Source organism: Apodemus sylvaticus, chromosome 23, assembly GCF_947179515.1.
Source record: "Apodemus sylvaticus chromosome 23, mApoSyl1.1, whole genome shotgun sequence".
Taxonomy (NCBI): Eukaryota; Metazoa; Chordata; class Mammalia; order Rodentia; family Muridae; genus Apodemus; species Apodemus sylvaticus.
In genome coordinates, this window is record NC_067494.1 from 54,851,562 (window position 1) to 54,923,650 (window position 72,089).

The 72,089-nt window shown below is 38.5% G+C and overlaps 3 protein-coding genes across 4 annotated transcripts; all 3 read left to right on the forward strand.

Annotated features, from left to right (window-relative positions):
- Positions 1–10,516: 10,516 nt before the first annotated feature.
- LOC127674106 (zinc finger protein 665-like) lies at positions 10,517–29,965 on the forward strand. 2 transcript variants are annotated; one of them, XM_052169969.1, is made up of 5 exons: positions 10,517–10,574; positions 13,704–13,796; positions 22,532–22,658; positions 23,212–23,340; positions 25,892–29,965. In XM_052169969.1, the coding sequence occupies exons 2-5, from the start codon at positions 13,782–13,784 to the stop codon at positions 27,880–27,882; spliced, it is 2,262 nt and encodes a 753-aa protein (XP_052025929.1). In that variant the 5' UTR covers positions 10,517–10,574; positions 13,704–13,781; the 3' UTR covers positions 27,883–29,965. The 2 variants fall into 2 exon arrangements, with proteins under 2 accessions (XP_052025929.1, XP_052025928.1); XM_052169968.1 differs by lacking the exon at positions 10,517–10,574 and adding an exon at positions 10,585–10,700.
- Positions 29,966–34,228: 4,263 nt separating this feature from the next.
- Positions 34,229–41,455, forward strand: LOC127674111 (vomeronasal type-1 receptor 4-like). Its single transcript, XM_052169973.1, has one exon. It carries the CDS (start codon positions 38,843–38,845, stop codon positions 39,800–39,802), a length of 960 nt encoding a protein of 319 aa, XP_052025933.1. The 5' UTR covers positions 34,229–38,842; the 3' UTR covers positions 39,803–41,455.
- Positions 41,456–54,032: 12,577 nt separating this feature from the next.
- Positions 54,033–60,137, forward strand: LOC127673782 (vomeronasal type-1 receptor 4-like). The gene is made up of 2 exons (XM_052169539.1): positions 54,033–54,058; positions 59,183–60,137. Exon 2 carries the CDS (start codon positions 59,205–59,207, stop codon positions 60,135–60,137), a length of 933 nt encoding a protein of 310 aa, XP_052025499.1. The 5' UTR covers positions 54,033–54,058; positions 59,183–59,204.
- Positions 60,138–72,089: the final 11,952 nt, after the last annotated feature.

Below are 72,089 nucleotides of genomic sequence, written 5' to 3' on the forward strand. Positions count from 1 at the left end.
GAGGCAAAGGGAAGGGGAGATGAGGTAAAGAACTCCAAGAAGGGGGACCTGGAGGGCAGGCAACATTTGGAATGTAAATAAATAAAATAATCAATTTTTTAAAAAAGGAAAACAATGATTTGGCAATTTCTTTCTCTTTCTCATTTCTTTTTTAAGAATAATTGGAGTAGTATTGATGTTTATTCTTCTTCAAAAGTCTAGTAGAAGAATGTGCTAAAATCATTTGTCCTGTATGTGAGTCCATGTGTGTGTGTGTGTGTGTGTGTGTGTGTGTGTGTATGTGTGCATGTGAGTGTGTGTGTGTTGAAGAGAATTTTAATTACTTCCATTTTCTTAGGGATTATATGTGTATTTAAATTGTTTATCTGATCTTGATTTAATGTTGGTACCTGGTATTTATTAAGAGAATTGACCATTTCTTTTAGATTTTCCATTTTTGTGCAGTACTGATTTTTAAATACGACCTGATGATTCTTTGAATTTCTTCAGTGTCTCTTGTTATATCCTCATTTTTGTTTCTGATTTTGTTAATTTGATAATCTCTCTGTATATTTTAGGTATTTGAACTACGGGTTTCTCTATTTTGTTGATTTTCACAAAGAACTAATTCTTTTATCGATTCTTTATTCTTCTTTTTGTTTCTATTTTATTTGCATCACCCCCTCAGTTTGATTATTTTCTGAAGTTTACTCTTCTTTGCTGTGCTTGTTTCTATGTGTTTTAGGGCTTTCATATGCGCTGTTAAGATGCTTGTATTACCATATATCACTCCAATTCTTTACTCAGGCACTTATCGATAGGTACTTTCCTCTTGCCAGATCTTTCTTTTATTCACATACGTTTGCATGTGTGTTGTATTTAATCTCATTGAATTATAGGAAGTCTTAGTATATTTATTTCTATTGGTCTTGACCCAATGGTTATAATGTAGAGTTTATTTAGTTTCCATGATATTTTAGGCTTTCTATTGTTACTTTTTTTTAAAATGAACTTTAATCCATCGTAATCTGATAGGTGATTTGCATTTCCTTGTATCTCTTGATACTTGTTTTGTGACCAAGTATGTGGTCAATTTTGCAAAAACTTTCAGGAGATGCTGAAAAGAAGATATAGACATTTTGTTGGGAACAAAGCTCTGTAGACTTCTGTTAAGTCTGTTAACCATCTATGGATGTCATTATCTTTTCCTTTGGGTTATATGTAGATAAGCTGCCCATTGGTGGGGGTTTGTTAAGTTTGTTAACCATCTGTTGATGTCATTATCTTTTCCTTTGGGTTATATGTAGATAAGCTGCCCATTGGTGGGGGTTTGCTGCTGATGTCTGTTATTATCAACTTTTGAAGCTCAGTGTGTGATTAAACTTTAGTGATGCTTCATTTACAAATGTGGATTCCCTTGCTTTCAGGGAATACATAATATTCTTTATACATATAGTATCATAAAAGCTCAGAATATCTACTATACAACCTACAAACCATATGGAGTTTAAGAAGAAAGAAGACCAATAGTGGGTCAGGTAAGGTGGGGGTAGAGACATCTACCTGAAGACAGGGAGAAGGGAGGAGGTATGGGATGTAGAACAGTTGGAGGGGGCAGGGGATGGTGGGGTGGAAAATAAAATATGGAGTGTATAAAAATAATTGATAAGAAAATTTAAAAAAGACCAATAATATAGATGTTTCAATCCTCACACAAAACAAGGAACAAAATAATCACAGAAGGTAGAGCCATGGATGGGAGGGAGGGAGGAAGGGGAGGGAAAAAGAGGGGGCAGGAACAGGCATTTGAAGGGACAGGAGAGAAGTACATAGGGTCAGGAAATTGAATAGAGTCATGTTGCAGTAGGGGATGGGGAACTGGGGGTAGCTACTAGAAAGTCCCAGGCTCCAGGGAAGCTAGAGGCTCCCAGGATCCAGTGGTAATAACTTTAGCTGAAATACACAACAAAGGAGAGATACAACCTGTAGCGACCACCTCTAGAAGATCAGTATGGCTCCAAGTTGAGGTATGGGGCCACCCACTCATCTCAAAATTTTTAACCCAGAAATGTTCCATTCCAAAGGAAAGACATGGGCAAAAATTAGAACAGAGGAAAGGCCTAAAGGAAAGGCCACCCAGAGACTGTCCCACCTAGGGATCTATCCCATCTGCAGACACACACACACACACACACACACACACACATTCCCCCCCCCACACACACACACAATTGCTGATGCCGAGAAGCCTTTGTTGACAGGAGCTTGGTATGGCTGTTCCCTGAGAGGTTCTACCAGCACCTGACCAACACAGATGCAGATACTTACAGCCAACCATTAGACTGAGCCTGAGGACCCCAACGGAAGATCTAGGGGAAGGACTGAAGGAGCTGAAGGGAACTGAAGAACAATATCAACGATATCAACTGGACCACCAAGAGCTCCAAGGAAATAAACCACCAACCGAAGAATACACATGGAGGGAGCCAGAACTCCAGAAACATATGTAGCAAAGGAGGTGAGGGAAGTTTAATGCCCCCAGTATAGGGGGATGCTAGAGAGGTGAGGCAGGAGTAGATGAATGGTTGGAGGAATACCCTCATAGAGGCAAAAGGGAGGTGGGAGAGGGAGGATGGAATAGGTAGGATTGGTAGAGGAGTAACCGGGAAGGGGGATATCATTTGAAATGTAAATGAACAAAATGGTTAATTAAAAAAAGATTGTTTTGACTGAGAAGGCGAATACCAGGCCCTGGCTTGTGGATGATAATTCTGTGATAGAGGTACCATTGAGAAATGGAGAGCACCAGTATTATAACACCTTTCTGAGACTTACTTGAAACAATCAATGTAGTGAAAACTTCAATCTGGACAGAAAATTAGGTAGTACTCGCAGTAATATATTTTGCTTTGGAGGTCCAACTCTTCATAAGCAAACAATGATTTAGTTGGATAATCAGGGATTTCCTTTTGGAAGGAAAACCACTAGGAAATTGATGAGAAAGAAAATGTGGAAGAAATATTTGGGTCTACTTCACTGAATTGGGAATGTGCCATGGACCACTCCAGTTGCATATGGGGGTCCCTGGGATGAGAGTCCTTGAAGACTAGGTGGGTCAGGATTCAATGGTGAAAAGCAGAAACAAACACAGAGGCATTTTGAAACTGAGTGTATTTTGCAATTCTTAAGCAAGGGTTTTTATACATAGACAAGTATTGCAACTCTTAGAAGATGTGTTTAGTGAAGTAATCACAGAAAGGACAGATACCATCATTGTCATTTGGCACAGTAAAATATAAAAATCATTCAAGGCTAGTGGCATATTTCCAAGACCTGGCTAATTTTTTATGGTCAGTTATTATTTAACATCTATAAAAATCATTCAAGGCTAGTGGCATATTTCCAAGACCTGGTTAATTTTTTATGGTCAGTTATTATTTAACATCTAGTACCTTATTTTTTGTGAATCTTTAAGGTATAAATTTGAACTATTTTAATTCTTTTTATTAAAGCTTTCTTTATTATATGCCAAAGCCCACTTCCAATGACACATGTGTAGCCATATGAAATTTTATTGTTGGGAAAGTTTGTATTTATGAATACTATTACATAATTTTGTAAATGATTTATGAAGTGACGAGCTGGTTTTTCCAGAGATAAGATCATGGCTAGTAACTCCATCTCAAGTGATGGTTTCCTTTCCATATTTCTCAATTAAAATTTTAACCTAAGCTATCAGGAACATCTTCTGAATAGAAAAATGATTAGAAAAAGACAAAACATGTACATTGCCATGAGAACGATGGCTCAATATTTTGCTCCATCCAAGAGTTCCACAACCAGTTCCAGCAGGTCTTCTTATTTTGAAATTTCTGCCTCAGTCTGTAGAACTTGTCACACAGATTCTACTGGGGTTGGTGTGGCAGCAATGGAGTGAAGTGAGTTGTTTGACATGTAAATAGTCTTTGAAGGACATGACATGAATAATCAAGTAAATAAAATATCCATTCCTGTGGTCAGCCACCTCTTTGTTCTGCCACCCTCCTCTTCAGCCACCTTAGTCATTTTCTAAGATGCTCATGAGCATTTGAGACAGAAGAGAGCATTTTAGGCATTAAAGATGTGATAGAAGAAATGGATACATTGGTCAAATAAGATGTTAAATCTCAAAAACAAAACAGAAGAGAAGCAAACAAAAAGTCTAATGCACATCATCCAAGAAACCTGGGATGGAGAAAGGAACGAATGTAAGAAAATGAACAAATGAAGGTAAAAATATCCAACTCTAAATCCCAGAAAATATTTTCAACAAAATCATAGAAGGTAATTTTCTTGATGTAAAAAAGGAGATGACTATCAAAATACAGAAGTGGACTCTCTGCTTAATAATCATTGGGTCAAGGAATAAATATAAAAAAAATTAAAGACTTCTAGAATTTAATGAAAATGAGGATACTACACATGCAAACTTAAGGTACACTATAAAAACAGTTTTAAGGGAAAGTTCATAGCACTAAATGCCCTCATAAGAAAATTGGAGTTCTCAAACTAATTGCTTAAAAATACTTTTGGGGCTGGAAAGATGACTCAGTGGTTAAGAGTACAAACTGTGGGGCTGGAGAGATGGCTCAGTGATTAAGAGTACTGACTGCTCTTCCAGAGGTCCTGAGTTCAATTCCCAGCAACTACATGATGGCTCACAACCATCTGTAATGGGATCTAATACCCTCGGCTGGTGTGTATGAAGAGAGCAATGGTATACTCATATATGTAAAATAAATACATCTTTTTAAAGAAAAGTACTTCTGAAGGCTCTAGGCAAAAGAAGCAAACATGCCCAGGAGCAGTAGATAGCAAGAAATAATCAGTCAATTAGAAACAAAGAGAACAATGCAAAGAATAAACCAAAGCAGGACCTGGTTCCTTAACAAAATCAGCGAGACAGAAAATCTTTAGCCAAACTAAAAAGTAGAGAGATTAACAAAACCAGAAATGAAAAGGGAAACATAATAATGGACAATGAGGAAATTCAAAGAATCACTAGGACATACCTCAAAAGCCTGTACTCCAAAAAAAAAAAAAAAAAAAAAAAAAAAAAGAAATTCTAAATTAACTGGATGATTTTCTAGACAGACACCAATTAACAATGCTAAATCAAGATCACATAAACTATTCAAATTGTCCTATAACTCCTATCAGAAACACTCATTAAAAATTGTCCAATCAAAAGAAGCCCTGGGTGAGATGGCTTTAGTGCAGAACTCTATCAGTCTTTAAAATAAGAGCTAATGCCAATAATTCTCCAAGAATCCCACAAAATAGAAACAGAAAGAACTCTACCAAACTCATCCTATGAAGCCACAGTCACCCTGATATCTAAAACACACAAAGACTCAACAAAGAAAATGAACTTCAGAGCAATTTTGCTTATGAACATTGACACAAAACTATTCAATATAATATTCATAAACCAAATCAAAGAACACATCAAAGACATAAGTCACCATAATCAAGTAGGTTTCATTCCAGGAATACAGGGACGGTTCAATATATGAAAGGCCATCAATGTAATCCATCTATAAACAAACTGAACGAAAACAGAAACACATGATCATCTCACTAGTTGTCAAAAAAGCATGTGAAAAAAATCCAACACCTTTTCATGATAAAAGTCTTGAAGACAGGAGGCTTACAAGGAGCATACAGTAAAGGCAATACACAGAAAGCCAATTGCCAACATCAAATTAAATGGAGAGAAACTTAAAGCATTTCTACTAAAATCAGGGATAAGACAAGGTTGCCTATTCTCCCTGTATTTTTTCAATATAGTATTTGATGTTCTGGCTAGAGCAATAAGACAACTAAAGGAGATCAAGTTGATACAAATTGGAAAAGAAGAATCTACTATTTGCAGATGATATAATAGTATACACAAGTTGGGCTGGAGAGATGGCTCAGAGGTTAAGGGCACTGACTGCTCTTCTGGAGGTCCTGAGTTCAACTCCCAGCAACCACATGGTGGCTCACAACCATCCCTAATGAGATAGTATACACAAGTGACCCAAAAATTCTACCAGAAAATTCCTACAACTGATAAACACCTTCAGCAAAATGGATAGATGCAATCTTAACTCAAAGAAATCAGTAGCTCTCCTTTACACAAATAATAAATAAGATGAGAAAGAAATTAGGGAAACAATAGCCTTTACAGTAGCCACGAATAATACAAAATATCTTGTGGTAACTCTAATGAAGCAAGTGAAAGATCTGTAAGACAAAACTTCAAGTTCTTGGAGATTGAAATTGAAGATATCAACCATGGTCATGGATAGATAGGATTAACAGTGAAAATCCATTTTATCAAAAGCAAGCTACAGATTCAATGCAATCCCCATCAAAATTCCAAAACAGTTTTTCATCGACCTTGAAAGAGCAATTCTCAACTTCATGTGGAAAAATAATGAAGCCAGAATAGACAAAATAATCCTGAAGAAGAAAAGAATTTCAGGAGAAATCACCATCCCTGACTCCAAGCTGTATATTGATAAAATCTGCATGATACTGTTACAGAAGCAGACACAGTGATCAATAGAATTGAATCATAGACACTTAAGTCACACTTGATTTATTTAATAAAGAAGCCAAAATACATGCAAAGGAAAAAAAGAAAGCAGCTTCAACAAGTGGTACTGGTCTAATTGGCTGTCTGCATGTAGAAGAATGCAAATAGACTGGCCGATGGGGAAAATTATTGGATATTTTCTTTATTTATATTTCAAATGCTATCCCCTTTCTAAGTCCTCCCCGGAACCCTCTAGCCCACCCCCTCTCTCTGTTTCTATAAGGATGTTCCCCCACCCAACCCCAACTCCTGCATCTCCACCCTCACATTTCCCTGCACTGGGGCATCAAGCCTTCACAGGACCAAGATGCCAATGGAAGATTAAAGTGGTCCAAGAAAAGGCACAAGAATCAGAGACATTATACATTCAGGAGTTCCATAATAATACTCAACTTAAAGCTATAGTATACATACAAAGCAACTGGTGAAGTCCTCCGTAGGTCCCCTGATTATTATTCCAGTCTCTGAATTAACATGAGCTTTTTTCAGTTGTTTTGGGGGGCTTAGTTCCCTTGGTGTATTCTGTACTCTCGGTGGTCCCCCCTACTCATGTGGTTCCCTGAGCTCTGAGGGGACAGATTTGGCAGAAACGTGCTGATTAGAGCTGTATGCTTTAATTTCTCTCCCATTCTCTCTCTCTCTCTCTCTCTCTCTCTCTCTCTCTCTCTCTCTCTCTCTCTCTCTCTCACACACACACACACACACACACAGACAACACTCACTGTCCCTCCCTCCTTCCCTCCTTCTCTGTCTCCCTCTCTCTTTCCTCCAAAGCTTGCTTTGAATTCACTATCTACCCATTGCAAAACTTGACCTCTTGATTCTCCTGATTTCACTTTTTTGTTTTCAGAACACAAGCATATATGAGCATACTGTATTTATGTAGTGCAGGGGATCAACGTTCAATCATGTCACATGTTAGGTAAGCATTTTATATCCATATACCATTTATACCTTTTATTATAATATTTTCTTTCATGAATATCACTATACTCTGTCATATTATCTCAGCTAGTTTTCCACTGTCATTCTCTTAAACTCACTCAATAGTCTAAAAAGAAAACAAGTAAACAAACAAACAAAACAACACAAAAATGAAAGGAAAAGGAAAACTGCCACATGACCCATCTATACCATATGGTGCCAAAAGAGGCTCTGCCCCAACTCAGAGATAACTGCTCATTGGGTCATTGCAATTCTATTCACACTAGTTATAAAACAGAAGTGGGTTTAAGTGTGAATCCAGGGAGGTAAGGACAAAGAGGCTGCAAGCTTAGTCACAATGAAGGAATGACGAAAAAGCTATATTCAAGACTTTTTTGTTAAGTGATATGATTATAATGTCAGTGCCAGAAGCAAAATACCAGTCCTGAGGATGAGATACTTTTTAGCAGTGTTTGTTACAGAGGCTACAAATAACCCTCTAAATACAGTTGCTATCCCTATCTCTTTGCTGTCCACCACATTTATATGGGAAGACATTATTCATCAAGGCCCCTCATGCTTTTGTTGCAGGGCACAACTGTAATCGAGATGGTATTTCTCACTGCTGGGTAGCTTTCACAGGGCAAACGGTGCTATGCAGACTTTTGGGGGATAAAATCTTTAACAATCATATCTAGCTGAGGACTCTTAAAGGTATAATATTGACCTACCAATCAAGATGTCCACTGTGCCATAATTGCATCTCTCTCTGGGGAATAGCCTGCCATGTCCTCACTGAGTTTAAGACCTGCTCTGCTCTACAGTATGGAATCCATGCTTTTCATAGTGAACATGTTTGTGCTTATGAGCTTATGTTTGGGCAACACACAACAAATAATGGATTTAGAGAAGGAGCAGGTAGTTATAAAGTACTGTATTGGAGAAAACATACAAAAGTAACATTATCAAATCAGGTGCTTATAGCATGTAGCAGAAGGAACCATAGACGTCCTTCCCAAGTGAGTGGGTCTCAAGCTGAGTACAACTTCATCTCCATGGATGAGCTCCCAGCTTCTGGTACTGACCACCTGTCTTACTCAGGGCTGCTATTCCCGCACAAACATCATGACCAAGAAGCAAGTTGGGGAGGAAAGGGTTTATTGAGCTTACACTTCAGCATTGCTGTTCATCACCAAAGGAAGTCAGGACTGGAACTCAAGCAGGTCAGGAAGCAGGAGCTGATGCGGAGGTTATGGAGGGATGTTCCTTATTGGCTTGCTTCCCCTGGCTTGCTCAGCTTGCTTTCTTATAGAACCCAGGACTACCAACCCAAAGGTGGTGCCACTCACAATGGGCCTCCCACCCTTGATCACTAATTGAGAAAATGCTGGTTCTCATGGAGGCATTTCCTCAAGGGAGGTTCCTTTCTCTGTGATAACTCCAGCTTGTGTCAACTTGACACCCAAAACCAGTCAGTACACCAACCTAGGCACTTTTATTCGTGAGATAACAGTATCCTCATGAAAATGGTTCACCTTCTAGTGGTTCTCGAGAGCAATACAATATTTTAAATATCTTTGATTGTTTTCTCTTCTCTTTTTTTTCCTCTGCTTTAGAGTTAGGGGGGAACCTGCCCAAGGACATGGAATTTTGAAGGGCATTTGAGATAAATCTGCTTTATTTTGATATCAGAGAGGATGTCCAGGCTCTCAGCAACTGATTTCAATAGGATGAATAGTAAATGACTGTCTAATAACATAATGCATATACTAAAGTGCTCATCAGGAAGTAGTGGGTGCATGACACAGCAGTGTAGGGTGAAGTGGTTATTTATTATATATTTAAAAGTATGTATCTGAAAACACTCTACAATGGTGAAGCAACAAAGAACCTAAGTGCATCTTGTTATTTTATACTGGTGATAGTTTGTTGAATTAGAATGCGTACTTCCTTTGGAAATTTTTGATGAAAAGTGGATCTGCCACATGAGACATGAGAAGAAACTTTTTCATTAGACATTCCTCAAATTATTCCCACTGACCTTTGACTCATCTGAAGACTGCTGTCACAAATATCTTTTAGGATGTGTATTTGAATGCAAGCATTTGCTTCTATTTAAAGTAGATACAGTATGAACTTTCAATGGGAATGACAAAATGGCTTACGAGCTGTTTCAAAATTTCAAGCCAAAAAGCACTTAAAATATTTTTAAATTGTCATTTTCATTACAAAGAGGAAAGTTTGCACTTAGGAAAAATAATCGATCTTCATTGTCAACCACTAATGATCTTTGTGAATGCAATTCTTTTTTGTAACAGAAAATATTACCCTTAAAATAGGTAATTATATATATATATATATATATATATATATATATATATATATATAATATATATGTGTGTGTGTGTGTGTGTGTGTGTGTGTGTGTATAATTAAAAATAAAATCTATGCTTGCACATATTTACCATTGTCCCTGACTCTCTTACCTAGTACCTAGGCATGGCTACTGACTTACACTGCTCAGGAGCCCTAGTCCTTACTCCTTGGAGCTAGGAACCTGTGGGAGAATAAGCAGGACTGAGAAAGGTGCACCAAGAACACAACCTACTCCGAATCCCCTCGTAAAGCCAGACCCACGCCCACTTTTCCTTGAGCACTACCCTACCCCCCTGTGCATCCCCATCCTCCTTTCTAGTCCATTACTTTGTCATCGCCCCCACCTCCAACCCCCACCTCCGCTCTTTTCCGAATCAGTTCTAAGCCTTCACTACGCCATTCTCAGCATTTAGGTCCTCTTTAGCCCGTACACATTTCTCTAGATACTCTCCCCTCCAAGCAACAGTTTCCTACTCCGTGCCCCACTAGCCCACACTGGCCAACATCTCCTTAAAATTCCATCTCAGTCCAGCCTCCTTTCTAGGTACTTCCCCTTGTCAATCACTTGTTCTCTGGTCCCGCCTTATTTCCCCTCAGAGCCAACCGCAATGCTGAGTGCTCTCCTGCGCAGCGACCCGGAAGCGGTTTTGCTCTACTTACATCTCGTAGCTGGGTGAGTTTTCCTAGATCCTTTAGATCGGTTGCTGGCACCCAGAAACCCAGAATTCCTCTGCCCTGGAATCCCCATCTTGTGTGCAAAGCTCCACTAAAGGATGCGGAGAGCTGCGAGACTGAGGAAGTAGGCATGTGGGAGGGAGATGGCAGCGGAGCCAGGCGAGAGGGGTGCCCGGAGAGGATGCAGCCAGGAAGGAGCGGGACGTGGATTCAGAAGCTTCCGCGGTGGGGGAGGAGACGTGACTAGCGTTTGTGCAGGCAGTGCCAGGTGATACGGGACTAGAGAATGCTGCAGGTGACAGAGTGACGGAGTGGCAGAGGAGATGCGTGCTGCAGCGCCGGATGGAAGGGAAAAAGAAAGCAGGGTCTGGAGATGCTGGCCAGAGTGGAGGGGAGAGGGAGAACAGCTAAACTGCCAGAATGTTGAGGGCAGTGTGATAGAAAGAAAAGCAGGAGATGGAAGCGAAAGGGGAAGTATCTGGGCAGAACTTGCACGATCAAGTTCTCTGACCAAGTTCTCAGCACAAAGATTTATTTGCCCTAGAGGGAGAGAGGACTCGGATAAAGGTCAATGACAGGAGACAGAAGAAGAAGGGGAAGGGAACAGAGAATTCCGAGGGCAGAAAAGGGGAAAGAGAGAGGGGTAAGGAGTATTTGTCCAGGAGTGGGACAAATGACTGCCTCTAGATAGAGAGGAGACCTGTGTGACCCATAGGCAAATGGTGCTTTATAGAGGTAACATGAGAATCCCCGTGATAGGACGAGGTGTTTCATTTTAATCTGGCATATTAATTAGGTGAGCCAAAGGTGCCCTTTGGTTGCCAGACTTCAATGCGATGATAGCTGGGCCTTCATAGTAAGCCTCAAGAGGAGCAATTGGCCAAATAAGGGAATAGACCTTAGAGGCAGCTTTAGGAATGTAATCTAAGAGTTTTTAGCGAGGCAGAGGGAGGAAAACGGTAAGGCCTAGCAGAGTCATGGTCACCATGCTGGAGCTGGCCAAGTCCCTTTCAGAAAGGGTGAATGAGGTAGTGCAGAATGAGGGAGGGGCGGCTGGGTAAAGGAGAGGTTGATGGAATAGGAAGGTTGTTACTACTGAGCTTGTTTTTGTTGTTGAAAAAAAAACACGTAACTTTTGTTTACATTTTAGAAGTATGGAAGGAGCGTTGCAAAAATTGACTACTCTGATGGGCGTTAACTGATAGTCTTAGGCATGGTGGCACAGATCAGTAATGCCAGCATGTGCAAAGAAAGCTGGGGTAGGAAAATGGAGAGTTTAAGGTAGCCTGGAATAAGTAACTCAGACACTTTCTCAATGAGTAAATACTGTTGCGGTTAGACATTTACTGACATTTTGTGGTTCTTATACAGCCAGAACTGATGTGACACTTTTAGACAGTGTCACCCTTCTTTGACAGAGGTGTGGTGTGGAAGAGCTGTGGGATTCTTTTTCCCCCTAACACTTAGCTTTTAGCATAGAATGTGTTGCCTCTGGTCACACTAAATGTGTGATGTTTTTTCCTTTCTTTCTTTTTTCTTAAAATTATATTTATTTATCTATTTATTTATTTATTTATTTTAATTTATTTACATTTCAAATGTTATCCTCTTACCTACTTTCTCCCCCTCCCAGAAACCCCCTATCCCATCTCACTCCCCTTGCTTCTGTGAGGGTGTTCTTCTATCCACCTACCCATTCCTGCCTCTCTGTACTAGATTCCCCTACACTGGGGCATCTATCAAACCTTCATAGGACCAAGGACCTCTCCTCCCATTGATGCCTGACAAAGCCATCCTCTGCTACATATGTAGCTGGAGCCATATGTACTCTGTGGTTGGTGGCTTAGTCCCTGGGAGCTCTAGGGTGTCTTGTTGGTTGATATTGTTGTTCTTCCTATGGGGTTGCAAGTCCCTTCAGCTCCTTCAGTCCTTTCTCCAACGCTTCCATTGGGGATCCCACACTCAGTGAAATGGTTGGCTGCCAGTATTCAACTGTATTTGTAAGGCTCTGGCAGGATCTCTCAGGAGACAGCTATAGCAGGCTCCTTTCAGCAAGGCTTTCATAGTATTCAAAATAGTGTCGAGTTTGGTGACTGTATCTGGGAGGGATGTCCAGGTGGGGCAGTCTCTGGATGGCCTTTCCTTCTCCTTCAGGCGGCTAGCTCCCTGTCAGGCACTAAGTTAATGATCTGTGCTTTAACGCATATCCCACTCACTTCCTGAGGATGACATCAAGTGCCACAATCTCTCACCTCTGCCCCCCTTTTACTTCCAAGCTCCCTGTCCTGAATATAACCTGCTGTCACAGGTTCTGTTAATCTACTCGCTTAGCCCCACATTCTCAGGGACATAGTTTGGTTAGGTTTTCTCATGACAAGAAACAAGGCAAAGGGAACAGGTGACTGTTTCAGAAGAATCTCCTGTAAAGTTTCAACATGTCAAGTAGGAAAGCTGTCCCTTCTGAAGTGTTAGCTGAGTACTCTGCTTATATTTATTTTGTCCGTGTGGTTATATGTATTTGTATGTATACATGTGTACATTCTGCGTGTGGGCAGTGGTGACCTTGTATTCCTGATCTTACTGAGGTGGGATCAGGTTCTAGAGAAAAGTGCCAAACCTCCTGTTGTCCCTCTGGTAGTAGTTTGTTGTTGCTATATCTGCTTGACATAGTGGGCTACAGACACCCATATTTCTACATGATCAATGAAGTCCTTCCTCTGACTGTGGCTCTGGACACAGGAAGTGGGTGTCTTGCTGGGGGTTCCCATGCACCTGTAATCCCAGCTCTCAGGAGACTGAGGCAGCAGGATCATTCATTCAAGGCCAACCCAGGCTCTATAGAAGGTTCTTGTCTCAAAAGGGGATGGGAAGTGATTGTGTTTATCCTGAATATTGTAATTTTACCATTTTGAGAGAAGGTTCTGTTAGTTCCATATGGCCTGAAAATCACTATGCTGTCCAGGCCTTTGCTTTGAGAGATGCAATGGTATGTGTATGCCTCAATACCCATGCTTTATTATTTGTTTATTTGTTTGTTCATTCATTCATTCATTCCCAGAATAAGAGTTTTTATATCACTTTGCAAGTCTGTGATATACTTAATTAATTGTATGCTTTTGGTATTCAGGATTGACTTCTAAAAACGAATGTTGCACAAGGAAGAACCTGAGAGGAGGAGAAGGAAAAGGAAATAAAAAGATCCAGGATGGCTGTCACTCAGGTACAGTAAGTGCGCCCCTTCCCCATTGGTTGTCTGTTCTCTGAAGTGTAAGGTATGGAACCTGCCCACCTTCACTGGGTATAGACTAGACTTGTTCACTTGCTTTTACTCGAATTTTCCCTTAGCCACTAAATTTTATGATGCCATGATCCTGTCATATAGAACATGGGAGAAGTCGGGTAGTGATGGCGCACGCCTTTAGTCCCAGCACTTGGGAGGCAGAGGCGTGGATTTCTGAGTTTGAGGCCAGCCTGGTCTATGGAGTGAGTTCAAGGACAGCCAGGGCTACACAGTAAAACCATGTCTCGAAAAACAAATGGACCAAAAAGAAGGAAGAAAAAACTTGGGAGAAGCCTTTATACTGTTGGGCAGGAAGGTTTGTCTAGGATCATATCCAAGTAAACTGTTAGCACTCTAGATGTAGGTTAAAGAAGCTACACATGGGAAGTCATATGTTAATGTGCACAGATGCCTTTTAGAGTTATGAGGGAAAGGAGACCTTCATGGGAAATCATATTCTGGCGAATCCAGTATACCACAGATAGTAAAGTTAATGGTCAGTATTTCTGAGAGAACATCTCAATGACTAGAAAGTAGAATTAGAGATAGAGGGTGTTGTATTTCATTATCAAGATATTACAGTTTTGGGTTCAGGTTCTTTTGTGTGCTATTTTCTCTTATTTATTTTTTTTATTTGTTTTCATTTATTTATTCAGTTTACATGCTGATCCCAGGCTCCCCCGCGAAATCCCCTCCCCCATTACCACCTCCCCTTCTCAGAGAAATGGGTCTCCCCACTTAGGTTCGTCCCAGACCTGGGACATGAAGTCCAAGCAGGACGAAGCACCTCCCCTCCCACTGAAGCGTAGCCAGACAGTCCAGCTGTGGAAGGGGGTCCCGTGGCAGGGAACAGAGTCAGAGACAGCCCTGCTCCAGTTGTCAGGGGGCCCCATCTGCTACGGATGTGTAGGGGGTCTAGTTCAGCCCCTGCAAGCTCTTTGGTTGGTGATTCAGTCTCTGCGGGTGATGTCTTTGTAGGTCTTCTTGTGGTGTCCTTGTCCCCTCAGGGTCACTCAGTTCTATCTCCCACCCTTTCCCAAGGCTCTGCAAGCTCCACCTTGTTTGGTTGGGGGTCTTTGCCTCTGTTTCCATCCACTGCTGGATGAAGCTTCTCAGGAGACAGTTATGCAGTGTTCCTGTCTGCAAGCATATTGGAGTGTTTTGCAAGTTTGGTTGGTTAGGTTTGGTTTTGATTTGTTTTGTTCTTGTTTTTAGAGAGACTGTCTCCCTATTTAACTCAGGCTGACTTCCTGAGTGCGGATAAGATCATGCACATCAGGCTTTCGTGTCCGTGTACATGTAAAGTATGTACATGTTCATGTGAGTCTGTACTCGTGTGTATGTGTGTTTGGAGGTCAGAGATCAAAAGGAGCATCTTCCTCAGTGGCTTACCGCTTTTGTTTTGATATAGTATCTCTCATGGAATCTGGAGTTCATGGTTGGTTAAGCTCCATGGGTCTGTCTGTCGCCATGGGTCTGTCTGTCACGTAGCACTGAGTTTCCAGATGCATTCAGCTTTTGCGTAATGCTGGGGATGAAACCTTCAGTCCTCATGCTTTCCGGGCAAGCACTTTACTCCCTGAGCTGTCACTAGGAATTACCCTGAGTGCTCAGCAGTAGGGGCTTCGGTCAACAACTCATCCTCAAGACCCTGCTGTTCCCATGGGATGCTTGTGAAGCTGGCATTTGGGGTAAAAGCAGTTCTATTTTTCAGCCCTCTGAGAACATGTCCTTGTAATAAAAAAAAAATGCAGTAACACTTTCCTCCATTGGATTTATTACATATTCAGGAATAAAACTTTGAGCATGTGTCCTGACATGACTCTTCCATCGTAAATCTGGAAGCGGTCCTGAGTTTTAGGCAGTGATGCTCAGCATACCCTTCGCTGCATAGTCTTCCAGTTTCTCACACAGCAGGAAGCCGTAGCTGCACGTCCAACAAGCGGTTATGCAATTTTTAAAATTGTATTTATTTACTTTTTAAAAAAAATCATTTTAGGATACTTTATTTTGCATGTTTGCCTTTTAGGAAAAAAGGCTAGCTTACTTATCTCCTTTACGACAGCCTTTACCTCTGTTCCATGGACCCCTGTGTAGTCCAAGCTGCCCTTGACTTCATAGTAAAAGCTTTTGCCTCAGTTTCAAGAGGCGTGTGAGTTACTATCTCCATCTCTTCACAGTCTGTAGGAACATTCTGTAAATGAATATGCACTGCTCTTCCACAGTCTTCAATGAGTGAGGCTTAACCCATCTTGTGCTAGAACGTGGGTTCTGATAAGTAGATGCTCACTTTACACAACTAGACTTGCTATGCTAATTCTACCTTCTGCCCTGGGTCCTGTGTTGACATACCATCTCAGATTTCACTGCTAAAATCAAAAGTGTTTTGATTTCTTGTGCTCCATTTTATATTCCTCTGTTGAGAATTCTCTTTAGATTTGTACCCCGTTTTTCACTTGGATTTGGCTTGTTGGTGTCTAGTTTCTTGAGTTCTTTATATATTTTAGATATCAGTCCTTGGTCAGATGTTCTTTTCCAATTCTGCGGGCTGTTGTTTCGTCCTATTGACTAAGTGTCCCTTGTCGTACAGAAGTTTTCAGTTTCACGAGGTCTCATTTATTAATTGTTGATCTTAGTGCCTGTATTATTTGTATTCTGTTCAGGAATTTGTCTTCTCTGCCAATGTGTGCAAGACTATTCCTTTCTTTCTCTTCTATCAGGTTCAGTCAATATGGTTTTATGTCACGGTCTCTGTTCCACATGGACTTGAGTTTTGTGCAGAATGATACGTAAAGATTTCATTCCTCTATGAACCAACATCCAGTTATATCAGCACTGTTTGTTGAAGATGCTTCTTTGCCATTGTGTATTTATGACTTCTTTATAGAAAGTCAGATCTGTCCTTTGATAAAGAAATGAGAAATATGCAATGCGTGTGGGTTTACATTTTGGTCTTCAGATTAATTGATTAATCGGTTTTTATGCCAATGCTCTCTGTGGTTCTGTAGTACATCTTGAGATCCGGGATCGTGACTCTACCAGAAGTTTTTTTTTTTTTTCATTACTTATTATTGTTTTAACTATCCTGAGACCTTTTGTTTTTCTGTATGAAGTTGACGATTGTTCTTTCAAGGTCTGTAAACAATTGTGTTGAAATTTTGATGGAACTGCATTGAATCTATAGATGTCCTTTAGTAGGGTGTCCATTTTTACTATGTTAATTTTACAGATCTATAACATGGAAGATCATTCCATCTTTTGATATCTTCTATTTTCTTTTTCAAAGAATTGAAGTTTTTATTATACAGGTCTTTTACTTGCTTAGTTAGAGTTACTCCAAAATATTTTATATTACTTGTGGCTATTTTGAAGGTTTTTTTTTTACATGATATATTTCTCAGTTTTTCATTTGTATATAGGATGGCTACTTATTATTATTATTATTATTATTATTTATTATTATTATTATTATTTTGAATTAATCTTGTATGGAGCCACTTTGTTGAAGGAATTTCTTAGCCATAGGAGTTCTCTAGTAGAATTTTTGGGGTTGCTTATGTATACTATCATATCTTCTGCAAATAACAATACTGTGACTTCTGTTCTATTTTATATACTCTTTTTTGCCTTTAGTTGTCTTATTCCTTCAGTTAGAACTTTAAGTACTATATTGAATAGACACAGAGATAGAGGACAGCCTTGTGTTCCTGATTTTAATGGAATTTCTCTGTGTTTCTCTCCATTTAATTTGAAGTTGTCTATAGACTTTCTATATATTGCCTATATTATGTCCACATATGTCTGTTGTATCCCTGATCTCTCCAAGACTTTTGTTATGTAGGGGAGTTAGATTTTGTCAAATGTTTTTTTCGCCATCTAATAAGATGATCATGTGTTTTTGTTGTTGTTACTGCTTGTTTGTCTGTTTGCTTTCTTTCTTTGTTTATTTATATGGTGGATGACATTGACAGATTTTCATATGTTAATTTATCATGCACAGATGGGATGATGTCTACTTGATCACAGTGGAAAATGTTTATGATGTGTTCTTATATTTAGTTTGCAAGTACTTTATTGTGTATTTTTGCATCAGTGTTTATGAGGAACATTGGTCTTTAATTCTTTTATTTTGATGAATATCTTTTTGGTTTGTTTATCAAGTTGACCTTGGTCTTATAGCATGAATTTGATAATGTTCTATTTTCTATTTTGTGGAATAATTTGAGGGATATTGGTGTTAGGTCTTTCAATGTCTGGTTAAAATTTTATCCTGAAATTCTCTGGCACTGTACTTTTCTTGGTTTGGAGACTTTTAAGGACTGCTTCTATTTGCTTAGTGTTTATACCGCTATTTAAATGTTTGTCTGAGCTTAAGTTCTATATGTAGTATCTATTGAGAAAATAATCCATTGCTTTTAGATTTTCCAGTTTTGTGGAGTACAAGTTTTTGCACTGTGATCTAATTATTCTTTGCATTTCCTCAGTATCATTATTTTCCTTTTTTCATTTCTGGTTTTGTGAATTTGGATATTATCTCTGTCTTTTAATGAGTTTGGGTCATGGCTTGTCAATTTTGCTGATTTTCTCAAAAACCAACTGGTTGTTCATTTATCCTTTGCATTTTCCTCTTTAGTTCTGTTTTATTGATTTCAGTCCTGAGTTTGATTATTTCCTGCCATGTACTCCTTCTTTTTATTCTAAAGCTTTTAGGTGTCCTGATAAGTCACTAGAATGTTATCTTTCTGCTCTCTTAATGAAAGCACATAGTGCTGTGAACTTTCCTCTCATCACTTTTTTTCTGTAACGCAAGTTTCAATGTGTTGTGCATTCATTTTCATTGAATTCTAGGAAGTCTTTAATGCCTTTATTTATGCCTTGACATTGAATTTGTTCAGTGTCCATGAGTTTGTAAGCTTGCTGTTGTTTCTGTTGTTTAAATGCAACTTTAATCCATGGTAGGATGATAGAATCCTATCTAGGAAGATAGAAGGGGTTATTTTCCTTTTAGTTAATTGGGCCAGTTTGTGACCCAGTATGTGGTCAGTTTTTGAGAATATCCCATGAGTTGCTGAGAAGCAATGTTCTTTTGTATTTGGGTGAAAATTTTTGTATATGTATGTAGGGTCCATTTGATTCATAATGTCTGCTAGCTCCATAATTTTCTGTGTAATTTTTGTCTGGATTACCTATCCATTGGCAAGTTGGATATTAAAGTTTCCCACTATTAATATTGATTCGATATGTGATTTATGTTTTAGTAAGGTTTCTTTTACAACTTTAGTTTCCCTAGTGTCTAGGGCACAGATATGAAGAAATGTCATTTTGCTGCATTTTTCCTTTGGTGAGTATGAAATGTGCTTCATCTCTTTTGATTCATTTTGACTTGAAGTGTATTTTTTAGATATTAGCATAGCTACAGCAGCTTGCTTCATTAGCCTATTTGCTTGCAAAAATCTTTTCCCAACCTTTATTCTGGTGTAATGTTTATGTTGAGATGTGTTTTTTGTATGCAGAAGAAGGATAGATCTTGTTTTTATATCAATTCTCTTCGTCTATGTTTTTTATTAGTGAATTACAATTATTGATATAACAGATAATTAATTACAAACGATTGTCAATTACTTTTATTTTGTTATTGTTGTTGGCAGAGATCTGAAGACATATCATTTTGCTGCATTTTTGGGGGCATGAAATGTTCTTGTCCATCTCTTTTGATTAATTTTGGCTTGACGTTGTGTATATGTGTGTTTGTGTGTGTGTTTCCCTTCTGTAGGTTTTCCTGGTGTGAGATTATTTATTGCATGTGCTTTTACGGGTGTAGTTAACCATTTTGCGTGGGATTTTTCCCTAGTACTTTCTCTAGGGATGGATTTGTGGATAGATAGTATTTAAATTTGGCTTTGTCAGGGAATATCTTGTTTTCTTCAGCTGTAGAGGTTGGTGAATACAGTAGTCTTGGCTGTAATCATTCGTCTTCTACCCTGGCCCTTTTGGCTTTTAGAGTCTCCACTGAGAAGTTGGGTATAATTCTTATAGGTCCACCTTTATTTATATTTATATTTGTATTTATATTTGTATTTATATTTATATTTATACTTATAATTATATTTATATTTATATTTATATGTATTTAATTTACTTGACCTTTTCTCTTGCAGCATTTAATATGCCTCCTTTATTCTGTATGTTTAATGTTTTGATTGTTATGTGTCACAGGGACTTTTTTTTTCTGGTCCAATTTATTTGGTGTTCTGTAAGCTCCATCCCTATGTTTGTGAGGTTTTGAAATTTTTCTTCTGTTATTTTGTTAAATATATTTTCCAGCTTTTGATCTGGGATTTTTCTCCTTTCTCTGTTCCTATTAATTTTAGGTTTGGTTTTATCATTGTGTCCCAGATTTTCTGCATGTTTTGTAACACAAACTTAGTAGATCTAACATTTTCTTTGATCAATGAATCTATTTCTTCTGTAGTAGCCTTAACCCCTGAGAGTCTTTCTTCCCTCTCCAGTAGTCTTTTGCTGACGTTTGATCTTTAGCTATGCTAAATTCTAGTTACTCCCAGAGATTATACATAGGCTCAATTAGTGATGCTCTGTGACCTTGTCCCCCAAGTTATCCTTGATTCGTGAATAAATATGCTGACAGTCAAGAGCTGGCCAGAAGAGACATAGGTGGGATTTAGGTAGGGGTCCTAGGCTTAGGGTTGAAGGAGAACCACAAGGTGAAAAAAAAGTGAAGAGAGGAGAAGCCCTTGGGGTAAGAATCTTAAAATAATGGCCCTATACACTGGCATGGCGAATTATATAATGGGATTATTGGATGAAAAACAGGCAAAATGGCATAGAATATAGATATCTGCTCAGCTCTTGTGCTAAGACTGATTATAAAGGTTGTGTGTATCTTTTATCTGGGGACGTCAAAGGCAGGGTAGAAACCCTGAATTGAGAGTAAATGTTTCTACAGCACTTTCAAAACATGAGTAATTCCTTCTAAAAACTAACTTTACCTTCATTGTTTTGAATTAAAAATCAAGGGTGTACTAAGGGTGTGTCTGTATTCCAGCCAGAGGGATTAAAGGTACGTGCTACTTCACAACTAGGAAAAAAATATTTCCCAATAAACAGCATAATCTTGGAGTTCACAGTGTGATGAAATAACCTGTAACAGGCAGGCATTGAAATGTGTTTTCTAAGCCAAGTCTCGAGAGTAGGACAGTTTACCTGACAGCCAAGTCACTCGCCTGTTCTTCTGACTGATGGCCTGAACCTGCATGGTGGGATTGTGTGGAAATTGTGGAAATGTGCTGGAAATGGCAGCAGGGTTCTATAAAGGGGACAGTGAGGTGGGAGCATAGAAATAGTAGAATATGCCTTTAGGAATCAAGTTGAGGGAGTAAGACAGTTAAACTGGTGGGCAGGCCACTCACCTGTTTTGTTTTGTTTTGTTTTCTTAAAGCCTCATGACATTATCTCTGAAGACACTGCTCATGCAATAGCTCAGCTAGAAACTGAACAGGGTGTGTCAATCATCTTATCTAACAGTACAATTGAGATGAGTCTATGGGTTTTGCTTTTTTCCTTTTATGGGATGAGAAATAAGTGATAGTTATTGGGTTTGGGCAAAAGGGCGTAGAAAATACCTGGGTGGACAGAGTGAATGTGTGGGAATAGGAGGTAACTAAAAGGGCAGGCCTGGTTGGCTTTCAGGTTTGCTGTTTGTATTACTCACAAACATGAGAAATGTACTGCAACATACCATAATATCTCAAAGAGAAGCAAGGTAACCTTAGAAAGAAGCTATATTTCTCTGATACATTTTAATCTGGGAACAGGAAAAACAAGGTCTTGTTGCTCTCATCCAACAGAAAGCTTAGGCTAGCCCGCATATGAAGTTTTCTCCACATCCCAGGCAAGTAATTCTCCAATTTACCCCAGCTCAGTGTCAGCTAATTCTGTTGCATTCTGACACTAGACAGCTAGAAGCCTCAGTTCCACAGACTGCTCTCCCTCTCTTAAAGTTTATGTTTTATTTTCTATGGCAGCTCACAGTACTCAGCAGAACCCTATCCTTTCCCTATTTATAATGAAGGACATTCCGAAGAGTATAGATGAATAGTTAGACAAAGACAACACAGAAGGTGAGGTACAGGAGATAAGCTGTGGCTTTCACACCCCTCTTGGGTAAGCCACTCTCTAGGACTTTAGACCATGGCAGAATGTGAGGAAAGAATTTTAAACTCTGTGCTTTGAGGATGTATGGAGGTTCAGTCAGTCACATATGATTATTTAACACCATTGCTTACTGCTGTTCACCTGAGACTTCAGCACCTCTGCTCTCCCTAGAGGATCAGGAGTAAGGCCTGAAATTCAGACCTATTCCTGCCTTGGTCATCTTGGTTCCCAACAACCGTCCTGAAGCTCAGGACCCTCAGAACTTTATTTCAACTATCAATATCATCATAGGAGACGAATTCATTCTTATTAATCCAGAGATGGCAAGTGAATTATACATCTGAGAACAAAACAAAGACCTGTATTTTGTAATGTTACACATGGAGATGGTTTTTTTTTTTCTCTCTCTTTAAATTAGTTTATCCTTTTGGTTTTCCCCTTGTCTCATCTCTTTGTAAAGATCCTAAATCTCAACATGGTAAAATGTGTCTGTTCCCTTTTAGGGACAGTTGACATTCAGTGATGTGGCCATTGAGTTCTCTCAGGAGGAATGGGAATGCCTGGACCATGCACAGAGGGCGTTGCACAGGGACGTGATGTTGGAGAACTACAGGAACCTGGTCTCCCTGGGTAAGGATGGCCTCCTTTGTAACTTCGCATTTTCTTTCTGTGCCTTTGGGAAGCCATATTACTTTTTTACCTTTCATCTATACCTTCTTTCTTCCCTCCCTTTCTGCATTGGGAATAGAATCCAAGAACTTTTACACAGACACACATTCTGCTACTGGGCTGTGTTCCAGGCCCTTATGGTAAATTTTTGTTGTTGTTTACTTTTTATTTATTTTCTTTGGGTTGTATAGTCTAGTAGGCTTGAACTTACAGTCTGATTGCCTCACACTCCCTAGTACTGAAATTATAAGCCTTTGCCACTATACATGATTCATGGTGTGTAGACATGTGTTTAAAGTATCTAAATTCTTGCTGTCTTTCCCTGAGCTTTTGAGTCAGTCGTTCTTGGTAGATTACTAGTTATCTGGCCATTAAGCTCCCAGGAGGCATTTAGTGATGAGTTTGTGAAGTAGTTTTCTAGATTTATATGTAACATGTTCTTGCCTCACATTAGCACAGTATGGAATTTCTATAAAATCCTTAGTACCTGATGTTACTGTCTTTTTATAAACAGGAGTCACACTTCCAAGTCTGAATGCTGTGTCTAAATTGGAACAAAACAAAGGGCCCTGGACTGTGGCGAGTGAGACAATAGGAAGCAGAAACTCAAATGGACAGGAATATGTCAGAACTGTGAGTGCAGGTAAGCTCTCAAAGGGCAGAGGAGAAGCTGCCTCACTGCGTAATAGCAGGTGCAAGGTCTCAGTGAGAAACAAGTCTGTCACTATTCTTTACAGGGACAAAAATTTAGCCGTTCATTCTCAAAGTGAATAACACTGAATATGATACTGTATTAGTAATAGAGATCAATTATGAAATAATCAGGATAAACCAGACATGGTAGTACATGTCTTAATCTAAGGACTTGAGAAGCTGAGGCAGGTGAATATTTATAAGTTTGAGACAAACCTGCTGCACATATTAAGTTCCAGACAAATCAAGGCTGTGTAGTGAGACTCTGTCCCAAAGGAAATAAAAATTAAAAATGAAATAATTAGGCTAACAAGCAAAACAATGCACAAAGTTCATTATTTGGTTCATTTTGCTCAATAACACATTCTTCAGACTGATAGACATTGTTGTAATTGGAACTTTCTTTTTCTGAAAAACAAAACTAATATAACACATAGAGAGTCAACTGGTTGCATACAAGAAGGTTAATTAAATAGTCAACTACAAGGAACATCACAGAGAATAGTACAGACATCCCATGGACACATCAGTCTTTTAGCTATATACTCAGAAGCTGAGTTGCTGGATGATACAATACCAGCATCCTTTCTGGTTCATCTGTCTCAGTATGTCACCTTGTCCATACTTATTTTCATTACCGTAAAACTTCACGTGAGTGACTGAGAAGAACTTTGGTGCTGTGAGCTAAATGACCAGGTTTTTCTTATTTAGCATCAGGTATTTCCCTCTGAGTTTGGAGAAAGAATTTGCATATCATATATCCAAGAGGGAATGAATAGCCAAAACTTGAAACCTGAAACAATCAAGTTTCAAAACAGCACTCTTAAAAATGGGGATGGACTCACGTGTGTGTACAATAGAACTATGGTTAAGCCCAGGGCCTAGCTGAGCTAGTAGTATTCTACCATCTTCCAGTGAGCATTGTATTTTTTTCTCTTTTTTTGTTTATTTGTTTGTTTGTTTTGTTTGGTCAGTTTGTTTGTTTTTTGCTTTTTCATAACAGGATTTCTCTGTGCAGCTACAGCTGTCCTGGACTCATTCTGTAGACCAGGCTGGTCTCAAACTGAGAGATGCACCTGGTGCTGCCTCTGATTGACAGTATTAAAGGCATGTGCCACCTCCAACCATCGCATTCTTTTCTTTTCTTTTTTCTTTTTTTTAAAAGATTTATTTATTTACTATATGTAAGTGCACTGTAGCTGTTTTCAGACACACCAGAAAAGGGCATCAGATCTCATTACGGATGGCTGTGAGCCATCATATGGTTGTTGGGGTTTGAACTCAGGCCTTTCAGAAGAGCGTCACTGCTCTTAACCACTGAACCATCTGTCCAGCCCTATTTTCTTTATTCATTTTCTGGCATACATGAAAACTGATTCCATATCTAGGCTATTGTGAGCCTTACTGTCATAATTATGATTATGCCCTCATGTCTTCCTAATAGTGACTTCACGTCATACATACACAAACATGTTAGTGGAATGGCTGAATGTCGTGTTCCTTTTATTTTTATTTTTGCTATTTCTGCATAGAAAACCCTGTTTTTTCCTTAATAAGAAAGTGTTTATCATTTTACAACATACAGAGTTTTATTTTTAATCTATCTTATTTTTTACTTCTGTGTATATGTATGTGAATACATATGAGGGCTGATGCTCTCAAGAGTCCAGATAAAAGTTTTGGATCCCTGGAGTTTGTGTTTAGGCATGTGACTTGTCCAGTGTGGGTGCTGGGAACAGAACTCGGCTGCTCTTCAAGAGTGGTACATGTTCTTAATGCTTCAGCCATCTCTCTAGCTGCTACATTTAGCAATTTATGAATGTATGCATTGATTATTTGTATGGTTGCATTATCATGGAATTCTAGAGTTGTTTTGTATTATTTATTGGGACCTACAAGTGCTTGTTTTCTGTGTGTACTATGCAATGTAACAGACTTGTACTGATGGTTCATGTTAAAAATGTTTTTCATGAGTTAGTCTAGGTAAGTTTTTAAAGGCTCTTGTATCGTTTTTGTTAGTCCTGTTTTTGTGAATTTTTTATGTCTTTTTGCTATTATTTTGTATTTCAAAATTTCCACTTACTTAACTGATTTTATAAAGTAACTATTGTTAAATTTTATTATCATATTTTATGGTATTTTTATGTATTTATGAAAATATAATGTTAATATACTTTTTTCCGTTTACTTGTGATGCAGTCATATGCTTTTAGGCGATAATATGTATACTTATGATGTGATGGAAAATGATCTTTTCTTGGATTATGTAACTTTACTCAATACGAATAATTTGATCATAAGTTATTTGAAATGAGTTATTTCTTCTAGTGATTAAAATTATATACAATTACCTGTACTTAATTATGAAATCGCTGTTTTATGATAATTAAATTAGCTTTTATGTTTCAAAAATATACTCAGTAAATTTTATTTTTGTTGTAAATATTTTCAGTGTAGAATATCTTGTCTATACTTAATCAGAAAACTGTTATATCTTCTAGTTAACTCTCCTGAACATATAATTAAAGATTTCCTACCAAAAGAGAGTGGAGATTCAGGAGAAATAGTCCAGACAATGGTGGCAGAAAGATATAAAAGCAATGGCATTGAAGATTTTTCCTTCAGAGAAATCCAGCAGAACATTCAGAAATTTGAGTTTCACTGGGAAGAGCGTGAAAGGAATTTTAAATCCACTTGTAGAAGAGGTCAAGATAGTGGAAAGGAGACAGGAATAAACCTTAGTCAAAATGAGCTCCTGTTAAGCTTCACTTCACACCTACCTGAACAACTGCAGCCATTTCTGGCTGCAGGAAATGTTGATGGTAATGAAGCTAAGTCCATCAGCAGTGGTTCTTCAATTTTGTCATCTGACAGAATTCTTGCTAGTGGTGGCAAAGCACCCATTCTTCATGAACATGATGTTTATTCTTCACTATTCATGAAAGGACAGAAAGCACCCATTAAGGAAAAACCTTATCAATGTAATGAGTGTGACAAGGTCTTCAGATATACTTCTTCTCTAGCATATCATCGGCAAATTCACACTGGAGAGAAACTTTACAAATGTGTTGAGTGTGGGAAGGCTTTTTTTCGACGTTCCTATCTTTTGGTACATGAGAGGCATCACACTGGAGCAAAACCTTACAAATGTAATGAATGTGGCAAGTTGTTCACTCAGAATTCACACCTTAAAAGTCATCGAAGAATTCATACTGGTGAGAAACCATTCAAATGTAATGATTGTGGTAAAGCCTTTAGTGTTCGTTCAAATCTAACTCACCATCAGGTAATCCATACTGGAGATAAGCCTTATAAATGTAATGAGTGTGGCAAGGTCTTCAGTCAAACCTCAAGCCTCACGATTCACCGAAGAACTCACACTGGAGAGAAACCTTACAGGTGCAATGAGTGTGGGAAAGTATTCAGTTCACATTCCAACCTAAATACCCATCAGGCAATCCATACTGGAGAAAAACCCTACAAATGTTCAGAGTGTGGCAAGGTCTTTACTCAGAATTCACACCTCGCAAATCATTGGAGAATACACACTGGAGAGAAACCTTTCAAATGCAATGAGTGTGGCAAGGCCTTCAGTGTGTATTCCAGCCTCACTACTCATCAGGCAATCCATACAGGAGAAAAACCTTACAAGTGTGATGAATGTGGCAAGGTCTTCACTCAAAATTCACATCTTGCAAGTCATCGTGGAGTTCACAGTGGGGAGAAGCCTTACAAGTGTGAAGAATGTGGCAAATTCTTCAGTCAAACTTCAAATCTTGCAAGACATTGGAGGGTCCATACTGGAGAGAAGCCTTACAAATGCAATGAGTGTGGCAAAGCCTTTAGTGTGCGTTCTAGCCTGACTGCCCATCAAGTAATCCATACTGGAGAAAAACCTTACAAATGCACTGAATGTGGCAAGGTCTTCAGTCAAACTTCAAGCCTTTCAATCCATCAGAGAATTCACACTGGGGAGAAACCTTACAGATGCAGTGAGTGTGGGAAAGCCTTTAATTCACATTCCAACCTAAATACCCATCAAGTAATCCATACTGGGCAAAAACCCTATAAATGTCTGGAATGTGGCAAGGTCTTTACTCAAAATTCACATCTTGCAAATCATCAGAGAACCCATACAGGAGAGAAACCTTTCAAATGCAATGAGTGTGGCAAGGCCTTCAGTGTGTACTCAAGTCTGACTACTCATCAGGCAATCCATACTGGAGAAAAACCTTTTAAGTGTAGTGAATGTGGTAAGGTCTTCACTCAAAATTCACACCTAGCAAGTCACCAGAGGACTCATACTGGAGAAAAACCTTACAAGTGTAGTAAGTGTGGTAAAGCCTTTAGTGTGCGTTCAAGCTTGACTACCCATCAGGCAGTCCATACTGGTGAAAAACCTTACACATGTAATGAGTGTGGCAAAGTCTTTAGTCGAAGTTCCAACCTTACAAGTCATCAAAGGCTTCATGTTGGACAGGAGCAAATGTGAATATAGCAAGGTTTTGAGCATAACTCACTTCTTGCACAATATTCAGGAATACAATCCTAAGGAAATATTAGTATTGTGTTGATGAAAAACCCCCATCAGGAGTTCAAATATGTCACTAGATATAGTGGTATGCATGTATAACCATACCCTTTTCAGGGTATTGTGAGAGCACTGTCTGCCTGGGATACATAGGAAGAACTTGACTTAAAAAAAATAAATCAAGCTTTTATAGACATATAGCATATTAAGAAGACATTTCATACATGTAGAGAAGATGCTTCAGGACATGATTCCCACCTCTATAAACACATTAATGCACATCACTGATGAACTCATCTAATTGGCACTTACTGAGGATGTTATTTACCGACTGTTGCAGTGAAGGGTGAATGGAAGGAATTGCTCAGCCTCCTGTTTTCCATAGCTAATCTTTGATGTTACATTCCACAGAAGAATTGATAATTGCTGACCAATTAAAAGTCAAAATAGATAAAACATATATTTAAAAGGTTGAAGACATTGGATAACTTGGCTTTAATATTCGTGTATTCATTTATTTATGATTTCTTGCAAAATCTGCTTTGCTATTTGTGATTGTTATCTGCAACTTTCTGACGATACAATACCTGCCTCAGGGGCCTTTTGTTGCAGCCTCTGGAAAAAATAGGGTAAAAAGTCACATTAGTAGGAAAGGATCATATCTATCTGGTTTCTGAGAAGAATGACTCCATTCCACCTTTTAAGTATTGGCTAAGTTATTTCCCTAATTTGTGTTTACTTTCTGTATTAAATACCATGTCTCAAGCTAACTTGGTGAGAAAAGGGTTTATTTCATCTTATGGGTTATGGTTGATCAAGAGAAGGATAAGGGAACCTGGAAGCAGGGACAAAGGAGACAATGGGGAAATGATACCTGCTGACTTGCACTTCTTGGCTTAGCTTCCTTTATACAACCTAGGAGCACCTACCAAGGGGTGGCACTGCCCAAAGTTGTCTAGGCCCTTTTATATCAGTAATTAATAAAGAAAATACTTGACAGAAATGGCCAGAGTCCAGCCAGATGACTGTGATGTCTTAAGAGTCCCTCTTCTCAGGTAACTTTAGTTTGTATCAAATTATAAGATGTAATCAAATCATTTATCATCGGAAAGGGACAGGATATTGTAAAATTACAGCATTAATTTATTGTTCTTTGTGTTTGATGGGGGCATTCTGTGGGGCAAAAGCTATTGGAAAGAAATGATCTACCATCTGATCATGAGATACAGAAGCTGCCACAAAATTAGGATATTGCCTTTTTTGTGAAATAAGAACGATAGGCTATTAGATATGGGTTGTTTGTTGAATAAACTGCAAAAGACATAGTGAACTTCTATATCAAGTGACAACAGCTTTCACTCGTAGCAAATAATTTTTCTTACATTTAAAATTAAAGTGATAAACATTATTAGAATGGAAAATTTAACCCAAATACGGTGTAGGGGCTGTGTATGTAGCTAGTAGAGAAGCACATAGGTCATGTGTGTGAGGCCCTGAGTTCAATGGCCAGCAGCACCATAGGTAAAAAATACACAAAAGGTTTCTTAAGACATCATTTAACTACTGTTGTTAAGTTTTTCCACTGTCTCATTCAAAATATATCACTAATTGAACTTTTAGCTAATGAAAGTAAAGATTTTATTTTCCTCTGAATGAACTTGCATTTTCTTTTGTTTGTATACTTTTCCATATCAGTACAGTGCCTTCACATGTGAAATGAGAAAATGGAGTAAAGTTCTTCTGCTTAAGGTTTTCTGCTTTTTGAATGATTTCAAAGACCATAAAGGTTTAGGACCTTATAATTGTTTTTCAGTGAACTTGATCCATGCCCCTGCCATACTTTTATAGGTAAAGTATACATCATCAAAGACACATGGATCAGACTGTCAAAGTAAAAGTGACAGGGTTTCTGTATTCATATATACACTTGGAACTTCTCCTCATAGCTGTGCAACACTTCAGACATTCCACTGATAGGGTATGAACTATGCAGTGCTCACTGTTCTTGACTTTTATGAAAAATAAATAAATAAATTAACTTGAAGCATGTTGCCTATACCCTGGACAGCTCTCTACCTGACCCTACTTGCCCCTGGAGTTTGAGGTTAGGGGTGAGATCACAAAGTCTCTGAAATTGACTCCAGGAGCAGGTGAGAAATGTTGCAGCAAGCTCATCTGAGCACTGATGCAAGCTCTTTTAATTCCCTCTACCTGCACCCCCACTGGTCCCAAGAAAACATCTCTTCTAAACAGTAGTTCCTGATTGGCTGGCATTGTTTGCACTAGCAATCCTTGGTCTGTCAGGCAATCCTCAACTAGATCCTCCTGTAGGAATGCTGGTGTCACGGGCAGTCCTCAATTAGGTCCTACTGCAGGAGATGCTTTTGTGGCTGCACAGCCTCCAGCATTTCCATAGAGTCAGCTTCCCCACCCCTGTTCCTGCTACATATCTACCCTTTTGTTTTCAGATTTTGACAGTCTAGTTGGAGCCAGGGCGCCATTGCCCCGATATTTTTGACCCCCACGTTGGAGGATTCCCAGTATATTGGATTGTGCTCTGTGTTAGGTTGTCTGTCTCCCAGGGTCTTTCCTGTCATTGACTACCAGCCCTCAAAGAGATATTACTCTAGAGGCACTTCACACAAAGGGGAGACAAGGGACAGTCTACATGGTAGTCTCACAGATCTCTGACATCCATGCTTTGATCACTTTCTTGGGAGGGGTAAAATTTGGATTTTTGATTGCCATCAGCACCTAGAGGGTTGGCTTATTTATGGAAGGATACCTGGAGATATGCTGTGGGAGACAAACAAAATAACTATAAGTATGACAATTGCTATCATCACAGCATAAGAGGCTATCCAGGAGGGCTTAAAGAACCTCTTAATATTGTCCCATTAAAGAGAGGGCCACAATTTAGGAGAGGAAGGGGGTGTAAATCAAGACGGTTAGAAAGGCCACATAAATACCAATTGTTCGTAATAGGGTAATATCAGAATCTAATGGGATCTTTGTTAACATAGGGAGTGATAGTGGAAGCATCATGAGGGGTAAACCTCCACATACCAACTGTGAGGTTAGATGATAATATTAGGTAGTCCCTAGTGAATTTTACACTTAGTGCAGGATGGCAGTACTTCAAAGGGATAGGAAGTCCCACAAAAGTGGGCATTTCAGGGACCCTTGGATAGCAGGAGTGGACATGATATGCTTGGGGGAATCCTTTGGGAGATTTGTAATCAATAGGGGAACATGACATTCCATGCCTAATATGGTGCCATAAGTTAGATTACCATGAAAGTCCCCCGTAGTCATATTGTGTAACCATGACGATACAAGGGCTGGTGGAGGAGACATTGGTGGTAAAGCAGAGAATTTCCTCCGTGGACCAGGTGTCTTCTAATCATCCTGTAGTAGTGACTAAGTCTATGAAGGGAAAACCCAAACTCACATCAGAAGCGAAAAGACCAGAGTAGGCCAAGGAGTTAACTGCCACAGGCAAGAGAATGGGTGCAGGGTTACCAAAACGCAGAGCTCATCAGTCCTCCTTGGCTGAAGAAAAAAATTAATAAACTCACTATGTACATTACATGTCCATATTCTGATCTTCTTCTGGCTCCATCACTCCCTGGCCCGTAGCTGGGTAAACATCTCTCAAGGGCACCCATATTGGCTCAGTTGCATCCTGGGGAAAAACACAAGCATAACCTTGCCCCGATGTCAGAAGTGGAGCAGGCTGTTGCCATAGAGAGGTTATTGCGTCCCTCCATCTAACTAATGGAAGGGAGTGTCCCTTGCAAAAATGCCCAATGTTTTTAAGCAGGTCTCAGCCCTTCCTCATCAAAGGAGAAAAGTTTACATGGAACAGGACCTACACCAAGGCTAGATGTGGATCTCTTTTGGATTCTGGAGAGGTGACCAGAGCAACTTCTTTTATAAAGGAATGATTTGCTTTCTATCATTGCTTGAAATTTCTCATTCAGCTACTCATTGATTCCCCTTGATGTTTCATATTTTTTTATTACCTAAACCAGGGTGAACTGGAAAACACTGTTAAGTTCTACTGTCAGCTTTCCTCCTTTGGCCAGTTGCAGCATCTTCTGTACAGGAAAGCTGGAGAAGAATATCCCTAAAGTTTCACCTTTTACAAGTTGAGGCATTAGCTGGAGGGGTTTTGTCCTTAGTAAATCTTATTGTTCTATTCCAGCGTCAGAGCCTCCTATTTACAGTGCTAATCATTTAACACTGCTGTTTCAATTCTTGTCCTGACTGCAGTCTTTCTAGTGCTGTTTTGCTCTACAAACTATTTACCTCTCTGTGCTACATGTTGTAGTTTTTCATTGCAGACTCAAAATAAACTAGTACTAACAATGCAATTTTGAAAAATTTCCCGAAGAAATAAGTCCATTCCCTTTTAATACAGTATCAAGAAATTCTTGAGAAAGGGCAGAATCCAGCCATCTTCTTTGCCAATATGTCACATAAATTGTATCTAGCATAATTGATAATAGAGTCCTTGCTTTCTTCTGAAATCCCATTTCTCTCAGCATTGCTTTCATCTATGCTCACACTTACAGAAGTTCACAGTCACAGCTATTTGTTGAAGTGATCCTAAAGTCATGCCTGTGAATGGTCTTTCATATTTGTACTCTTTCCTATTCCCCCTTCTCTCTTCTTGGTCTTCCAAGGAATAGGAGGCATTTTACTACTATGCTTTTCAAATTTACAAAAGTTGTTTCCTTCAGAAGGACTTAAAAGCATAGGATTCAGGAACTATGGTCAGAAATTTCAAAAACTCTGTGCCAAAATATATTTTTTTCTTCTTTAAACTGTTCTTGGCAGATGCTTTTCATAATATTCAGAAGGATTGGTGGTGAGCATGTCCTTATTTGGGTTCAATCTGATAAAGTTTAACCGTACCTTCTTGACTCTGTACTGAATGTATAGACATTCAAAAGTACCCAGCTAAGAGCACCTGCCAAAAACAAAACAAATAGAACGAGATGGGTAGTGTTCCTTCTGTTTCTATTTTGTGGAATAGTTTGAAAAGTATTGGTGTTAGGTCTTCTATGAAGGTCTGATAGAATTCTGCACTGAAACCCCATGCTTTTTTTTTTGGTTGGGAGACTTTCTATGACCCCTTTTATTTTATTAGGGGTTATGGGACTATTTAGATGATCTATTTGATCCTGATTTAATTTTGGTGTCTGATATCTGTCTAGGAAACTGTCCACTTCCTCCAGATTCTTCAGTTGTGTTGAGTATAGGATCTAATGATTTTTTGAATTTCCTCAGTTTCTGTTGTTATATCTCCCTTTTCATTTCTAATTTTGTTAATCTGGATACTGTCTTTATGCCCTTTGGTTAGTCTGGCTAAAGGTTTATCTATCTTGTTGATTTTCTCAAAGAACCAGCTCCTGGTTTTATAGATTCTTTGTATGGTTCTCTTTGTTTCTACTTGATTGATTTCAGCTCTGAGTTTGATGATTTCCTGCCTTCTACTCCTCCTGGGTGAAATATCTTCTTTTTGTTCCAGGGCTTTCAGGAATGTCATTAAGCTGCTAGTGTATGCTCTCAACATTTTCTTTTTGGAGGAATGGATACAGAAAATGTGGTATATTTACACAATGGAATACTACTCAGCAATAAAAAACAATGAATTCATGAAATTTTTAGGCAAATGGTTGAATCTGGAAAATATCATCCTAAGTGAGGTAACCCAATCACAAAAGAATACACATGGAATGCAATCTCTGATAAGTGGCTATTAATTAGCCCAGAAGCTCTGAATACCAAGGCACAATTAGCATAACAAATGACTCCCATGAAGAAGTAAGGAGAGGGTCCTGATCCTGGAAAGGCTTGATCTAGCATTGGAGCAGAGTATCAGGACAGAGAAAAAGGAGAGAGGTGATTGGAGAATGGGTAGAGAGAAGAAGGTTTATGGAACATATAGGGAGGGGGGAACTGGGAAAGGGGAAATCATTTGGAATGTAAACAAAGAATATAGAAAAAATATAATAATTTAAAAAAACAAAACAAATACTAAATCCAAAAAATGTTAAAGGTTCAGTTCCCAGCATCTATATGGCATTTGCAGTTGTTGCAATGTGGCAAATGCAGATGCAGAGCACTAATTGTAGGTACCAAGACCGGCGAGGCTTGTGATGTCATACAGGTGACAATTAAGACAATGTATAGCTCTGCTGCCACGGCAACAGCTGCAGTATACCCAGAATTCCATGGCCCACCTTTACCTGTAATTAAGTCATCGCCCATATATAACTGGGCAGCGTTTCTACCCCCCCCCCCCCGCCCCGTCCTCTTTTCTCTCTTTCTCTTCTTCCTTCCTGCCCGCTACCCCTTCCCCATCTTAAGTAAAGTCCCACGTGGAACTGTTTGGCCTGGTTTATCTCATTGTGGCTCAAGTCTCCACCGCATCCCTGCGGCCCGTGCAGCCCGCATGTGCGGCGGGCAGACAGGTGACCTGTGTCGCAGAGTAATGCCCTCCTCTGGGCTCTGTGAGAACTATATATATCTATAAATAAAGCAAACAATTCACAAATTTCAGTGTTTTAGATTATCTAACCATGATGTTGTATACTCAGAAAACAATGAACACTTATGTGACTGTTTCTCAGTGTTAATAAAGACATAATTCTATATTTTCCGTTGTTCTGCTATAGTTTATTTTATGTAACAGATGAAGTGTTTCACAGACATTATACTCTTTCCATAACACTTTAAAAATAAATACCATCTTTTCTAGCAAGCATTGCATACTTCCCTCTTGGCTTCCGTTTACTCTCTGAAATTGAGTTTCCCCTGCTTCTGAACAGGATGCTATTTAGGGCTCCAAGACAAAAGTCAGATGGCTTCTATTTCTTGCATGACTGATTGAAGTTTTCTTCACAGTTGTCTTCGAATTCCTAGAATTTTAGGACTCCAATATGAAGTGTAAGAAGCAATAAAAGCTTAGCTGTGATATGCCTATAAGTTGCAGACTGCCTCAGTATCTAACATTAAAAGTTACCACAAACCCTTCCTCTACCTTACTACAGACAAGATCATGTTAGTAAATTAAGTATTATTATAAGGGAATTCTGCTTGTGATTGCTGATAATCTTGTGATTGGTTTTTGAAACAAAAAAGACCATTATTTTAATATGTCATGATTTGTGATATCATAGTTTTAAGCCTGCTTATATCCTGAGAGGGCTTCATAGGTAATTACATCACCACTTTGAAAATATATTGAGTTAAAATATTTTCAAGATTTCAGTATGTTTTTCTATATTTTATCCAATCAAAGACGGCCTACTCTTCTAGAGAAATGTCTGCTGCTCCCACACAGACTTGCCACCCAGTGAATAGTATTAAACTTTTCAATAGCTACAAACAAGGTTTATTCAAAAGAGTAAAACAAATTCAGGAGAGAGTATACAGAGATACAAAAGTGCTTATCAGGCCTAAAATGCTACAGATAACCTGAACCTCCAAGTAGCATCTTTAGGAAAAATAGGTTCTTTGAGTATGTTGCACTTCCTGTTTGTACCTGTGCAGGGTGATAACTATGAAGAAGCTTTTTGTAGTTGTAGACACTATTAATTTATTAGTACTATATATGACTGGGCCAGTGCCCTAATAACAGAGATATGAGTCCTATTTAATCAGCTTAGCACAATTACTGGCCAATTATCCCTACTCTATTTTTCTTTATGAAAACTGCCGAAATCCCAGCTGCTCTCCCCAAGTTGTTTAAGTCTATCCCAGGTTATTTTTAGTCCAGTAGTCTTTCCGCAGGGTGCACTTCCGGTTCATTTCATCTAGCGGAGACCTCCTGTTCTTATCTTCTCTACTATCTTTTCTCACTCCAGAGTACTCCCTACCTGTGCCCTACCAGCTCAATAAATGCTTGCCTCTATTCGACCTAAGAATTGGCTCTAGCCCATTTTATTTAACCAATAGCTTTATACTGGTGAGCAAGGTTTACACAACAGTGGCATGTGTACATGAGAATTCATTCATCTGGGGACATCCAGATCATAGGGTTTACAATTTAGTATTTGTATACACGATACCAAACCAACTCCCAATAAATGCTGGAACAGAACCTAACCCCCTCTCCCACACAGAAAGTCCTGGGCTACTACCAATGCTATGTATATTAAATGCCTGACATATGCTGGGGGGTTGGTGTATGATACCCATAATCTTCTTTGTTAATATTACTACCATCTTCTAAGTTTCTACTTATAGACAGGGGAACCGTGATATTGACCTTCATGTTCAAGTCCTAACAGAGGAGCCTGGAACCCCCTACATCCTTGACAGATTTTCCCTTAAACTCTGCCAACAGGAAGGCATGGTGATGATGCTGGCCTGAAGAGGCGGTTGCAGTCACTGAGCATACCACTTGCCAATTTCTGAAGATAGAAATTTAATTTAATCCAAAATTTCTAGGAAAATCCCTTAACTCCAAATATAACATCAGGCATTTCTTTGGAGGGATTGTCTAAGATTCTGACTATGTTCCTGTGGGTGAGAACCCCAACTATGTACTTAAGCACTTATTTTTTTTAAATAAAGGAAGAGGGAATACTAATGAAGAAGAAAATATTCTATAATATTCCCATGGGTATCCCAATTAGAAGAGAAATAAGTTTGCCTCTTTAGGGAAGTAAAGATATTCATAGCTCACTGCCATACCATCACATGTCAGACCTCGGGATTTCCTGCTTGCTCTCTTTCTGAGATCTTTCTGCTTTCCTCTCAGGATTAAGAATTACCAGATCAACTTCAACAGTAACTTCTTAATAAAGAAGAATATTAAATTGGCCCTTATTTTCTATCATTAATGTCTGTGGCAAACACTTCTCAGCAAAGTATTTTGTTTTTCAAGGCTCTGTGTCTATTGCTACTGCAGATGAAATCATAATTGCAAGTCTGAGGGGAGAGGAGATCATAGACTCACAGACCCTTATTTCAGGTACCATTTAAAGTATTAGACTTACTCCCCGAGACTAGAGCACTGAGAATACAATCCTGGAAGACATAGGGATGCAATTTTCTAACACCTGTCTGGTAATCAGAGTTTATGAAGAAAATGCACTATCAACATTCTGGTAAGTCATCACCTGAGTAAAATTGGATGTGATACTGAAGCTGTTTCGTATAAGAGAAAGCAGAATCTCTCCCGAGCAAAGGTTGCACAGCAGCAAGTGACATTAGATTCTTGACATACCACTAGCCTAATTCTCATGACTGAATGTAATCTTCACTCATAGAGACCATTGCCACTTAATCCAAGTAGCCATGAAATCTAGTTTCAAAGTGATCTAGGCTTTTTATTAATCAATATTGTTGACCACCTGGGACAAGAATCCTAAACAAGATTTTCAGAGTTATTAACACTGTATTATGATAAGGTTTGTTTTCAAGTTTGTAGTGAATATGAAGGAAGTATCTAGGTTTGTAGAAAAGTGTCCCTCATCTACATTTCTGGAAACTGACACTTTCATGCACACTGAGATACTTCCTGCATATTCATTACAAACTGAAATCAAGCCTTGATGGAATATTGGTATAATGTTAATAATCCTAAAAAATCTAGTTTAGTTTTCTTCTGGTCAAGGGGCAACAAGAATGATTAATAATAAGCCTGGATAATTTTGAAAACCATAAATAATGAGGCAGGGAAGTGAAATGCTAGTAGTTATCACACTGATAACATTCCCATCTCTGACCAAGAGCCTATCTCCATCTGTAACCTGGTGAGGACATTTAGGAAGTGCTAACCTAAAGATAAACAGTTGTAACATTGATTTTCATAGGAGCCACAAAATGTTTTCACTGATTTAAGATGTTCTTTGTTGATAGAGAAGAGTTTATGAATATATGAAGTCTCAGGAAGACTCTCCTCTGTGTTCTGTGTGTGCTTATTTAATACTGGTGTTAAGTGTAAGGGCTAATAAGTGAGTTCACATCTAATGAAGTGAGATCTGAGAAACTATATCATATTGTGCATGCGTGGCTCACAAACATTCAAGTGTGTGTATATTAACTGTTTTAAAAATCAGACTGAAAATTTACTTCAATGCTAGTAGCACTACTAAGCCCAGCTAATGACTGGTACTTAAGTTCATCTCATGAAGTAAGCAATGTATTCATTCCTTTCTATACATCTTTACAATTATGTGATTTCTTTGTTTTATAAGGTGATGTTTTGGCAACTGATCAACCAACAAGTTTTGGGATTGTTTGATATACCTGTTTTCTTTATATGAAATAAGTGAGTTCTAGGTCAACACATTTGACTTATGCTGTACTTTATTCATTGCACAGATATATAATCTTGCAGGACCCTGAGTTATTGTGTTCCTATAGTTTATGCACTTCTATCAGCAGATCTCAGTGTTCACTAATGATTCCTGTTGGTCTATACCATTAATGTTCACAAACAAATGGTTACTTGAAATAGAAAAAAATCATAAAAGTCTAGCCATGTGTGATACAATAAGAACATAAGAAAACAGAGGCAAATACTCCTCAGCCATACTTGAAAAATTCAATAAATAACTAGTACTCGTGGAGCTTTTAAAATGGTTATACACCCACAATATCACCGCCTAGCCAGCTACTTCCTCTCACTCTCCTGAGACAAGCAAAATTTCTAAATCTCAACTATGCATTATGTAACTCAGATTCCTTCATCTTCATTGATAACATATTAAGTAATAGTATCTGCATCATAGTTTTAGAAGAGTCAACAAATTCTATGTTGTTCTTACAAATCTGGGATCTATACATTACATTTTTTAAAAAATCACAGTGAATCACTTATTAATTCTACTGAGAATAAGTTGCATGTCAAATGCTGGGTTTTAAGTAGCAAGGTGCAAGTAGCCCATGCTTACCCCCCATGCAGAATCCTCAGGTTCAGGCAGAAGTGTCTCATCAAATCATGTCTGCTGATGTGGCTATAGGTATTATTTTGGTATCACAGACTGTTACTGGAATTTTGGGCAATTTTTCTCTCCTCTACAATTATATCTTGCTTTACTTCAAATCATACAAATTAAAGGATATGGACTGGATTTTGATGCACTTAATCTTATCCAACTTCTTAACTCTCCTATGTAAAGGTGTTCCACAAGGAATGGCAGCTTTTGGTTTTCAATGTTTCTTCAATGATTTTGAGTGCAAGCTGCTCTCCTACTTTCATAGGGTGGGGAGAGGTGTGTCATTTGGCAGCACATGTTTACTGAGTGTCTTCCAGGTCATCACCATCAGCCCAGAGGATACTATTTGGACAACCTTTAAAAAAAAAGCCCCCAAGTACATCAGCTCTTCCCTATACTTGACCTGGATTCTATCTCTCCTTTTTAGCATTGTTTCCCTTCAGTATATGTCCACAAAACTGTGCAATGTTAACAATACAAGTCTTAAAGACTTAGGTTACTGTTCTTCTTTCCGTTTTGACAAAACTGCTGAAGTGCTGCATGCAGTATATGTGATTATCCCTGGTGCTGTGTGCCTGCTTTTCATGCTATGCTCCAGTGGTTCCATGGTTCTCATTCTGCACAGGCACAAGCAGAGGATGGAACATATGATTAGGAGCAATATTATCCCTAGATCCAGCCCTGAGTCCAGAGCAACCCAAACCATTCTTCTCCTAGTGAGTACCTTTGTCTGTTTTTATACACTATCCACACTTTTTACCATTTGTTTAAACATTTTGGCTAATCTTCCCTGGCATCTAGTGAGTGTCCATGCTATATTCTCCATGTGTTTTGCTTCTGTAAGCCCCTACTTGCTCATGAGACATGGTTCCAGCACATCTGTCCACTGCTTTGCTTGGATGAACTATCGAAAATTCTAAAGGTCATTTAGTGTATTTCAAGCCCTTATGGAATTCTCATGTTATTTATCATGCTCAGAGAACTGCATTCAATAGGAATATATTTTGTATAACAATATTTAGTGCTAAAGGTATGTGCATATTTTTGCTTGCTTGCTTTCATAATGGAACAAGTCAGCACATATTTACTGAGATTGTATTCACTAGCCTTCAAGCAATACTACTGGAAGACAACATAAAACATATCAATCACAAGGGATAGAAAGATTCAAATAATTGTGATCTTCAGGAATTGAAGTAATGATAACTACAACAATAACAAATTGCTTTCAAACAAAAATCCATTTTATACTAGCTTTTCTTTCCGGGCATGAGTGAAAATGAAAATAAAGTGTAATTCTTTCATTATTCTCCCTGTGTTTCATATTAGTGGTGTTACTTTAAATACACTTGGAACTAATACACACAATATTTCAGTTGAGTCCATGCAACATGACTTTGTCTTTCTGGAAATGGGGTGCATATATAGTGGGTGCCGATCACCACGTGGTGTCTGCTTTATGTCATACATGCAACTTTTTACTATGTGTGGATTTTCACTATTTTTAATTGCTTACATAGCCATGCACATAATCAGAATTTAAAATAAATGCATTCTGTTGTTGAAAAGAGTCAAAATCTAAAATAACTGAATGAGTATCAAAAATGTCAAATTAGGACATGACAAGCTTGGATTCCTTCCCTAGATTCAATTTTCAGTTACTAGTGTGTATCTCTGAAGCACTCGGGAAAGTCAGGCTTCTTGTTGTTAATAACATTTCCCAGTAAAAGTACCCTCTGCATGGAGCTTCAACCTTGGAAATGAGTATTCCACTGCCCGTCATGCTTTTCCTTGGTTAGAATCAAGATCTCACAGGAGAAGTTGTTGCCTATACTGTGGCTGCAAAAGACTGGGCCTGACAACAGCCAATCAAGCATCAGAAAGGAACTTCTGGGATTTTTACCTCTCAATAGCAAGCGTTGTCTATGGATTAATTGTGGCCATTTGCAACCCATTGTCTTCATAGCAGAACCGTTAATATAGCAGTTTCCTGTAAGTTGAAACATTCCCTCAAGTGGAAGTATGGGGGAGGTGAGGTCATTGGAATCAGAAAGAAGACAAATTTTCCTTGTTTGCAAAAGAAGAAACTCACAAGGATCGCACATTCCTCTCTTCAGTGCTATTAAACAGTCAGTCAACTGTTGTGTGGGGTGGCTCCAGCTTCTGCTTCTCTCTGCCTAGAGGAGTTTGGTAGATGGTGGGAATGCTTAACAGCCATAAATAAGCTTTAGGATTGCCTTTTAAATCTCTGTGTTTCTGTTAGTGATGTACTTGCTTTTCTTTCTGTTTCTGTTGTGATGGTTAACATTTTACTTAAAGTTTAAACTTACTTTATGAGAAACCACAAGGCAAAGATGCTTCCATCAGGAAAGCTCGTAAACTGTACAAAGTATAACCTGGCAGCCTATTCCTGTTTATTTCCTCAGACACTGAAGACTATTTGAAAAAAAACTGCTATGCTTTTGATTAATATTTTATTTATTTATATCCCAAATGCTGTCCCCTCTCACAAAGTTTGTCTTCTCATCCCCCACCCCCTGCTGTTTGCCTCTGAGAGGGTACCCCACCCTGGTAGCCTCAAGTCTATACAGGATTAGGTGTATACTCTCCCACTGAGACCAGACAAGGCAGACCTCTGCAATATGTGGCCTTGGCCCATCCCATGTATGCTCTTAGTTTGGTTGGTCTTCCTAAAATGTTGCCATCCCCTTCCGTTCCTTCAATTCGTCCCCTAACTGGTCCATCTAGGTCTCATTCCAATGGTTGGCTATGAATATCTGCATCTGTCTCAGTCAGCAGCTGGTTGATTCTCTCTTCATGTTAGGCTCCTCTGTACAAGTACAACATAGCTTCAGTAATAGTGTCAGGGATTGTTGCCTGCTCATTGAATGGATCCCAAGTTAGGCTGGTCACTAGTTGGCTATCCCACCAGTCTCTGCTTCATTTTTGTCCTGCAGTTCTTTTAGACAGGAACAATTTTGGGTTGACAATTTTGTTCTTCTACAAAAGAATGGGTCACAAGGATAACTGCTCTTTCTGCTTTTGTAATCAAGCTTGCTTACTCTACTCTATGAGATAATGGTAAAACCCAAAGTGTAACCGTATGGTTTTTTCCCTGTATAAGCCCTGGACTGACATGGCACTGAAAGCTGGGTCTTGGGCATGCTCTCAGAATTAGGCCATACACCAGGTGCTGATGCCAGTACCTGAATAAAAGCCTCTTCTTATTGTGAGATTTTTTTTTGTTGTCATATTGGTGAAACACTGAATGACTCCAGACCACCACACTGCAAGCAATCCCTTCTTTTGAATGGTCCTAATAAATGTCAATTTGTATTTTAAGATATATAGGTTTTTGTGGGTTTTCTTTCTATGTATATTTAACTTCCCTAGGAAGAGCCTATCACAAAATATTCCTTTGATGACTACATCTGCATACATTGTTACTGGTTACACTCAATGTGTCACATAAGAAGATAAAAAAATATGTACTTGAGAAAGCACCTTTTAAGGAGGAGAGATATTTATTGCATGCTTTCATTCTACAGCTATTCTCACTCTATACATAACATGATTCTAAAACTTTGTTCTGCAGTTGGTTCACTCTCTGGGGTATTTGCTCATGTTTCTTCAGAAACAGTGTCACTATTTGATTTCTTTAGGCTAAAAGGGACTCAGCACAACATTCTACCATGTCTGAAAAAGAACAAACATCAACCCTTCTAAAATTTTTCCATAAAATAGAAAACTGTTCTAGCTATACTCTGACACCAAAATGAAAACAGTGAAAATTAAAAATAGGTATCTTTGATGGACACAGAGAAACCATTCTCTATGAGACTATACAGGAGTGACTGCTGAGAGTCCTCTATATAATTCTCAAAGCTGAGAACTCTGTTTGCAGTGAGACAGGATCCACAGTAAACACTCCCCAAACAGGTAGCCTTCCTATATATCAATGAACGTTATACTGAGAAAGAAATCAGGGATACACTCCCACTCACAATAGTCTCAACATATCTTGAAATAAACCAAACTAAGGAAGTAGGCCTCCCCTAAAAAGTGTAAAATACTGAATTCTTGAAGAAACACATTAAAGGTGTCAAGACAACACATACAGTGGTGCAGAGACTGCTAACCCAGTCAATAACTTACTTCCTGTTTTTGCAAAAAGAAAGAGAAAAGAAAGGAAAGCTTCATAAATATAAGACCCACCCAAATTCCAGCATGTCTGGTGGAAGAGACAGCCTAGCAGTTAAAAGATTAGAGTACATTTATAGAAGAACTTTGTTTGATTCTCAGAAACTGTGTTTGGCAGCTCACAAGCACCTGTAACTCCAGGTCCAGAGAATCTGTTGCCTCTCCATGGTCACCAGTATTCAGGCATAGATATTGCATGAACAGACAGACACACATGCATACAAATGTGCACACACACACACACAATTTTATAAAATACTTTTTTACACACACACACACACACACACACACACACAATTCATATGGAAACCAAAGGAAAGTCAAATCAAGTACAATCAATGATGCTGGCTGGTGGCATCACCATTCCTGCTTTTCAGTCAAACTCCAGAACAATGGTATTGGTACAACATAGCACTGTAAAAGATTATAGTGAGATTCATGAAGCTACTAGGCTTTAGAATCATTCTAAGTCTATGATCATCTTCCTCATGATGGAATGGATATTTCAATTCAGATTAAACAGTAAAAAAAAAAAAAAACTCATCTCCTTTCTCTGTTAGTGTGTTTCTACTTCTCTTATTCAGTATAGCACCAATTTAGAGGAGTGGTGTGTGTGTATGTGTTTGTGTGTGTTTCTGAGGGCCATAGAGGAAGAACAACAAACACCTTTAAAACTCATGGAATATGGCCCACTAATTAGCGCAAGTACAATACGTATGCATCAGAGGCACATTCTTGACCACTCTGTGTCCAGTAGACTTTGTATTCTACAGTTTTTCTCTGCTTGTTGCTTTCACATTCATCTTAATCTAAGAATTATATGAAAACTGTAATAGGTTTCCATCCCTTCATTGGGAATTATCATTTGCCACACCAACACCAGCAAAATCTGTGACAAGTTCTACAGACTGAGGTGAAAACTTCAAAAGAGGGAGGCTCATGGCTCAATATTTTGAGTTCAAATTGATGGCAATCTCTCTGTTTTATTCTTTTATTCTTTTTCTTATTTACATGTTCCTGATAGCCTAGGCTAAGATCTTAAGCGAGAGAAATGTGTGAAAAAAAAACCATCCCTTGACATGGGGTCACTACCCATGACTTATCTCTGGGAAAACCAGTGCTTTACTTCACAAATCATTTATAAAATTATATAATAGTATTATGACAGATAAAAACTTTCCAAACAATAAAATTTCATATGGCTGCATGTGTGTCATCAGAAGTGGGCTTTGGTATAAGGTAAAGAAACCCTTAAATGAATTAAAATAGTTTAAATTTACATTTTGAAAATTTCCAAAAAGCAGGTATTAGATGTTAAACAATAACTGACCATAAAAATTTATTAGCCTGCTCTTGGAAATATGCTACTAGCCTTGGATGACTGCCCCACTGAATACATCCGTTCAGAGTTGTAATACTTGGATGATTCTTATTGTGCCAAATAACAATGATGTTACCTGGTCTCTTTGTGATTGTTTTACTGAATACATCTTTTTAGAATTGTACCACTTGAATGATTTTTGTGCTTTATTGTGCCAAATGACTTTACATGTTCTATTCTTGATTGTTTCACTGAACACATCTTTTCAGAGCTATAATACTTATTTTTTTATAATGCATTAAAGACCCTTGCTTGAGACCTGAAAAAATACATTCAGATTCAAATTCCCTCCGTGTTTGCTTCTGTTTGTCACTGCCAAATCCTTACCTACCTAGCCTTAAGGACCTTTGTCCCAGGGACACCCCCCCCCCATACCCAATTGCAGTGGTCTGTGGCAATCATTGGCACTTACAATATGATTCTTGGTAATTTTCAAGCATTGCTGCAGGAGCAAATTAATGATTCAGTCACCACCCTTGGAAAGAACATAGACATATAGATTGTTAGTAATGGCCATTACACTTACAATACATTTGAAAAAAATAAAATTATTACCAAAGTTAGGGTGTTTTTACTAGTGACTGCGATATAGAAAATCTTAGGGAGAAATTAGAAGTTCAGAAATACATACTCTCTTTTTAAAAAAAATATTGGATATTTTATTTATTTACATTTCAAATGATATCCCTTTTCATGGTTTCCCTTCTGCAAACTCACCATCCCATTCCCCCCTCCCCCTGCAGACACCACATAGTGATCAGCACCTACCATATATACAACCCATTTCCAGTAAGACAAAGTCATATTGCATGGACTCGAGTGAAATATTATATGTATTAGTTCTCTTTTCCTTATGACCCAACCTACCAGTCTTATCCTCAGCTCTGCAGAAAACCTGTGGCAGGCTACACTGTCACTACCTACTCCTGATTCCATTTCTTGTGGATCTTACAAATTTTTCCATTCTCATCTTCCTCTCCACATTTATTGCTTTTCCCCAAGCATTCACTGGTAACTCATAGACCATGCGTGCCAGAAAACAAGGTAGGATGCCTGCAGATCTTTTTGCTTCCCCAGTTCCTCTAGTTTCATTACCAGCTTTGTAGCAAAGCCCATTCTGTAGCCTTCCCTGCTGCCATGTACTGTTGACTCCACAGAACTTCTCATTCTAAACTGTCTCTTTTCACTCATTGCTTTTTACCAGGTCCCAATCCTAGTAGCAGCACCTCCTGTTAATGCCAATCAGCTTTTCAAAAGGCAGTCTGAAGTTGGACCCATACCTCTTCTACTGCATATGAGATCCATTTACCCAGTTTTGTCCCTAGATCTGTAGCAGGGAATCTGCTCACCAATCCTATCCCCAAAGGATCACAAAAACCTTCTCTTCCAAATTTCATGCAAACAACTCATCCCAGGATTCCAGCCTCCAAAACAAGCAGGCATTCTGGTTATCATACCATTAGAGCAGGGAAGGATAATAGGTAACGCATACTAATCATGATCTCTGAAAATATAGGGAGGAAATAAAAACCTAGGAACCAAAAATCTTCCCGTCTTGGAAAAAAAAAAGAAGAAAAACCAGAATTAAGCACCCAGACTAATAATAACTTCCAACTAAGATGCTTCATATTAAAAACAAAAACAGGCAGCAGCATCCAGGGCAATCTGGTTCTTGTATGGCCCAGTCATCCAATCAGAGCAGGACCTGAATATCTTTTACCATATTCAAAGCTCAAGAAACATAACCTTAAAACCAGCTATATGAAGATAACAGAAGTCTGTAAAGAGAAAATAAATGCTTACTTTAAAGAAATCTGATAAATTATTACCAAACAATGTGCAAAAATTAAAGCAGTATCTTTTAAAATACCAGGAATACATGAAAACGGACAGAATAAGTAACTGCCTTAAAAAAAAAATCTAAGGATAATGGGTGAAAAATATCAACACAAGGAGGGAAACTACACCCTAGAAAAAGCAATAAAGTTTTCTTCTTTCAACAAACCCAAAAGAACATAGCCACATGAACAGAATTTCACTTTTAAAAATGAAATTAATCTTAGCCATTCTGACTGGTGTAAGATGAAATCTTAGTGTTGTTTTGATTTGCATTTCCCTAATGACTAATGAAGTTGAGCATTTTTTAAGATGCTTCTCCGCCATCCGAAGTTCTTCAGGTGAGAATTCTTTGTTTAACTCTGTACCCCATTTTTTAATAGGGTTGTTCGGTTTTCTGGAGTCTAACTTCTTGAGTTCTTTATATATATTGGATATTAGCCCTCTATCTGATGTAGGATTGGTGAAGATCTTTTCCCAATTTGTTGGTTGCCGATCTGTCCTCTTGATGGTGTCCTTTGCCTTACAGAAACTCTGTAACCTTATGAGGTCCCATTTGTCAATTCTTGCTCTTAGAGCATACGCTATTGGTGTTCTGTTCAGAAACTTTCTCCCTGTACCGATGTCCTCAAGGGTCTTCCCCAGTTTCTTTTCTATTAGCTTCAGAGTGTCTGGCTTTATGTGGAGGTCCTTGATCCATTTGGAGTTGAGCTTAGTACAAGGAGACAAGGATGGATCAATTCGCATTCTTCTGCAGGAGACAGCAGGTGTTGGAGAGGGTGTGGAGAAAGAGGAACACTCCTCCACTGCTGGTGGGGTTGCAAATTGGTACAACCACTCTGGAAATCAGTCTGGCGGTTCCTCCGAAAACTGGGCACCTCACTTCCAGAAGATCCTGCTATACCACTCCTGGGCATATACCCAGAAGACTCCCCACCATGTAATAAGGATACATGTTCTACTATGTTCATAGCAGCCCTATTTGTAATTGCCAGATGTTGGAAAGAACCCAGGTATCCCTCAACAGAAGAGTGGATGCAAAAAATGTGGTATATCTACACAATGGAGTACTATTCAGCCATTAGAAACAACGAATTCATGAAATTCTTAGGCAAATGGATGGAGCTAGAGAATATCATACTCAGTGAGGTAACCCAGACTCAAAAGGTGAATCATGGTATGCACTCACTAATAAGTGGATATTAACCTAGAAAACTGGAATACCCAAAACATAATCCACACATCAAATGAGGTACAAGAAGAAAGGAGGAGTGGCCCCTGGTTCTGGAAAGACTCAGTGAAACAGTATTCGGCAAAACCAGAACGGGGAAGTGGGAAGGGGTGGGTGGGAGGACAGGGGAAGAGAAGGGGGCTTACGGGACTTTCGGGGAGTGGGGGGGCTAGAAAAGGGGAAATCATTTGAAATGTAAATAAATTATATCGAATAAAAAAAAAATTAAAAAAAAATGAAATTAACAGGAAGTAACAATCACTTTTCCTTAATATCTCTTAACATCAATCGACTCAATTCCCCAATAAAAAGACATAGCCTAACAAACTGGATACCTAAACAGTATGCAACATTTTGCTTCATACAAGAAACCCACCTCAGTGACAAAGACAATCGTAATCTCAGAGTCAAAGGTTGGAAAACAATTTTCCAAGCAAATGGTCCCAAGAAACAAGCTGGAGTGGCTGTTTTTATAGTGGATAAAATTGACTTTCAAAAGGTAAGCAGGGACACTTTATACAGGTCAAAGAAAAATCTACCAAGATGAACTCTCAATTCTGTACATCTATGCTCCAAATGCAAGGGCACTCACATTCATAAAAGAAACTTTACTAAAACTCAAAGTACACATTACATCCCACACAATAATAGTGTTGTGCACTCTCAACAATGCCCAAATCATCGAAACACAAACTAAACAGAGACACAGTGAAACTAACAAATGTTATGGACCAAATGGATCTAACAAATATTTATAGAACATTCTATTCTAAAGCAAAAGAATTTACCTTCTTCTAAGCACCTTATGGTACCTTCTCCAAAACTGACTATATAATTGGTCACAAAACAGGCCTCAACAGATACAGAAATATTGAAATAACTCCATGTATCCTATCAGATCACCACTTTCTAATGTTGGTCTTAAGTTCAAACAAAAACAATGGAATACACACATACACATAGATGTTGAGCAATGCTCTACTCAATGATAGCTTGGTCAATGAAGAAATAAAGAAAGAAATGAAAGGCTTTTTAGAATTTAATGAAAGTGAGGACACCTCATACCAAAAATTATGGGACACAATGAAAGCAGTGCTAAGAGGAAAACTCATAGCCCTAAGTGCCTCCAAAAAGAAAATGGAGAGAGCTTACACTAGCAGCTTGACAACACACCTAAAAGTTCTAGAAGAAAAAGAAGAAAATGCACCCAAGAGGAATAGATGGCAGGAAATAATAAAACTTAGGACTGAAATCAACCAAATAGGAAGAAAAAGATCTATTCAAAGAATCAACAAAATCAGGAGTTGGTTCTTTGAGAAAATCAACAAGAGAGATAAACCCTTAGCCAGACTAATGAGTGGGCACAGGGACACCAGTCAAATCAATAAAATCAGAAATGAAAAGGGAAACATAACAACAGAAACAGTGGAAATTCAAAAAAAATCATCAGATCCTACTACAAGACCTTATACTCAACAAAATTAGAAAATCTTGATGAAATGTACAATTTTCTAGACACATACCAGGTGCCAATGTTAAAACAGGAACAGATAAACCATCTAAATAGTCCCATAAGTCCTGAGGATATGGAAGCAGTTCTTAATAGTATCCCAATCAAAAGAAGCCCAGGACCAGATGGCTTTGGTGGGGAATTCTATCAGATCTTCAAAGAAGACCTATTATGGATACTCTTCAAACTATTCCACAAAATATAAACACAAGGAACACTACCCAGTTCGTTCTATAAAGCCACAATGATGCTTATACCTAAATTAAACAAAGACCAAACAAGGAAAGAGAACTTCAGACCAATTTCCCTTATGAACATTGATGCAAAAATACTCAATAAAAATTTGGCCAACCAAATCCAAGAATGCATCAAAACAATAATTCACCATGATCAAGTAAGCTTCATCTCAGGGATGCAGGGGTCATTCACTATACGGAAATCCGCCAATGTAATTAACTACATAAACAAACTCGGAAGCTCAAGAAGAAGGAGGTCTTAAGTGAGAGTGCTATGGTTCCTCTGAGAAAGGGAATATAATATTCATAGAAGCAATAAGGGAGGCAATGTGTGGAGCAGAGTCTGAAGTAAAGGCCACCCAGTGACTGCCCTACCTGGGGATTCATCCTATAAACAGTCATCAAACCCAGACACTACGACAAGAAGCATGTACCAAAAGGAGCATGCCATGGCTGTCTCCAGAGGGCCCCTACCAGAGCCTTACAAATACAGAGGCAGAAACTAGCAACCAACTATTGGACTGTGCTTGGGGTCCCCAAAGGAGGATATGGAGGGTGGTCTGGAGGAGCTGAGGGGGTTTATAGCCCCATGGGAAGAAAAATGACTTCAGACACCCAGACACCCCAAGAGTTCTAGGGACTTAACCATCTACCAAGGGGTGAGTACACACATGGTTCCAGCCAAAAATGTGGCAGAGGAATGCCTTGTTGGGCATCAGTGGGAGCAGTGGTCTTTGGTCAGTTAAAGGCTCAATAGAGGCCCCAACAAAGGTAAATGGACGGGGTGGGGGGAGGCTGGGGGATTGGGGAGGAGGTGGGAATGTGTAGGGTAGAGGGGCATATACATGGAGGCAGGGGGTGGGAGGAGGGGTAGGGAATCTTTGGGGAGGGGGGCTTTTGGAAGGGAGAAAATTGGGAAAGGTTTTACCATTGGCAATGTAAATGAAGAAGATACTCAATAAATAAAATAAAATCATATTTAATTAACTTAAAAAAAACAAACTCAAAGAAAAAAAACACATGGTCATTTCATTAGATGCTGAAAAATCTTTTGACAAAATTCAGCATCCCTTCATCATAAAAGTCTTGGAGAGGTCAGAAATTCAAGGCCCATATCTAAACATAGTGAAAGCAATATACAGCAAACCAGTAGCCAACATCAAACTAAATGGAGAGAAACTTGAAGCAATCCCACTAAAATCATGGACCAGACAAGGCTACCTACTCTCTCCCTATCTATTCAATATAGTACTTGAAGTTCTAGCTACAGCAATTAGACAACAAAAGGAGGTCAAATGTATACAAATTTGAAAAAAAAAACAAGTCAAAATATCAGTATTTGCAGATGATATGATCGTATACTTAAGCAACCCCAAAAATTCCCCAGAGAACTCCTAAAGCTGATAAACAGCTTCAGCAAAGTGGCTGGATATAAAATTAACTCAAACAAATCAGTAGCATTCCTCTACTCGAAGGATAAACAAGCTGAGAATGAAATTAGGGAAATAATACCCTTCACAATAGTCACAAATAATGTTACATACTTTGTTTTGACCAAGCAAGTGAAAGATCTGTATGACAAAAACTTCAAGCCTCTGAAAAAAGAAATCAAAGGCCTCAGAAGATGGAAAAATCTCCCATGCTCATGGATTGGCAGAATTAATATAGTAAAAATGGCCATCTTGACAAAAACAATCTACAGATTCAATGCATTCCCATCACAATTCCAAATCAATTCTTCATAGAGCTAGAAAGAGCAATCTAAAAATTCAAGTGGAATAACAACAACAAAAAAAAAAAAAAAACAAAAAAACCAAAAAACAAAAACAAAAAAAAAAAAACCCAGAATAGCGAAAACTATTCTCCACAACAAAAGATCTCCTGGGGGAAATCACCATCCCTGACCTTAAGCTCTACTACAGAGCAATAGTGATAAAAACTGTATGGTATTGGTACATAGACAGGCAGAAAGATCAATAGAATAGAATTGAAGACCAGAAATAAACCCACAGACCTATAATCACTTGATATTTGACAAAGGAGCTAAAAAACGTCCAGTGGAAAAAAGACAGTATTTTATACAAATGGTACTGGATCAATTAGAGGTAAAAATGCAAAATAATGCAAATTGACCTATTATTATCTCCTTCTACAAAGCTCAAGTCCAAGTAGATCATGAACCTTCACATAAAACCAGATACACTGAAGCTTATAGAGGAGAAAGTGGGGAAGAGCTTGAACAGATGGGCACAGGGGAAAATTTCCTGAATAGAATACCAGTGGCATATGCTCTAAGAACAAGAATAGACAAGGCTTATTATAAGAATAGGACCTCATAAAACTGCAAAGCTTCTGTAAGGCAAAGGACACTGTCAATAGGAAAAAACAGCAACCAAAGATTGGGATTCCTTTCTTGAATATTCTTCCTAAAATCCAATCAGAAAGTGGTTGGTCATCCTATAACATTTCTGCCAGTATTGTACAAATAGGTCTATCATTGTTGGTAAAGTTCATATCTGCATAAGGCAATTCATACCTTTTCTTACCCAACAACCTCTGAAAAGTCTTTTAGCAATATGAAAGTTAGCCTACAGGAAGTAGGAAGGTGTTTCTAATCAAATTCCAACTTGATTCCTCTACTATGAAATCATTATTTCCAGTGTCTTTCAAAATAGGTCATTACCATACAAAATAAATTGATGAGTATACCTAGGGCCTCACTTTCAGCATCTCAGACAAAGTAATCCCACGATGAGCAATGGGTATTTAATGTTAAGTTGATGATTCAAAGATGCTACATGTAAACAAGAGTTTAATTTATCTGTCAAGAAAAATGTTACACAGAATTTGCAGGTAAATGAGTGGAAATTAAAATTATACATTGAATGTGGTTATACCAATACAGAAATACAAACCAACACACATTTTCTCATAGGTGAGTCATTGCTTCAAATGTGTAATATAATGACTTGAACATATAGAAGCCAGAATTTAGAAAGAGGATACTGTGGAAGGAATGCCTTAAGAAAGGGTCAATGTTATCTGATAATAGTTGTTCTGAAAGCAAAGCAGGGAAAAACCAGTGTAGAGAGGTGTAAGTAGTGATGGATGGGAACATAGAAAAGAAGGCAGGAAGGAGTACTCATGAAAAGAAAGGTGCTAGGAAGCATCTCATGACCTTCTCAAAATAATTAAAAATGGAAAAGCACTATCTTGCATGGCTCTAGAAACATTTTAGTTTCATGAAATGGGACTTACCAATTTTGGAAATTGTTTGCTAAGCAAATGAATAATTCATTATGTCCCTATGTCTGCTTCTAATTTAAGTTTTTTCCTCAATGTTCTCTGACCTTTCAGAATGTCAAATATTTCAGTTGCGTGCTTTATTTGTGTGGGGTTGATTTTTAGTAAGATGGAGATATAATAATCATGTTGCATTCCTTTCCTTATGGCTATAATTTTTTCCCAGTTAAAAGGCTAACCTTCTCTCTCTCTCTCTCTCTCTCTCTCTCTCTCTCTCTCTCTCTCTCTCTCTCTCTCTCTCTCTCTCTCTCTCATACACACACATGTGTTTTAAAATCATGTGCTTTTTTTTTTTTAATAAAAACTAACTCTGTAGTCAAATGTGAGATTAGGTGTGGTATTTATTGTAATAGATTCTGGAAACAGTGTAAATTATTTGTTTTAATATATGTATTAATTGGCTTTACATCCCAATCACAGCATCCACCTTCTCTCAGCATTAATAGCTCCACCCACCATTCTCTCATCTCTTTCTCCTTTGAGAAAGTGGTAGACCCTGGTCATGTCCATACTGGCACATCAAGTCATTGCAGTATTAGGTGCATCTTTTTTCACTGAAGCCAGAAAAAAAAAGTCCCAGGTTTAATTTTTTTCAAATCTGATTTTTAATGATGGTTCTTAAATGCTTTAACCTTTCTTCTAACCCGCTAGCCACAAGAGGTAGTGGAAAAGAAAGGATATGCTGTTGGAGGGGGAAAGTAGACCTTTTTATAAAGGTTCTTTGGAGCAACTACTGTTTGTGTTGTCTAAAAACCAGCAGTTCAGTTCACAGGTTAGCAGTTAGCGGCAGCTCAATCCTTCTGCAAACACCTCAGGGATATACCAGCAGTCCAGTTCAGTAGAATTCAATTGGCAACAGCAGTGGCATGACTTAGCAGAGACAGCCAGGCCTCAGCATCAGCTGGATTCAGCAGAAGGGACCAACAGGAATACCAGAAATTCTCAGCTGTGCCTCTCTCTCATGGAAGTAAATAAAGAGCAGTGAAGCCTCAAGACCCACAATCATTTCACAGCTAGCTGTAACAGCAACCCAAGCTCTGTCTCCATATCTCCTTGGAGTCGTATTTATACCCTTCAAACATCAGATGTCCTCCATGGGTCATGCCTCAGCATTGCTCCTGTCTCAGCACAGGTCTTGCCTCAGCACATGCATCAGTCAGCCCATGTCCTTGGAAGCAGCACCAAACTCCAGTACACAACCAGAAGTTTTCAGTGTGTTTCTCTCTATGGCATCCCAACAAATGCAGCTCAACTATGTAATGCAAGGCAGATCGATACATGAAATGTTCCTTCACGTGTTTAACCCACCAAAACACCATCTACCCAACTTTCTAGAGAACCCTTAAGTTTCCACTTCACCAGTTAGTGGAACAGGACCAAGAACAGACAACAGATTCAGGAACAGCCCCCATGCCAGATGTAGGAGAAAGAGCTTGAAGGCCAGCGTACATATCTGCTACATACATGTAGGGTCCTAAGGTCACCTCATGCTTGGTCTTTGGTTGTTGGCTCAGTCTCTGTGAGCCTTCATGGGTCAGTTATTTGACTCTGTAGTTTTTCTTAATGAGCCCCTATCAAATTCAAGTACTTAATCCTTTCCACAACTGTTTCACATGATTCCCAGAGCTCCAACTAATGCTGAGCTTAGGTCTCTGCACCTCTTTCCATCAGCTGGTAAGTGGAGCCTCTTACAGGGCAGTTATGCTAGGATCCTGTCTGCGACGATAAGAGAGTATCATTAATAGTTTCAGGGATTTTTTTTGTGTCCATGGACCAGTTGTTGGTTGCCATTCCCACCATCTCTTCTCCATCTTTGTCCGTGCACAGCTTGTAGGTAAGATGCACTTTGAGTGCCATTCCCACCATCTCTTCTCCATATTTGTCCGTGCACAGCTTGTAGGTAAGATGCACTTTGAGCTGAAGGTGTTGAGGGTTGCTTGCTCTCCTTACCCTTCCTCTGGGAGACCTGCCTGGCTACAGTGGTGGTCACTTCAGGCTCTATAGCCCATACTGCTAGGAAGCTCAGCTAGAGTCACCACAAAAGATACCCTGGTGCCTGCCCCTCCCAACCCATGTTTTAGGCTCATCCATAGAAGTGGTCCTTGCTCCTGACCACCACAGAATTCCATGCTCCCATGCTCTCCTCCTATACCTAATACACCTAATACTCCTCATCTCCTTTTACACCCAGTTCCCTTCCTCCACCTACCTTAGATGTCTATTTTATTTCCACTTCTGAGGAAGATTCTATCATCAATTCCCCCAGGGTGATGATCTTTATTTGGTCTCTTTTGGTCTCTGGATTATAGGATGATCATCCTTTACTTTATGGCTAACATACACTTAAAAGTAAATACATACCATGTATGTCTTTGGGGTCTGTGTTTCCTCAGATATTGTCTAGTTCCGTCCATTTGTCTGAAAAAATTATGATGTCTTTGTTTTTAATACCAGAGCAGTATTCCATTGTGAAATGGACTGCATTTTCTTTATCCGTTCTTCAGTTGAGGAACATCTAGGCTATTATGAATAAAGCTGCTATGAACATAATAAAGAAAGTGTCCTTGTGGGATGGTGGGATAGTGGAGACTCTTTTTGCATATATGCTCTGGTGGGGTATAGCTGGATATTGATCTAGTTCCATTTTCTGAGAAATCACCAAATTGATTTCCAAAGTGGTAGTACAAGTTTTCACTTCTTCCATAAATGGAGGCATGTTCCAGTTGCTCCACATCCTTACCCATTTGTGCTGTTTCTTGAGTTCTGATCTTGGCAATTCTGATGATTGATTTTTTAAACAAAAAAAATTTCTCATCCATGTTATTCAGAACAACATTTTGTTTCTTAGAAAAGTTTTATGTCAAGTGTCCTGCTCATTCTACTCCTCGTAATATTTCTCAGTATATTGAACAGTGTAGTATAATATAACAATCTTATATAGGGTCAAAATTCTTTACTTGGGGGAATTTGTATGACATAGCAAATTAAGAAGAAGTAAGAATGCATTATTTTTTTTAAACAATAGTTACACTGGTAGCTTTAATTTCATAAAATGCATCTCTCACTCTGGGATAAACTATGCACATTAAACATCAATTTAAGAGTCATCATAATTGAATGTGTTCAACTCTAAGTAGAGTATTACGTACCTACATTAACTCTCAACATCTAAGTTATATGTCAGTGCTTGGGGCCCTTGAGCTCTGGTCCACATTGAGGAGAAAGTATGAGAGTATTGCAACTCTGTTTGTCAAACGTGATGAAAATATTTTTATCCTTTCTACTTCTAGTGTCATAGGCTCTGGCACAGGGTCTTGAGGCCATTGGTAAGTGCATTCCCATACCATCACAGGCTACATTCTGGACTCTTAGAGTATTCATATGAGCTTTCTTTGTTAATACTATTCTGGTTTTATAGCCACTCAATAAAGTTGTAAAGTATTAAGCAATACTACTTACAACTTGCCAGGAAGATGGTTCAGCAGATAAAGGTGCTTGCTTTCATGCCTTATGGCATAAGGTTAGTCCTTAGAACTCAAATATTAGTAGCATAGAAATTATTCTTGCAGTTTCTCCTCTGACCTCAACATGTTCTCTGATTTCCCTTTAAAACAGGCTACAAACTTTCAGAGGAAGAACCCTTTTTCTAGTTTCCTTTTGTCATGGAGTATTATCACAGCAATTGAGCAAAACTGTGACAAAAGTCTACTTACTATGTGCTTTTGATCTGTTTTCAAATGTCCAATGTTCGGTTGTTGCAATTCTTCCTCTAGTTCAATAAACATTTTAGTGAAATCCACTTATTCTTGTGATATATCCAACTTTTTAATCCCATATTTCTGAGAAAAAGAAAACCATATATATATATACATTCTTTTATTTTATGATGTCTTACAGTTAGGTGACTTAATTTAGTTTCATTTTCCATTACTCAATTCAATAAATACGTGAGTGACAGTACAGTTATATAGCAGGGAGAAAGATTCCTAGGCAGTTGAGGTTGATTTTTCTGGGTACTGGCTATTTAGTGCATGATATCTTCCAAAACAGGCTCTTACCTAATTATCATGGACAAGCAACAGCAATAAAAATAGGTTATGCTGTTTGGGTACCTGTTTGTGCTTGTTGACCCAAACTCTAAAGGATGTAACACATACCTAGCAATCGTGTTTTCATTTAGTAATCCATGATTTCTGAGAGCAGAATCATTTACCCATGCAGGGAACCTCTGTTCAAACCAGCACTTGATTCAATTTGGTTTTTGCTAGAAAACAATAGTGATGAAGGATATTTTCCTTGGTAATATGACTGGAAAACTATTTCCAGTTGTGAAAACAAAAAAAAAATGACCAAACAGAAATTAATCAACTCAGACACCTGAGATGAAATTAAAATAATACTAGAGTAAATGTATAGTATCCAAGTAATTTTATTGGATTTTTGAGAATATCAACAGTATCTTTTGTCAATCAAATTTTTCTCTCTATGGATTATTGGATTCCGTCGAGATTAAATTAAAATGAGGATTCTGTACAGAACACTTCAGAGAATCAAAAAAATACAATGTGCATACATAGCTCAGTGTTAGACTTCTGACATGTCATACTATCTCCACACCTCTAAAGATAACATCTTGAGACCTTCAGGAAACATAACAGGTAACAACTTCTCTGAACTCCAAAATATCTCCTTAAGAACTCATAGCAAGAATTTGTAATTCTTTTTAATGGTCACCAAGGGAGAAAAGTTTGGAGCTATGTCCTTATTTGTTCAAAATTATCTGCCCATTGCTATTGTAGGTAAAATATTAATTGCAGGTCTGAGGGGAGGTGAGATCACAGAATCACATATTCATATCTCAGGCACTGGTGACTTCCTCCATCTGACCTCCTCGTCTTTGTGACCGTAGCATTGAAACTGGCATGCTGGAAAGAGTAAGAATGCAGATAGTGGAACAAATTCAACCTGAGAAGAAAAGGTAAAATGTGAGAGACTTGGTAAGTGATTGCAGAAGACGATAGAACATGGGGCTGAAGGTGGAGGAAAGGCAAAGCCACAGAAGACAGAGAGACTCCTAAGGAATGGGATCAGGAAGAAATGCGCACTGGGGTCCTGGAAGCACTGCAATCTAATTCTAACTTAAATCATTCTTCACTGTTAGTGTCTGCTATGCACTTTCCTCCTTGAAAAAAGGTTTGGCTCTAATGGATTCATAAAATATCATTAAAAACATTTTTCCTTTATGAGAATCATTCTCAAAGAAGAATGTAAAGAAGAGTCATTTGTAAAGAAGAGTCTCTGTGGTCAGTGACACTACATAGCATGGCGACAAGCATATACATCCACGTGTCTTAGTTTTATCTATGCTTTATGTACCATTGTAACTGTGGATAGTAAGGAGCATGTAAATACTCTGCACATGGAGCGTGTATTCACGGGGTGTTTGTCTCCCTGATTCTCATACTGTGCCACTGAATATGTAAGAACTTTCTATAAAATATGTTAAATGAGCTCCACAAAGGAAAAAAGGATAAAGAGAAAATTCTCATGACCTTAAAATGAAAATAATAAGAATCTGTGATTTCTACTTATAAACATAGTCAAGTTCAATACTTCTAGGTGTACACTAACTATGTCTTCATGCTTGCAGTAAGGAATGAAATCCTTCCTTGAAACAATGACATGATACCTGAATTTCAATATAAGTGAAGGTCTCTTTTGCACTAAGGTTGTTTTCTATTGTGGGGATGCAAATAATGGAAACAGTACTCATACCAATTTGAAAATACCCCTGCTTTCTTCCATGGAAGTGGCTAGAGACATTGAAGAACATAAAATTATGTGATTTTATTGCTTTCTGGTTTAGGTATTAGGATTAAGTCTTTCTTTCATGCATATTAGAATATTCTGATCAATTAAAAAATAAAAATTGAAATATAAGATAATATAAAATGGGAATTATGAGCAAATAAAGAACCTGCATTGCTTATCATGGATCCTCTTCTAAATTTATCAGTGAACCTAAGAATTCTAAATATTAATGTCTGATTACATAGTAACACCAATTATAACTTAAACTGTTGACTCCCACCAGAGTCAACAGTTTAAGTTATAATTTCTTACAATTTACCCTTATGTATTTCATATATAACGTATAATTTACTAACTTCAGCTCTTATATTATTATTCACATATTTACTTCACTCAGATTTCAATATAGACTTAACTCATTATATTAAAATAGTATTTTGCCATATTATGCTGTTGGCATGGTTTAATGTTTATTTCCCCAAAATTGAATGGACTACAGGTTGTTAATCCCTTGTTGTAATGGAGTCAATATTATGTTTCTAACATGAGCCAGAGTAGGCATCCTCTGCTTGTGTTGTCACATAAACATTAGTGCTCTTTCCAAAGTCTCCTGAGAATGAACCCACAAATACTCAAGCACTTTGTGCCCCATTTAATTATGTTCATGTGTGCAATTTATGTCAGGATGGTGGCTGCCATATAGGATGGATTTTTCTTGCAGATTTTTTTCTGGCTTGGTAATATTGTGCGTCCTGTGCAAGAATGCATCATTTTTTCCATTCAGGATCTCAGTCTAAGATGAGGAACTGACAGTATGGCAACTAGTGAGTTAGTTGTAGGAGTGATCTTCTTGTCTCAGACTGTGATTGGAGTTCTGGGGAATTTTTCTCTCCTCTGCCACTATTTGTTTCTTTACCTCATAGGGGACAGGTTAAGGTCCACAGACTGGATTGTAATGCACTTGACTGTAGCCAATATCTTAACTCTACTGTGTAAAGGAGTTCCCCAGACCATTGCAGGTTTCGGTTCAAAAGACTTCCTCAATGACATTGGATGCAAACTAGTTTTCTCCTTTCACAGAGTGGGCAGGAATGTGGGTGTTGGCAGCACCTCCTTCCTTAGTGTCTTCCAGGCCATCATTATGAGGCTCAGGAATACTAGGAGTTCAGACTTTAAAGTCAAAATAGACAGATGTATTTGTTATTCTGTGTACCTGAGCTGGCTCATTCACTTTTTTATCAGCAGTGTAAATCTTATGCACATGAGGGCAAAATTCATCAATGAAAGCACAATAGAACTAAAATCTTTTCTATACTGCTATTGGGACTGTCATGACAGAACCAGAGACATATTATATGCAGCATTGTTGTTGGCTCCTGACATTATTTTTCTGGGCTTCATGGTCTGGGCCAGCAGTTGCATGGTACTCACCCTATATAGACACAAGCAGAAGATGCAACAAATGCCCCGGAACAAGATGTCCGCAAAATCTTCCCCTGAGTCAAGAGCCACCAAAACCATCCTTCTCCTGGTTTGTACCTTTGTTTCTTTTTACACACTCTCATCTCTCTGTCAACTCTTTGGGGCTTTACTGTACAAGCCCAGCTGGTCCCTGGTGAATGTGACTGCAATGGCCTCTCTGCTTTTTCCCACTGTTTGTCCCTTTCTGCTCATGAGCCGTGACTCTCGAGTATCCAGCTTCTGCCTGCCTTCATTTCCCAAACCTTCTGATGATGAGCTTAATTGAAAGATGAATGATGGTTCTTACTTTGTTATTGAGTCATTCCAAAACAATTGTGTCACAACACAACAGAGTCACAACATGTGAATGATTGTGCTTTTGCAGACAAACTAGCAGATCACTGTACATGCAAGTGGGTTTGCATATACACATATTTACACAAATATGTAATTGTGCAACATTTTTACACAAGCATATGAGAATGCATATTCTGTAAATAGGTTCATTGTGAATTTAGATGTATATCTGGATGGCCATGTAACATATGTAAATTTAAAAATCATGATGAGAAATCAAAATCAGGTGTTACACTAAGGTAGTTGTTAAAGTTTTCACAATATCCCATTTCTGATATGCTTTCTGACTCTTTGAGACTGAAATGAAAAAGCTTTTTGTCTGATTCATATGTTTATATTTTCTGTGTTTACTGGTACTTTTGCATATTATGTGATATTTCATTGTTTTAAAATGGAAGGTAAAATTATGCACAGCATTTCTGTCTCAATAGTCCATATGTAACTGTAAACTGTTTTCCTTGTCTCTCTGAGTGTTTAAATGCAGAATTGTGCCTTCAACACTTGTCAGTGTGCAAGTCACTGAATTTGCAAATTCTAGAATAATCCCAAATTTGACTTTGCTCTGCAGGCATTTCCAAAATGGAAATTAATGTAATCATGCTCAAACCTACTGCCTGATACCCATCCAGACACTATGCTAAACAGAAGAACAGTATGAACTCACTGCACAGATCCCTTTAACCCATCTTTGCCTCACAAAAATGAAATATTTTAGTGTACATTATCTATATTTGATTTTATAATTTTCTATGTTATAATTGTTACTATGTCTTTACACATTACTGTCAGAGGTCACCTGTGTGAATATTAGGAAGTAAACATGGGCTATGTTTAATTCAGTGTAAGGAAGATGGCTCACGATTTAAGAATGTGTACTGCTTTTATAGAGGCTGGAGTTAAGAATGAAGGACCTACATTCCTCAGCTCACTGCTGCCTGTAACTCTAGATCCAAGGGATCATATTACATCTTCTGGATTCCACGGACACTAACCCATAGGCACAAACCAGACACAGTGCACATTATATATAACCAACAATAATAAAGCTTAAATGCCATTTGATTTGCTTATCCACATGTTCTGCAGTTTGGACATTGTCTCTGTGTCTCCTGGGCACCATGTGTTAAAAGCTTGGTCCCCCCCTCTGTCATGATGTTGAGGTGAAGGAAGTATCCTATGTTCCAGACCCTTTTTGCTGCCCATCTTTCCATGTGTGCTTTCTTGAGCCACTTCTCCAATAATAATTCTATGCATTCTGATGCTTCACTGTTGAAGACAGATTTATCAGTACACTTCTTAATTTTCTTAAGGAAATATACATCCAAGGTTATAGATTTTGTTCAGGATACAAAGAACGTATAAATTAACATTTAATTTTCCATATGCAGTAACATTGATAGTGACATGTAGGCTTTTCAACATTTCTTGGTGGTATCTATGAACAAGTACATGTATAATTCACCTATTCATAGGAAATTTTTTGGCTTAACTTCACACTGTATTCAAAGAGTTTCCAAGTATGTCTCTGTAATCCTCACTTCAAAAGATGCTCTGGTTGTTTAAAACAAATATATCTCATTCATAAGTTTTGTTTTGTTACAAATATATTCTCATTATAAAGCTCTGCCTTGTTTTCCTTCTGTCTCTTCTACAATATCAAGAGAGAAGCGAAATAGTGTTTTTCAAGAATGTGCTCCAAATTTGGTCTGTTGCTATGTATTGTAATGCTAAATATTGTACTTGAAAGTTTAACCCTATGAATGAATTCTCACATTTACAAACTTTTGTTGTGCAAACTTTGTTCCTTGATTTAAGACCTGGTGTGCACCAGGAAGCAGACTGGGAGTGCACAGCTTGCTCTGGCGGCACGGAGCTTAGGTTCCAGTCCTGAGGCCTCTGGCGGGAGCCCTCAGATCTCCGCTTCCGGATCCAGTACAGCCTGGGCTGCAACACCACATCTCCAAGTCCTCCTGTAAGAGGCCAGAGGGGCACCAGGTTATAGTCAACTACTGGAAGGATTAAAGGTAAGTTGTTAACTGGTTTGGGGTTAAGAGCAGAGATGAAGAGGAGGAGGATGAAGAATGAGAGGAGAGTGGAAGCCACCATGCAGGGTGATGGACCATGAGCATGTGGCTAGGAGAACCAAGTATCTCAGCTACACCACAGAAAAGGGTCCAGGCCAGTAGATCAAAAAGTAGATTAGTAGATTCTGTAATTGTCAAAGTCAAATAAAGTAACCATAACCATAGCCTGGGTCCTATTTATTTGTAAGTCAGTTGGGTATTAGTTTTAACTGGTACTATTACAGGATGAACCCATAATTGTTTTTGCAATACTAATTTATTATCTATGAAATCTTGTACCCATAGGCAATATCAAAGAGACTGTATATACATACATACATATGTATTTAAAATCAAACATATTTCACAACAGAATCAAACCGTATTTTAGCAATTACATATGGCATGTAATTGCATTTATGTGCTTCAGAAACTCCCCACACATGGCATATAAGTGGTGGTGAGATGTTTGAAATTTATTTGTAATTTTTAGTGATACAAATATTGGTTGATCTTTTAGTCTGCGACGTAGTAACACAGACACAGAAAACTGAGATTATAAACCTTTCCACACAGTTGTGTGCAGCCTGTCCTACTTTTCCTGAATTTAAAGGATTAACATGACCTCTTTTCTTAGGATCATTCATGTCTCTACAATGACTAAATCACATATACAATATAATAAAGATTGTCATTGAGACCCACTGTTATAGAACAAATAAGGTCCTGTTTCACAAAGACACACGTGTGCAATGATGGTTTAAAGAGTTAAGCAGTCTGGATACTTAGGCGGTCTGGGCACTTGGGAGGCAGAGACAGATATATCTCAGTGAGTCTTTGGGGAGAATGATGTTGTTCTTAGTGAGTTCCAGGATAACCTGTTTTTTTTTTTTTTTAAACTGAGCAAACAGCTTTACTGAGGATGAACTTTTACCAACCTCAATACACAAGTACAACCTGGCACAGGCTATGATCCACTCTTGAGGAATTTTGCCATGACAGAATCAAATTCTACATGTTAGCTGATAGGCAGAAATTAAGAACAGATATACAAATGGTCCATGGTGCTGGGAAGGGATTAAGTTAAAGAAAACACAGCATTAATATACTTTATTGGCTGTGGTCCCTATCCCAAAGGAAAAAAAAATTGAAGGAGAAGAGGCTTATGGGATTCCATAGGGGCATCAGTGGGGTTGGTTTCAGTAATGTAGACACCGTAACTCCAAGAACTCTCTCAAATTCCTTGGGACATTCAAGACATGGAAGGACATTATCTCAGTGAGGTTTCTGTTTTTCATTGCTCTTCAGTTTAAAGATCTCTGTAAAAGTTATTTACCCAGAATAAGGGCCATAAGTAGGAAAGCTTTTTTTTTTTAAGGAAATAAAGAAGAAAGTATGCAAGATATTAGCAACATGAATGTCATAACAATGGAGGTTAAATCTCCAGAGAGTATGACAATCTTAAATGTGTCTGTTCCAAGAAAAGACACTGAAGACAATCAAGAGGAACATAACTAAATATCAAAGTAGGCCATGATTAAAGCCGGACATTTCAATACCTTTACATATTAATTAATAGAGCAAGAACACAAGAAACAGATAAGGGCGTACATCTTTATGTATCAATTCAAACTAATTTACATTTACATAATCCATTAAATAGCTATCTAACATCATTTTATACTTCAGGTATTCAATATTTATTTTTATTACATTTTAAATTATAATATAATTACATCATTTCCACCTTTCCATATCCTCCCTCCAATCCTCCCTATGTCCCCTCCCTCCAACCCTTTCCCTGTCACTCCCTCACTCCCCCTCTTTTTTATTATTGTTGTACATATATAAATACGACCTGCTGTGCCAATTAGTGTCATTTGTGTGTGTATATGATTTCATGGCTAACCATTTGTATTGGATAGCCTTGCATATCTGGGAAATTCTAATTTTCCCCCTGTCAGCAATCACTGGTAACTTAACCAACTACTTGGAGCTAGTGAAGCCATGAATTTTAGACAAGAACCTACTACCACCACTTTACTAGACCAGCAATAATTCCCAATTGCATTAAACCTTATCCTAATAGTCACAGATAAATGTGGTTCTCAATCCTCATCAAAGAACCTTTCTGAGCAATTATCAAATTCATCTGGAACAACAAAAAACCCAGGATAGCTAAAACTATTCTCAGCAACAAAAGAAAATCTGGGGGAATCAGTATCCCTGACCTCAAGCAATACTACAGAGCAATAGTGTTAAAAACTGCATGGTATTGGTACAGTGACAGGCAGGAGGATCAATGGAACAGGATTGAAGATCCAGAAATGAACCCACACACCTATGGCCACTTGATCCTCGACAAAGAGGCTGAAAACATCCAATGGAAAAAAGATAGCCTTTTCAACAAATGGTGCTGGTTCAACTGGAGGTCAGCATGCAGAAGACTGCGAATTGATTCATCCTTGTCTCCTTGTACTAAGCTCAAATCCAAATGGATCAAGGACCTCCACATAAAGCCAGACACTCTGAAGCTAATAGAAAAGAAACTGGGGAAGACCCTTGAGGACATCGGTACAGGGAGAAAGTTTCTGAACAGAACACCAATAGCGTATGCTCTAAGAGCAAGAATTGACAAATGGGACCTCATAAGGTTACAGAGTTTCTGTAAGGCAAAGGACACGATCAAGAGGACAGATCGGCAACCAACAAATTGGGAAAAGATCTTCACCAATCCTACATCAGATAGAGGGCTAATATCCAATATATATAAAGAACTCAAGAAGTTAGATTCCAGAAAACCGAACAACCCTATTAAAAAATGGGGTACAGAGTTAAACAAAGAATTCTCACCTGAAGAACTTCGGATGGCGGAGAAGCATCTTAAAAAATGCTCAACTTCATTAGTCATTAGGGAAATGCAAATCAAAACAACCCTAAGATTTCATCTTACACCAGTCAGAATGGCTAAGATTAAAAATTCAGGAGACAGCAGGTGTTGGAGAGGGTGCGGAGAAAGAGGAACACTCCTCCACTGCTGGTGGGGTTGCAAATTGGTACAACCACTCTGGAAATCAGTCTGGTGGTTCCTCTGAAAACTGGGCACCTCACTTCCAGAAGATCCTGCTATACCACTCCTGGGCATATACCCAAAGGATTCCCCACCATGTAATAAGGATACATGCTCTACTATGTTCATAGCAGCCCTATTTATAATTGCCAGATGCTGGAAAGAACCCAGGTATCCCTCAACAGAAGAGTGGATGCAAAAAATGTGGTGTATCTACACAATGGAGTACTATTCAGCCATTAGAAACAATGAATTCATGAAATTCTTAGGCAAATGGATGGAGCTAGAGAACATCATACTAAGTGAGATAACCCAGACTCAAAAGGTGAATCATGGTATGCACTCACTAATAAGTGGTTATTAACCTAGAAAACTGGAATACCCAAAACATAATCCACACATCAAATGAGATACAAGAAGAAAGCAGGAGTGGTTCCTGGTTCTGGAAAGACTCAGTGAAACAGTATTTGGCAAAACCAGAACGGGGAACTGGGAAGGGGTGGGAGGGAGGACAGGGGAAGAGAAGGGGGCTTACGGGACTTTCGGGGAGTGGGGGGGGGCTAGAAAAGGGGAAATCATTTGAAATGTAAATAAATTATATCGAATAAAAAAAAAAAAGAAAAAACTTGAAAAAAAAAAAAAAAAACAGAACCTTTCTTTTCAGAAAACCACAACAGGGTATAATGCAAAGAGCATGGTATCATGTAGATCCCAGCTTCAATGTATAGACCTACAAACAAACCTCCTGCATCTGAGGCACAGGGGATATCCAAAAAAAGGGGGGCAAAAGGATTCTAAGAGCCAGAGGACCACAAAGACTGCTGTAACATTATGTTTTATAGAAATGACAGAAGGTCACCCATGATACCCCAATAAAAAAGACCTAAACAGTGATATGGTTAACAGGCGTGTTACCTCAGAAAAGGGAAATCTCATTGACAAAAAAACTATAGTCAACTTAATATTTCTAAAAAGGGCACAGCAAGTATTTACAACAAAATCTGATATTCTGAGACATAAAATAAGTCACTGAATTTTAAGAGCGTGAAATCATATAAATCAAGTCTTAAACCACAAATAGAAGTAATGTAAAATTCAATGAAGGAAATCTCTTACAAAAATATCCTATTGTGAACTGGGCATGGTAGTTCACATGCCCAACACTCTAATCCCAACACTCCAGAAGCAGAGGCAACGGGGTCTTTGTGAGTTCAAGGCAGCTGGTTTATACATTAAGTTCTAAGCCTGTGAGTCTTCACAGAGAGACTGTCTCGAAAACAAACAAACACTTGTTATTTATTAATTTTACAGGAAATGAAGAGAGAATGCAAAAAGGGAGGAAGATGGAAGAAGGCAGGAAGAAGAGAGAGCACACCAACACAGACAAGCTTGCAGAGGTCGAAGAACAACTCTTCTGGAGAGCTTCTCTCCTGATCCGTTACAGGACCCAGACAATCAAGCCTGCGCACAAGCAACTCTCCTCACTGAACTCTCTCTTAACCTACCCTGTCAACTCCACTACATCCACACTAATGAAAAACCCTGTGAGGGATTTCTCCTTTACTAAATCACCTGAAGTGGGAAGATCCAACTTTAATCCAGATCTAGAACTGAACAGAGTGAGAACAGTGATCCAAATGTTTCAGATTCAACAACAATCCACTGCTGTGTTCCTGGTGTTTCTTTGTGTTGTAAGAGCAATTTGTTGTAAGTTAATAATAGCCATTACCACCTTAAAATGATTTTTTTCATCTTGTCATAATCCACACTGTTACTTGCCACCAGATTGGTCTTTCTAGGAAATGGCAGAGCCCTGGAAATCTGGGGACAAAAGGACGTGCTAGGTTTAATAGCTTCTGGAGATCAGAGATAGATGGAAACTCAGCACCAAAATTAAAAAGAGTGGTGATCTTAGTCCTGAGATGAACATCCTCTAAGAGCATAGTGCCACGTCACCCAAAGAACAAAGACCCAGACATTAACAATAGCAAAGAATCAAAATCTTAATTTTTGAAATTCTGAAGCCAAGATTCTGAAAACAACAACTCTTCCCGTGTAAAAGGCTGTCTTGGAGGGATAGAAAGCTAGATTTTAGGAACAAGATTAGTGCATTTTTGGTCAAAAATGATATTAGGCAGAACAAATAGCTATAAACCTAGTAAAGCATTAAATCAAGTGTGCCTGAGAGAGCCCTCCTGTACTGAGACAGGATCAGCATGTGAGTCTCAGGCTAGTAGCTTTAAAATATGTAGAACATGCTGGAGTCCAAGTTCTCTTGCTGCAGTCTTTGAAGGCTTGACTCTGAAAAAGCATCTGCACACTACTGACTGTACAAGCATTGTGCTCAGACACTCATTTCCTCTAGAAGTGAGAGATGCCATTTGCATATGCAAGCACCTATGGAAGTTAAAATTCCTCAAGGTCTCAGATCTTTGCATGGCCATTTAAGTTGTCATAGCCCATGATAACCTGGGTTTCATTCAAAGAACTTTGTCTCAAAAAAAAAAAAAAAAAGCAAACAAACAACAATAATGCAGAGTATAAACCTTAGTCTGGGCTTATGTGTAACCTCGTGGTGCCTGGTACCAGTGCCACTGGTACACTGATTAGGGGAGGCCCTGTTCTCGTTTGCTGGACTGGAAGGGAAGCAGATGGGTTCTGGCATTCATGTTGTGGTTCTTGGGAGTCAAGAACTGGAAGCAGGTGAGGAGGGCAGTTCCTCAGGTCTATCTCGGCCATGCAGAGAGGGGAGGTGGAGTCCTGGAGGAGCAGAACTGGTCTGAATGGAAGCTAGGGTTGAGTATACCAGAGCAGATGGAAAAGAGATGTCCTTCCTCAGGAGTTTTAGATGGTGCTCTTTAAGACAAAAGTCTTTTCCTCAGTAGTCCTTAATGAACAGATGATCCTTGCTTGTTCTTACTGGTTTATCTGATGGTGGATTTGAATGCATAGATTTTATTTGGGTTAAGCCAAGGATTAAATACCTTTTACAGAAAGGAATACCTAGGAAGGGGAAGCTCATTAGCTGAAGGCTTGGCAGTATCTGTATACCTTCTTAATGTGGAAAAGAATTCCATGTTATACTGTGTGACCCAGTGTCCATAGTCATCAGTGGGGTGTTGTGGTTATGTGTTACTGAGAGGTAGTGGCAGGTAGGAAATGACTCCACTCCTGCCATTCTCAGTTCTGAGATTCCTAGGGTTTCAGCTCATCCAACCTTAACATTTTTTATGCTTGTCTGGTACCAAGGTCCCACATGCCCTACATGATGACAAGAGTTTGAATTCTAGATATATATTGTGAATATCTAAGGTTCTAGATTTTAATACATAGTATTTGTAGAAATGAAATCACATATTATTTTAATGACAATTGTCTAAGCATGTTTAGGTAAATCATGTTTAACAATTCAAGAAAGAAATGCACCAAGGAACTAACTTATGATAATTTAGCAGACTTTTGTATGTTTGCACAATAAGAAAAACAGTAGTTTTGTAGGTTAAAACATAGTAGTATCTTGAGGAGTCAGGATAAAATAAAAATTGACAATGGCTATATATTTTCCCCAGAAGACTTTTAGAATGTAAACAATGTCATCATAATCACAGACCTTGATTTTTTCCAGAATGGATACTATTACTTCCGGTTACTGCATCAGAGATAGAAAAAGCTCTCTCTTCAGGCTAACTCCATTCACATATGTTTTACTAAAGGATTGTGGCTCTTGTATCATCTCCCTAACTTTTATAGGCTTAAGGAGATTCAGTCACATCTCTGGGAAACATGAAAATGAGAGTTAGGATTTCTGGGTTGGCAGAACAGAAGGCAGATGTTAATACTTTAAGCAACAACTCTCCTGATGAAGTGTGTTTAATCTCACCTGCCACTGACAAAGAAAACATGTGAGCTGGAGATATATATAGGCCATCGTTCCTTTATCTGCCTGAGCCTGTTTGCAGGATCTCTGCTTCCTGTGTGACTTTCTCATTCCACAGCTTCAATCCAAAGTACTATGCTCACTCCCCTGGTTCAAGACATGAGTTTTCTCTGCAGACTTCACTGAGAACGTAGCTAAAACTCTGTTATGGCAGTGTAGTTGTTTATCTCAGTGCTACAGTCTATGTGACCAACATCTGTGCCGCAGTGAGACATCAGTTCCTAGGGGAGCCATAGGAAATTCTAAATCCTCACGTAAAACCTGTTACACTATAATCACCAGAGAATAATATTTCCTCAGAAAGTAATTTCTCTCTGGGTTTCTAGTATCATTCAAGCTTGTTGCTAAAGTCTCATTTTGTTTTAAATCACAGAAATAATCTCAGATGTTAGGAATCTGCACATACTTAAGGTATTCTTACAACTTCTTTTCTTTTTTATAAATAATATATTACGGCAAATCTTCCTGCACCAGCTCTGGGACTTTCTGGGGTTTCCCCCTTTTCCAATGTTCTGTCAGCTGCATATTTCCATTCTTTCTCCCGGCCCTCTGGACTTCTGTCTATCCTCATAACTGATCCTGCATACCTTTTCCCTCCCCCAACCCCATTCCCGCTTAGGTCCCTCCCTCTCTCTTCCTCTTCAGATTATTTTGTTCCCCCTTCTAGGTTGTATTGAAATTTCAACACTTGGGCTTTCCTTCTTTTTAAGCCTCATATAATCTGTGAATTGTGTCATGGGTATTCTAAACATTTTGGCTAATATCCACTTATCAGTTAGTCTATACTATGTATAGCTTTTAAGTCTGCATTACCCCACTCAGGAAAATATTTTCTAGTTTCATCCACTTGCATGCAAAATTCATGATTTCCTTGTTTTTAATAGTTGAGTGGTATCCCATTATGTACTAGAACCCCATTTTCTGTACCAATTCTTCTGTTGAGGGAAATCTGGGTTGTTTCCACCTTCTGGCTATTTCAAATAAGGTTGCTATGAACATAGTGGAGCATGTGCCCTTGTGATATCAAACAGCATCTTTTGGGTATATGTCCAGGCATGGAATACCAGAGTCTTCAGATAGAACCATTGCCAATTTTCTGAGAAACCACCAAATTGATCTCCAAAGCAATCTATGGATTCAAGTCAATCCCCATCAAAATTGTAACAAAATTCTTCACAGTCATGGAAAGAACAAGTTCATATGGAATAGCCAAAACCCAGGATATGAAGACCATTTTCAACAATAAAAGAAATTCTTGGGGGGAATTTCTCAAGCTGCATTATAGAACAATAGTAATAAAAGTCCTTTGGTATTGGTACAGAACAGAATAGAACTGAAGACCCAGAAATAAACCCACACACCTATAGACTCTTGATCTTTGACAAAGAAGCCAATACCATACAGCAGGAAAAAGAAAGCATTTTCAACATATGGTGCTGGTCTATCTGGAAGTCTGCTTGTAGAAGAATGCATATTTATCATTCTGTGCAAAGCTCATGTCCAAGTGGATCAAGAGCCTCAACCTGATATAATGAATCTAATAGAAAAGAAATAGTCTTAAATGTGTTGGTACAGGGAAATTTTTCCTGAACAGATCAACAGTGGCTCAGGCTCTAAGATCAACAACTGACAAATGATACCTCATGAAACAGAAAAGCTTCTCTAAAGTGAAGGTCACTGTAAATAAGACAAAATTACAACGTACAGATTGGGTAAGGATCATCACTGACCCTACATTCAATAGAGGGCTGATATCCAAAATATACAAAGAACTCAAGAAGTTAGACTCCAGAAAATCCATCCAAACAAAATCTGCATACAGAGGTAAACAGAATTTTCAACTGAGGAATTTCAAGTGGCCAAGAAGCACTTAAATAAATGGTCAAGGTCCTTATTCATCAGGGAAATAAAAATCAAAATGACCGTAAGGTTCCACCTTGTACCAATCAGAATGGTTAACATCAAAAACTCAAGTGACAGCACATGCTGGTAAGGATGTGGAGAAAGAGGAACATTCCTCCATTGCTGGTGTCATTGCGAAGCATCTGAATGGTGACAGAATTTGTGCCTACTACCTGGAGGTCACACTATGTTGTTGAAGGCAGTAAACAAGATGTTCCTGCTGGGCTGTGAGAAGTGAAATACAGGATTCAAGTAACTCATTAGAGGCATATATCACTTTGTATTCAAGCAGTTTCTGATTTGTTTGGGAAGTATTGGTTGTTTGTCTCAGATTACAGGGAGGAACTTTGACACAGAGAAGCATAGAATCATTTTCTACCTTAGGTAAACAGTAGAGACCCATCATTGGACATGAACAGAAATGTGAAAATGGTAGGGATTGTATCTCAGCAACTCACAGTATGAGAGACCATAGATTAAAATATATAAATTATAAATTAAAAATAAATAAAAATATAATTTTTAAAATATAGGTTCCTAGACACAAAATTTAAGGCCCTCCAGGGGTTGTTTATTTTTTCTTTTTGGTTTTTCAAGACAGGGTTTCTCCATGTAGCCCTGGCTGTCCTGGAACTGACTCTGTAGACTAGGCTTGCCTAGAATTCAGAAATCTACCTGCTTCTGCCTCCAAAGTGCTGGGATTAAAGGCATGTGCCACCACTGCCCAGCCCCCCAGAGGTTGTCAGCATTAAGTTTACCAGCATAAAGTATAAAAAAGCCAAGGGTAGGCAGTGTTGTGAAGCACACGTGTGGTCTCAACTGTACAGCATAAAGTTAGAGGATTGTATGTCTTTCGTTTAAGGGATTTGGTTCCATTTCCATGGTAAATGCATGATCATTGCGAGGGAA

What these genes read in the sequence shown, in the direction of transcription:
- LOC127673782 (XM_052169539.1), top strand. Translation starts at nt 59,205, where the DNA reads ATGGCAACTAGTGAGTTAGTTGTAGGAGTGATCTTCTTGTCTCAGACT.
- LOC127674111 (XM_052169973.1), top strand. Translation starts at nt 38,843, where the DNA reads ATGCAGAATCCTCAGGTTCAGGCAGAAGTGTCTCATCAAATCATGTCT.
- LOC127674106 (XM_052169969.1), top strand. An exon ending in CAGGAACCTGGTCTCCCTGG is followed by an intron (nt 22,659 to 23,211) that starts GTAAGGATGGCC and finishes TTTTATAAACAG; the next exon opens with GAGTCACACTTCCAAGTCTG. An exon ending in TGTCAGAACTGTGAGTGCAG is followed by an intron (nt 23,341 to 25,891) that starts GTAAGCTCTCAA and finishes TATATCTTCTAG; the next exon opens with TTAACTCTCCTGAACATATA.